Genomic DNA, 72,089 nt, shown 5'->3' on the forward strand with positions numbered 1-72,089 from the left:
TTGATTCAGAACGCCTTTATTAACCCGTGAAACCGTATGGATTACTTTTATGATGGATGGATGCACATTTTTGGATGCACTATTCACTCCCATTATAAAGTGTGGAAGAGCCAGGATATTTCTTAATATAACTCTGATCGTGTTTGGCTGAAAAAAAGAAAGTAATATACACCTAGGATGGCTTGAGGGTGAGTAAATTATGGGATAGTTTTCATTTTTGGGTGAACTAACCCCTTAAGTGTAGGTACTGTGTTTACAGTTCCTTTTTAGCAACAAAAATTTTGTTTGTGTAATTATTAAGTTTGGATTTAGTGTGGATGGCACTTATTTGTGTGCGCATAACAGATTTCTGCAGCAGTGCTTTTTATTTGTCACTCTTCTTCACAACAATGCAACACTGTGTCCTATTTTCATCTCATGATGAATGCACAGAAATCAATATTGCTGAATAAATTAATTACTGCTGTCTCCCCTAAGTCTCCCCTTATAAAAATGTAAATGTACGCTGTGAGTTGTGCTGCTTAATATTTTTGAATTTATAGTTTATACAATGTAAGACTTGTGTTCTCTGTAACTGTGTATATATATATATATATATATATATATATATATACTTATGCATAAATTATATACACTTATAGAGAACGCAAGTCTGACATTTTATAAACTGGCAAACAAGTAACAATTCTGAAATGCTAAGTGTTTGCTCTCTTTCTTTATCTCTGTCTGTCTCTCAGGCTCTAGGAGGCTGAAATGGCCACTCCTCAAGGGTGTTGGGGTCCCTCTCTTCAACTCCTCTTCTTCTTTCATCTGTTACTCAATGTAGTGCCTCCCTGCCGGGGACGTCCATTCTTTGGCCCTCCTTCGGTCAACGTGGCTGTGGTTTTCAGTGGCATGGCTCACCACAGTGAGATCAAGGGTCGTCTGAGTCCAGAAAACTTCCTAGACATGCCCCTGGAAGTGAACCCCATCACCGTGCTTGTGAATGACACTAACCCCAAGGCATTATTCACACGTCTCTGTCAGACTATGGCAGCAGAGAGCCTCCACGGAGTGGTGTTTGAAGATGACGTGGACTCAGAAGCTGTGGCACAAATCTTAGACTTTATCTCCTCTCAGACGTCCATCCCCATAGTAGGCATCAGTGGAGGTTCTGCAGTTGTCATCCCACATAAAGTAAGTGTTTGCAAAGGTGGCAGTGGTAGATCTTAGGGATCTGTCAGCTTAAAGGAAGCAGGTTTAATAAGAAATGGGAATTACTTGAGATCACAATCCATTCAACATTTAAGTTACTACGAAAGGATTGTCCTTGCAGCTAGATAAAGAACCTTTGGATAACCTAAAATTACATTTTAATTAATTTTTTTCTACAGAAAAGTGTATTCATTGGGTCATATATATGAAACACAAGCAGAACAAATATCTGTACAAATTATTCATAAAGCTTTTTATATACAAAACATTAAAAATGGTCACATTAAATTGAATGCGATGGAAAATTACTTCTCATAAAATCATTCATAAAACTTTTCGGCCTCAAGTAATGTCTATATAAATTGTTTGTAAAACTTTTTGTATATACATTTTCACATTGAAATGAATGCAACAACTTTCATCAGAAAAATTGTACAAATAATTGTCTTTGTGACAAACACAAATCATTTGTAAAACGGAATCATTTGTTGTTGCATTCTGACAGTGTATTAAAATTAATTACAATTTTTGCATTGAACTGAATTACACCAATTTACCCACACAAATGTAATGATTAACACTGAAATGTGTTTGTTACACAGAAAATCGTAATGAAAATGTAATTAAATGCATTAAGTGCAATTAATTATGCATACAAAACAACATTTTGATTATATTTCATGAATTAGGTTCAATGTGTGGCCAGCATACCACTTAAGTTTCAATAACATTAGCCTTCATTCATGAACATAAACAGGACATTTAGATTAGAATTATGACAATGTAACAGAGTCCCCTGTGCTTTACTCGGAGTACAGCTAAGACTCAGCATGAAAGAAAAACATAGAACATTTATTTCAAATATCAAACCAAGGTTTAATCAGGGGTATCTGTGAAGTAATTTCAGGGACGCTGTTCTCACAGCTCGTATTAGACACAGCGAGTATAAAATAACTGCTGTGAGGTCGACAAACGTTAGCACGTGCATGTGGTTTGTGTGTGTATTTTCTAGTGAGCCCCCTGCACTGATATGCTATTGAACAGATGCGTGGAAAAGGGATTTTGTGAGGTGTGAAAATCAATATGTGTTATAATGTATAACCATCACCCAACAGTTGTGTCTCATTTTCCACTGATTACTGAGGTGTGGAAACTTCTGAATAGCATCAAAAAATGATATAAAATTACAGCCGTTCAATACACATTTTTAAGGCAACTGCGTATAAGACTTCCATGACTGTAATTTTACATACCACGTGTGTAGTGAAGGCGTTTTGTGTCTCGTTGCAGCTACAATTTACTGTCTTATCTATTGGAAAAAACACAATGCAGTCTTAACGGTCACATCGATTTTTTGGGTTTAACTTTTGAAAAACCTTCACCACCACAACTCATACAAGTTTGAAACAACATGAGGGTAAATTATGACAAAATGTTCATTTCTGGCTTAACCAATCCTTTCAATTTGAACAAGCATTACTAAAAGCACGTGCAGTTGTGTCGCTTTTTCTCTATTTGTGCACGCTGTGCGGATTTTGCAGCATCTGATATCTGAAATCCACAAAAGAAAAAAGTCAACTTTTAAGACAGTAAAACAATCATTACGCGTTCAGACTGGCAAAAGATTTATATCTTTAAATGAGAAACACAATAGCCCTTGATTTAATGGGACAGATGAGTATCTTCAATACCAGCTATAGAGTGGATGACTCCTTCCTGCACAGCTGTCATTTTCAAATGCCTTTCAGACTTGCACGGATTGCAGAAACATAAGGTTTATAAGATGTATAAAGTGGAACAGAAAGCCAAAAATATGCGTTTGTCTTCAATGTCAGATCATTTTGTAAGAACTGGATTAAAATGAAGCGTCCTGGCAGGGAATAATTCTTCAGGAGTTTAACCATAAAGCATGAAATATGAAGAACCTGAATAATTTGCCAAATCTTTTGAACAACCCAATGACCATGTTCCTATTTTTATTAAAGAGCACTGAGGGAAAACCTGAAAAGAATCTCTTGCATCCTTCATATTTATAATTTCCAATTCTCATTTATGTAATAAAGTCATAATATTTCGGACAGCACACTGACTTCATAGTAAAGGTTAAACATATAAAATATCAATCAAATTAGAAAATTGCATAAAGCTATGAAACATATTTAATACCACATTTCCAGATTGTGGATTAGGCATTTAATCTCCTTTGAGAAATGCGTGCATATCATATCATAAATTTGATGTGATTATACAATTCCTGTTGTATAGGCTTGCGGTGAACGGAGGCAGAGATATGCGACATCCTGTTCTACTTTGTTCGAATCTGGTCATGCTACAGCAAGACAAACCAATGTATATTGCTCATGTAAATCTAATGCAATTGAATTAGCTGTGGCTGATTATTTTGCCAAGCTTTTGGGATTGGACTGTAGGTCACAAACATCTGCTATGGGATTTTTTCATGAAATCCCAGTAGCATCGGACACTGTCAATGGCCAAGTGCCTTCCAAATAAATAAAGTGAGCTTAAAATATCACTTTGGCACTTGATGTTACAATCTGGGTGGAGCTTCCCTTTTTGGCAAGTGGGTGCCAGTTCCAGACATTAGATTAAGCCTGTGTGAAAAAGAACATGGCCTGAAATGTAATGTATTAATTTAATCCAGGAAATATTAAATATCATTATATATTTTAAAGGGTTAGGTCAGCCAGAATTGATAATTTTGCCATCATTTACTTGTTCCAAACCTGTAGGACTTTCTTTCTTCTGCAGAACACTATAGAAGATTTTTGGAAGAATGTTGACTTTTTAAGAATTTATTTTCATTGTAAGGATAAAAAATACTGAGACATTCTTCAGAATCTTCACTCTTCTGTGTTTCACGGATGATAGTCAAACATGTTTGGAAAGAAAGAGGGTGAGAAAATGATTACTTCATTTTAATTATTGAGTGAACTATACAGTACCTTTGAAGACAGGGGCTATTAACTCTGGCCCTCGAGGTCCACTTATACCTGCAGAGTTTATCTCCAACCTTTATCAAACTAACGGGCCTAAAACTTTATAGCAGAGATGGTATTATTATTGGGAGACATTGGGATCCATGGCTCTACCATTGGAGAAAGCGTAACGGCTAATTTGGATCACGTGTGCCTTGAGACCCAATCACATTACAGCCTTGACGTAATTTAATTTTGTGCGACAGTCGATCACTGTTTGCGAATACATTAGAAATGAATGGGAAGTTACGTAAACTGAATTCTACCTGTCACAAAATTGTCTATGACTTCTCTTATAAAACAGCAAAAAAAAAAAAAATCGGTTAAATGAATGTTGAATGGAAAACATGTTGGAGATTAGCTGACAGGTTGTCGAATCATTAAATTCTAAGCTGTTTTCCTACAAAAGCAGTTTATTCAGTGTAAGCCTCTCCTCCATTAACATTCATTAAAAAAAAAAACAAGTAACATTTTTTTTCTAAACATGGAGGCTTGCCTTAAATCGGCTTTGCTTTCTAGAAATCCTTAAGACCTTGATTGGCATGTTCAGGTGTGTTTGATTAGGGTTGGAGCAAAACCCTGCAGGAAAGTGGACCTTGAGGGCCAGAGTTAAGAATGCCTGGTTTAACGTCATGTCTGAATAAGTGACTGAGGGTGCATGGCACCTATCGAAACACATGGGACTAAGTTCATGCCCAAAGTGCACATATAGGGAAAGTCCATGAGGGATAATCTCATTTTTCTGCGAATGCAGTTTTTTCAGACATAAGGCAAGTTTTGACTGCTATGGCATAACTTCCAATTGGTCTTGCTGAGGCTCTTGAGTGCTAATCGCAGGAGAGCTGAGTCTGGGTGATTGTATAGCTTTTTAAAGAAAGAAAACTGGTGGAGAAGGAGGACCGGTGAGTCCCAGGGCACCTGATCTCTCTCTCTCCAAGAGGTAGCCTACTTTAACCACAGAAGTTATTTGAAGGACACCGGATCAGTCTGTCAGGGAAGGGGAAAGCTCTTAGTCAGAGAGGAGACTTGGGAGAATGTCTCTCGGCTCCTGACACTCCCAGACCTCCACACCCATTTTTCTCACTTTGGAACTTAATTGGACACCACCTCCTCCGGTACCTTTGAGTCATCTCATGCTGTGCGGTGGAAGGAAATGCGGTTGGCAGTGTAGGGCATTAGGACGCTCGCTTGTTTGAAGTTAACTAAGTGCAAGTGAAATTAAAACAGCACTAATAGATCATTTGGGTTTTTTTACATGCACAACTGTGGCTTGATATTGACGCTAAGTGTTTTTTTACATGCCAATATAATATTGCAATTTTTTTTCAAACAGCACATCACACCGGCATGATATTGAACAGCTGCATGGATAAACGAGTATTAGGTGTCAAGTGTAAATCTATTCAATAGGATTACAGAAAGAGGAATAATGGTTGAAAGTCAGGCAATAAATCAAGTCCCTACGCGTGGCTGTGGTACAGATAGGATCAATAGTCTAGTGAATTGTCTTTGCGTTGTAAATCCAATTCTCGTATCTCATACTTTGGAACGTGTTGAAGGTTAATGTTGCTCAGGAATACGTTATTTCAATGGTATGAGAAAGTCCCATGTACCATGATTGAGTTACTATGGATCTCCTGTAAATGTGTGCAACCTGTAAAACTGAAATGCAGAACAATTATAGTGCCGCGTGAGTTATGGTTCCCATCAGAAGCTCATTCATTGGTCAATTTAAAACATACATATACAGTTTAAATGTTTAGAGTAGGTTGGAATTTTTTTTTAATCTTTTTGAAAAACGTCTCTTTTGCTTACCAATGTCCCATTTATCTGGAAAAAAAGCCAGTTATTTTCTGAAATATTTTTACAATTTAAAATAATGGGAGTAAGCCATTATTAAAATCTTCAGTGTCATATTTAGAATGCAGTGTTGGGGAGCTACTTTGAAAGTGTACAGTAGCTTGTGTTGCTACTTTTAAATCGCTCATAATTTAAAGTAGTTAAGCTAGCCTTTTGAAATAGTAATTAGTTACTCTACAAGTAACTAACAAAAAGTTGCTAACTACATTGAGGTTTTAAAAATGCCTTATAAAATATATAACCTTATAATTATACTGTATATAATATTACATTTATAAATCAATCACAACCATGTTTGTCTTGCTCAACAGCTCTTGCAGAGACTTGAAATGGTGAATCATTTCTTTTTGAACTGACTGAATTAGTTGAAAAATTGACTTTAAAACATCCTCTCTATTTTGGAAAGTCTGATTCCTTATAAAATCAGTTTGTTCAAAATGAATCACAGTAATGAATCAAATTTTCCAACGATATATATATGAGAGAGGATGTATTAAAAGCTTAAAGCAGTATAATGTGAATAGAAAAACAACCCTACTGTTAGAAAAAGTAGCTTGTTTCACTTTGGAAACAGCTGAGCTAAAGACAAGTTGCTACTTTTAATTCTTCCACAACACTGCCAAAATGCTTAAATTACTTGGCATTGGGGTAGAAACTATTCCTGAATCTTGTAGTGCATGTTCGAATAGTCCTGAGCCGTTTGCCAGATGGCAGAAAAGAGAAAAGTGCCTGTGGCGGGTGACTAGTGTTCATGATGCGCTTTGTCTTCTTGAGGCAGCGTGTAATGTAGATGTCCTCAACTGCTGGTAGTTGTGTGACAATTATTTTCTGAGCCTTTTTAGCATCCCTTTGTAGGGCTTTCCTTTCCTGTGTGGAGCGGCTGTCATACCTGGATGCAATACACCCTGTAAGGACAGAAAAGTGAAAAAAGCTTTCTTCAGACGCCTAAGGAAATAAAGGCATTGATGAGCCTTTTTAATGATGGATGCTGTGTACTCAGTCCATGTGAGTTTAGAAGTGAGGGTGACCCCTAAGAATCTAATGCTGTTGACTCTCTCTACTTTGTCCCCTCTGAAATAAATGGGTGTGTGTACCTTATTATGCTTCCTAAAGTAGATCACCAGCATCTTAGTTTTACTGACATTGAGAAACAGGTTGTTGTTCTGGCACCATTGTCCCAAAAGCCTCACCTCTTCTCTGTAAGCTGCCTCGTCATCGTTGGGGATCAGACCCACAATGGTGGTATCGTCAGCAATACCTAATAATGGTTTTGGAGCTGTGAACGGCCACACAATCATGTGTAAACAAGGAATACAGCACAGGCCTCAGTGCGCTTCCCTGTGGTGTGCCAGGGTCAATTCATGTATAGTTTTACAATTTTACCTCAGTTATTAGCATGTTAATTGTAACATGTCTTCAGGTTTGGTAGGTCCATTCCTTGGAATGATTGCATATATCTCATAAAACGTCTTAAGGTGATGATACACAGGGCAACTTTTTGAGCAATGTTGCTGGGCAATCTTGCCGATCGATTGTTGCTTGGGCATTTTCCCATTGAAAATTGGCAGTAAATTTCTGTCTGGATAATTTAGATCAGTCATGGACCCTGTGTCTCATCTGGTTGTCCGTTGACGGCAACATTGCCCAGCAAGATTGCTCAAAAAGTTGCCCTGTGTATGTATCATCACCTTAGTGTCCTTAAGTAATAATTTTATGGTACCCACACAAATGATTGTAGTTCCTTTATCTTCTGTCTTGATTATGCAGGCTGAAGGCTCTACCTTTCTCCAGATGGGATCTTCTATAGAGCAGCAAATAAATGCAATGTTCAAAGTGATGGAGGAGTACAACTGGGGTAACTTTGTGGTGATCACCAGTTTGTATCCCGGCTACGAGACCTTCGTGGACTACATTCGATCCTTCACGGACACCAGCTACTTCCTGTGGGAGCTGAAGGATGTGCTGAGCTTCGAGATGTCCGTGGGGGCCAATGACATCCGCACACGTAGACTACTACAGCAGGTGGACTCGCAGGTATATCTAGTGTACTGTTCCCACGAGGAGGCGCAGTACTTGTTCAGGATGGCCTCTGATGTGGGGCTTCTGGGGCCTGGATACATCTGGGTCATCCCCAGTCTGGCTGTAGGGAACCCTGAAGTGTCCCCTCCTGACAGTTTCCCAGTGGGCGTCATCAGTATTATCACAGACCGCTGGAGGAAAACACTGCGCCAGAGGGTTCGGGAAGGAGTGGCAGTCATTGTAAAAGGGGTGTACAGTTTCCACAAGCACAGAGGATTCATTCCTGAGGGTCACAGTGACTGCAATAGTCCTGCCAAATTGAATGCCAACAATTCTCTATTCAGGTAAGACTTTTTCAGACTGCCAAGTTTAGTAAAGGTATTTTTGAAAAGCACTTTTAGATTATTTGTTTTTAAAAAAAGGATTTAAAACCCATGTCTTCTCTTGTGAAAAATAAGTACACTTTAGCATACTTTTAATTAAAAAGAGAACATAGTACAGAATTAGTATACTTTAAAGGGGTCATCGGATGCTAAATTCACTTTTATATGGTGTTTGCATACAAATGTGTCTTTGCAGTGTTTGTACACAACCACCATACAATGAAAAAAATCACTCCTTTTTTTTTTATTCTCAAAAAGTTTAAACACTCTCAATAATCAGGCCGTTTGGATTTTATGCTCCGCCCACGACCACTGACGGACTGTCCCGTATTAGCATATCTCAGCCATTCGACACCCCCCATGGAAGAGAGGGGTGGGGTGAGCAGTTGCTCATTATCATTTAAAGAGACATGCACCGAAACAGGTCAGTGAACAAAGCTGTTTTTGTGGAGATAAAAAGGGTGTTGTTTTACACAACCATTGAGGAATTTTAACCAAAGTATATTACAAACTTTACATGAACACCCTAAACAATCATACCAACTTGTGGAAAATGGGCATCCGATGACCCCTTTAAAAGAATGTTGAGTGTTTTTTATTTGCAATTAAATGAAAATGCATTGTTGTGTAAATTTATATTAAATGCAGTTAGCTGAACTTTAGAGTGTTTTTTGACCCACTTAGGTAGGACTTAAGTACATCTTTATATGTCATTTCATAATTACTTCTTTTGAAATATGGTTAAACTGTTCTGCCGAGCAGTAAATGTACTGACAAGCATTTATGATAAACTAAAATATCTGTTAATGTCATTTAAAGTTTAAATATATTTAAATATATACATGTATTTAAATATACTTTTAATTACACATTTCTAATAATGAAGTTTAATTTGACATTTAAAATGTACAGTATTAACTTTAAATGTAATATCGAATAACAAACTACTGTTCAAATTATTATCAAGTACCTTACATGTGTTTTAGTATACGTGCACTTCTTTAAAGCATGAGAAAAGATCATTTAAACATAATGATTTAAAATGTACTTTAAAGTAAAACTTTTAATTTGACATTATTACAAAGGGCACTTTGTACTTAATTGTGTTAAGAAACAGTCATGATGAAAATGTATTCTTTTTTGGACCTTTATATTAATATTATATTATCTCTCATTATTGTGGTTTATCGATCTTTATCAATAGCATGTCTTAGGGTGTACTCACACTAGCCAGTTTGAACCGTGCCCGAGTGCGTTTGACCACCAAAGCGCGGTTCGTTTGACTAGTGTGAGTGCTCCGAACCGTGCCCGGGCGCGGCTCGATTAGCCGGCCCTGGCCCGGTTGGAAGAGGTGGGCCAGAGCACGGTTCAGTTGGACTCGGGCGCGGTTCGCATGCAGTGTGAGCGCTAACCGTGCTGGAGCACGGAACAGGACGCGTGACGCAAACCTCCTCATACGAGCAGCACGATTACGTGAAAATTTTCGTGCCACAAAGGCGATAGATCTGTTTAACGACTGTTCAAGGACCAAACGACTCAAAATTATCCACAAAGTAAACAGAGCGATGGACTCAGAGCGATGCGCCGCTCTTCCTGTTTATCCCGAAACCGTCACACCATAATGACGTAAGCGTGCTCCAGCACGAATGCTGAAACCCTATGTGAGTGCAGGCCAGTGGGGGAGTGGGGAGGGGGGACAATCGTACTCGGGCCCGGTTCATGGCAACCGTACCTAGTGTGAGTACACCCTTAAAAGAAAGAGAAAAACTATATCATAGACATCCCTTTGGAATATCTGGAGTACTCTGACTGCCAGTAATGTTTTATGAAGCTGTCATATATTTAGTCCTCCCTTGGCCAGCATTGCCCTATTTTTTGTCAAAAATGTTGATCACATCAAATTCAACAGGAAAGTGTGGGTGGCAAATTTACAAATACTCAAAGTCCTGACAATTTTAATTCTCATAGCTTAGTTGGCCGCTGGAGATTTCATCATAAACAGCTTTCCAGACAAAACATTGGATTTTTTGCACTTTTTCTTGTGGTCTTTCTCCCTTGTAATGAGACTGGGAGATTCTCCAGATTTCCTTGTTAAATCTGCCATTCACCTGGGAGTCACCGTCCTCATTAAATAGTGTTCCAATTGCCTCTCCGAGCTTTCTGTGATCAAGCGTATCAGAGACACATGAGTGACTGGGTTCTCCATCCGGAATGTTCCCAGGCTTCGGTGCTGTTCAGGTGTCTGCCCGTTTCTCTGGCATAAAAAGAAACGTCTGTCGGAAGACAGTTTATAAATCTTAAAAGAACTGGCTTTTCAGACGTCAATGCTAGTTGGGCATTATCAAAGGATTCATCAGGCGGCAAAAAGGAATGCATTCTCTTGGGGGGGGGGGGGGGACGTTACTGTATATTAGTAGGATGGTCTGAGTTGACATGGTAAGATGGGTAGAGGAAGGAATGAAAATTACATATTTGCTCACCCTCATTCTTCACATGGTTCTTTTTAATACACGACAAAAACCGACAACGAAAAAATGGCAATAAAAGTAAGTTAACTCAAGACCCACTGTTGCATGTTGTGGACAGTGAGTTGAACTTGAGAACTGGATCATTGAATGAATTGTTCTTTTCAATGAATTGTTCACAAAACTGACTGATTCGTTCACAAGTCAGAGTTCAACTCAGTGACTCAATGATCAAATCTGAGCAGTTGTCAAATTAATAGATCACAGGAAAGGAAGATTATTGGTGAATAATCTTACATTTCCATCTGTTTGTCATGTATTGTTGTGTAGGCTACTTTTGTTTTTGTTTTTTTGTCATTTTTCATATTTCCAGACAGGTAAAATTTGTACTGCCATTTTATATTTATTTATACAGAGTAATTTGAAATGACATGAGGGTATATAAATGGTAACAGGATTTACATTTTTGCATATTTGTCCAATATAATGCATTCTCATGCATAACTGAGATTGAATAGTTCTTTATAAGCTTTGTTGTTTGCAAAGGAGCTATAAATCTTAGAGAAGGTGGATAAGTTGGATATAGAGTGGTGTATTTGAGTTCCTCTGAAGATTTTGTTGTTGATAGTTGTATAGTCAAGTCATGGTTTTAGCCATTATTAAAATGATGTCTGAATAATGATAACTGCTACTGCACTTTTTATCATTAAAATTGAATGACATTGTTAAATCCTGCCTCATGTTCTGCTCCACCAGTAGCTGGTTCTATAAGTGAGCAATTCGTTTAGTAAAAATGTTCAGGTCTATGAGACAAGGAGGATTAAAAGAGAGAGAATGAATACTGTAAATGTATTAGTGTCTGTACGCTCTGATTTATATTCATTTGACTCGGTGGGGAGAAAATATTATAGGCTTGTATTTGAAATGTCCTCCTTTCTGCCTAATAGTCTTCTGTCTCATTTCAGAGATTGATCAAATCCAAGCAATTGTACAATCACTTAAAATTCAAATCGACTTTTTTTTTTGGTTTACTAATTTAAAGCTACTAATTTGTTCTACAGGCATATGCTAAATGTGTCATGGGAGCATAAGGACCTCTCCTTCAACGCTGATGGCTATCTCACTAATCCTTCCATGGTGATCATTGCTTTGGATCGAGAGAGACACTGGGACAAGGTTAGTCTTATGATTAGATGGAACAATAACAATAATGATGTTCACCACACAAAGCTGGAATATGGAACATACACAGATCTGGAGATACAGTTTCCTTAAGTGTTTTATTTATTCCTTATAGAAGTAAGTGTTTGGAAGTCATGTCTATATATTTCTGGAACACCCTTTAGCAGTGGTCTCCAACATGGTGCCTGTGAGTCGCTCGCCAAGCACGTTCTATAAATAGCCAGAAATGTAATCTTTCATTTTCTTTCTTTTCTTCATTTCATTTTTTTTCATGATAATAACATAAAATGAGAAAAATAACTAATGGTAACATTTCATATAACATTAAAACATAATCAAATCATTCAATAATTTTAACTATTTAGAATCTGAGCGTATCGACGTACGTTACGTTTGTGCTAAACAAAACCTGTTACTTTTATTAACGGTATTATTCTGTGAGTTGTGGCGGTCACGGGCAGACGGCATAAATAGGATAAATTGAACTATAAAAAAGAAAAAAGATTAAAGGTGCTGTAAGTGATGCGACACGTTTTTTAGGCCAAAACATTTTTTGTCACATGCAGCAAACATCTCCTCACTATCCGCTAGCTGCCTGTCCCCTGAACACACTGTAAAAAAACGCGGTCTCTCTAGACACCACAGGCTCCACAAACGGCAACAAAAACAAACTGGGCTCACCCGCACCACGAAACATAATAAACAGAGTTCCAGCCAATAACCGACAAGAAGTATTGGAGGGTGGGGTTTGGGGGGTTAGTGCGCGTGCACGTGAAGGGGGTGTGGAGCAGAGAGAACAGAGAAGCATGAAGAGGGAAGTTTGAATTATGGCCGACACACAACCAAAGAGACGACGTTCTGATGAACAAATTGCAAAGAAGAGGGACAAGGATAAGGAACGCACGAAGTCCCGAATTTACATCGGAAAAACCTTTAAAAGGTGGCGAGAACTCCGCCGGCAGAAGGGCTTCCAATCCGACATAGTTGCTCTGTTTTTGCAGAACAGGTAAATCCATTTTTCTTTCTAAACTTACGCTCATGTTCGCTAAACCAACACAAGGATGTAATTAGCTAGATCTATGCAGTCAGCGTTAACTTTGGTGAATACAACATGTTTCTAGCAGCGATCAATCTCTATTGTAAATGATCAAGCAAATTCACATAGGGCGACAATTTGTGTGAATGATTGTTTTCATCCACTGTTTGTTATGAATTTGAATGTTCATTTATAGGCTGTTGACAACGTTGACTAAATTTGTTTACGCCGCCGCCGTTGTTTATGCTCACTGGGAAACGCGAACGTTATCGTGCTATTATTGCGTCCTTGTATGGGAGCTATAGTTATAACCTCAGGTGGCGAGACAATTTTAAGATAATGTTTCTCTTTTTCTGCATTCTGTTCTGCAATATATAAAAGCATTTATCTAACTTGGCGACATTACTCATTGAATGAAGTATCAGTAAAACTTAACTTTGTTTGTAGTGACTATTTGGACTTTCCTTTATGTCGGAAGGGAGGGGAGGAGGGAGGAGACGGGATGAGGAGGAGGGAGGGTCTAGCTAGCCTCCATTTTGTTTGACAACAATTCGAATGTCAACAAGAAGTAACGTCTCCCGGGATCGCTTACAGCACCTTTAATTATGGATGATGATGCAGGTCATGCAAAAAAGAAAAATACTTATTTTAACGAGGAGTGGGAGACAGAATTCCTCTTCACTAATGTTAAAGATAAAGCTGTATGCATCATCTGTGGAGCTAGCAATGCGATTGCCAAGAGACACAAAGCGGCGAGACATTTCACCACAATCCACAAGACCTTCAATCAAGGCCGTAACCAGGGTTTGAAAATTAGTGAGGTCCGAGGTGAGGTGCAGGGCCGGATTAAGAATTCAGAGGCCCCTGGGCACAATCAATGTCTTGTAGGCCCCCCCTTAGGCAGGCCTAATGTATAGTTTGTCCAAGGACATTTTAATTTTGCATTAAGAGTTTTAGTTTACTGACTTAAAAGGAACTTTGTTGTACTATGCTGGAGTAAAGTTCATAAATGATAGATCTTTCCCATATAGGATTTTGTAAAACTATGTTGGGTAAACCTCTGTCCCTCTAGGGGGGTTCGGGGGCATGCTCCCCCGCAAGAAAATTTTGTACATTTTAAGGTTAAATGCATCAATCTGGTGCTCTTTGAGAGCTCAAAATTAAGAGCTTCAACGGGCTTCAACCCATGAACTGTGCACAAATAAAAAACATTGACTTGTACCTGGACATTAAAGGGGGCTCAAACATATTTTTTAGTTATGATATGGAGTTTCAGTCTACATTACATTATAACTGGTGTTTTAGTATGCCAAACAATTAGTATAATAATATAATAATGATTTCTATAATTATTCCTATGACATAAAATCCATATAGCCTAATAAATGAAAATGAATATTTCAAAAGTATATTTTACATTACACTATAGGAAAATTACAATACTTTTGTCCTAATGTCTTCACTTGCAAGAAATAAACCCTTTGATCGCGTGAGCAAAGTGCGCACTTTTCTTTAAATCACGCAGCACAAACATAATGCCTATATAGGATACTTAAAGTCTTGTGCTGTTTTATAAAGCACAAAACCATATCACGGTTTCGATATTAGTTCGTTGGCAAAATATAACGCTAGAGACCTTTATGTTAGGCTATACATTTTACATCTCATGTGTATTGGGAAAAGGGAGAAGAGGGAGAAGAGCGAGTTCGGCAAAAGGCGGATTCGAACTCGAGTCGAACGCGTCAAAAGCTACTTAGTTTCAAGCACCTCACGCACGCCCAACGACCCGTGCAACTGTAGCTATTTAGTTGTGGGTGCCTTTTTTGCTAAAAAGACAGGCACTTAGTGCAAATTATACGCGCCATTATCGGAAATGTAAAAGAAAAAAAAGTTTATTGGCACTTTTTGGTCATTTCATGACTTTCAAATTGACATCAACTACGATGCTGTTGCATCATGCTTGTAGTTTCTTTTGCGCTTTATTTATAAATTATAATAAAGTGACATAAAGCGCTCTGCCGCATTTTTTACAGTCTATGCTCACAACACGCTCTCAAGCCCCGTTCACTGATCTACCTTCTCGCAGCGACATAAATTGCAAACACACATATGACGCGGTTTAAACGGCTAATTAATCATTCAGAGAGCTTGAAATTTTATTTTTGAATATAAAAAAATGACCGAGGTCCGGACCTCGGTGACCTCATAGCTGGCTACGGCCATGCCTTCAATGTCTGTTATCCACCAGTTACATCACTTAGAAAAGAAAAAGTTAGTGAGATGAAAGCAACATTAAGCAGGCAGCAATCATTTTTTATAAGACCCGCTAAAAAGTCACAGGCTGCAACCGAAGCTTCATTTAGAGTCGCTAATTTTTTGACGAAACACAAAAAAACTTTCTCGGATGGTGAAATTGTCAATGGAGCACATGTGTGTTCTGGAGTTGCAAGTACATTAAGACATGAGCAACAAAAACTCATTTGTGGTTGGGAGGAGAGAATCGGTGTATTTATTTTAGTTTATTTGGTTGAAACATTCAATAGCATGTGTGAGTGAGTATATATATATATATATATACAGTGCTATGCATAAGTTTAGACACCCATACTAAAGTTGACTAAAAAGAGGAATAAAAAATCATCGTTTGGAAACTGAACTTAATGCCTTAATTTAAAAAATTAGGAAAAATCCAACCTTTAAGGACACCAATTTTCTTTGTGAATGAATAATGTATCGTAAATAAATAAATGTTCTTCCTTAAAATACAAGGTGCATAAGTTTGGACACCCCTATGTTAAATTCCTATAGAGGCAGGCAGATTTTTATTTTTAAAGGCCAGTTACTTCATATATCCAGGATACTATGCATCCTGATAAAGTTTCCTTGGCCTTTGGAATTAAAATAGCCCCACATCATCACATAGCCTTCACCATACCTAGAGATTGGCATGGTTTTATTTCAGTTAGCCTAATAGCTGGTTTGATTTGCATTGAGAGATGATCTTATGGAAAGTACTCCATGCCAATCTCTAGGTATGGTGAAGGCTATGTGATGATGTGGGGCTATTTTAATTCCAAAGGCCAAGGGAACTTTATCAGGATGCATAGTATCCTAAAAAATAAATAAAAAAAAAATACTTAAAAATAAAAATCTGCCTGCCTCTATGGGAATTTAACATAGGGAAATCCAACCTTTAAGGACACCAATTTTCTTTGTGAATGAATAATGTATCGTAAATAAATAAATGTTCTTCCTTAAAATACAAGGTGCATAAGTTTGGACACCCCTATGTTAAATTCCTATAGAGGCAGGCAGATTTTTATTTTTAAAGGCCAGTTACTTCATATATCCAGGATACTATGCATCCTGATAAAGTTTCCTTGGCCTTTGGAATTAAAATAGCCCCACATCATCACATAGCCTTCACCATACAGTACCTAGAGATTGGCATGGTTTTATTTCAGTTAGCCTAATAGCTGGTTTGATTTGCATTGAGAGATGATCTTATGGAAAGTACTCCATGCCAATCTCTAGGTATGGTGAAGGCTATGTGATGATGTGGGGCTATTTTAATTCCAAAGGCCAAGGGAACTTTATCAGGATGCATAGTATCCTAAAAAATAAATAAAAAAAAAATACTTAAAAATAAAAATCTGCCTGCCTCTATGGGAATTTAACATAGGGGTGTCCAAACTTATGCACCTTGTATTTTAAGGAAGAACATTTATTTATTTACGATACATTATTCATTCACAAAGAAAATGGGTGTCCTTAAAGGTTGGATTTTTCCTAATTTTTTAAATTAAGGCATTAAGTTCAATTTCCAAAAGATGATTTTTTATTCCTCTTTTTAGTCAACTTTAGCATGGGTGTCTAAACTTATGCATAGCACTGTATATATATATATATATATATATATATATATATATATATATATATATATATATATATATATATATATATATATATGAAGAGTTCAGATGCAAAAGCATTTCTATCAAGCTTGTATATTTAAATTCAATAATTTCACTTAAATGGCAATGAAGATGACCTATTTATTGACATTTAAGTGAAATTACTGAACTTAAATATACAAGCTTGATAAAAATGATCATTCTATAAGAAAATTTCAGATGGCATTTAGAGGCTTTTGCATCTGAACTCTTCATATATATATATATATATATATATATATATATATATTAGGGCTGTCAATCGATTAAAAATTTTAATCGATTAATCGCATGATTGTCATGAGTTAACTCGTGATTAATCGCACATTTTTTTATTTGTTCTAAATGTACCTTAAATTAATACTTTTCAAGTTTGTAATACTCTAATCAACGTGGGCATGGATAAATATGGATGCTTTATGCAAATGTATGTTTATTATTGAAACCATAGTCAACATAGAGCATGAAGACAGACATGTTTCAAAGGTCATAGATGTTTTTCAAAGAACTTGTTCATGTCTATTAGACACATGTAGAAAGAACAAAGAAATACCAGGTTCCCATTACTTCTCTTTCTTTGCACTGAGCAATTAACACAAACATGTTTAGATTTTTGCATGACAGGGCAGCTCTTCTGAAAATGCTAAATGTACATTTATTATTTATTATTAGGCTACATTATAGTTTGTCTCTCTCTGTGCCCATTTTGATGAAGCTAAATTCTCAATAAAACTGTTTTCATTGGTATATTTTACTGTTTCTGTTGTCAAACAACGGAATGAATATGAAATGGTGACTGAAACGCGACCCATTAAGACATAACCAGCTCTCCCTTCAAAGATGTTAATCTGCACAAAAATCCTGATAATCGAGCCGTCGTCTGATGAAATCAAATACACATAAGATAAACACAATATCTGTTTTGCGATTTCGGCTATACTTGCATGTAAAATTAGAGAAGCAACATCATATCTGTGTTTAACTGAATTAAAGCGCTGCTCCTCTCTCCAGCGCGAGACGCAGAGAGAGAGCGAGAGAGAGGCGCGCGCGTGCTGGGAGAGCAGTACCGGGGGTACCGGTAGATTCTCAGAAACTAAATAAGGTTTGGGCGCTGTGTTGAAGGGGGAAAAAAAATCGCTAAATGGGTCTGCAATGTCGCTAAGTTGGCAACACTGTGTATCTCCATTTCTCCAACTAGGTTTTGGGCCACGGGTCAAACAGAAAATACGCGCTGCGTTAATCGAGCATTAAAAAAAATAGTGCCGTTAATATGATTTTGCGTTAATGCGTTATTAACGCGCTAACTTTGACAGCCCTAATATATATATATATACTGTATATTCCAGAAATTCCTACCTCATAGACTCCTCCAACGCTGGACATTTATTACCGTCCACACCAGGAGGTCATGATGCAATTACACTTGGCTTTCTGAAACAGCCCTTTCTTCCTCACATGGCCAGCCCTCCAGCACTTTGGCCTCTGTGATAGGGACATGTGTAGGCCGCCTGGCAATGTGTGAACACCACCTGACTACAAAAAGAGATTAGAGGAATAAACAGAGATCAAAATGACATCCAAATTTACATCCGGTCATCACGCCCTCCTCTCAGTGGATTAAAGGATACGGATATTAGAGGATGTATGTTGTCATCTAAATCTGCATATAGAAAAAAAAAACGTGCTCAGATTCTCCGTCCTGTTGATGGCTAGTAGATGACAACTAAACTGAAAGAGCTTTTGTAATCTTGTTTCGAAAGTAGGGTGTACAACATTTTTTTGCCACTTGTTTGTGTTTTCAACAATCCAGATGCTAAATGTGCTGCAATTAAAAAAAAATATTTAAATTAGTTAACTCGCTCTTTTTAGCTCAAACAAGCCTCCTTTCTATGTAAATAAGGCTCATACATTGTGCCTTATTCACAAAAATCATTGCTTTTTGCCAGGCAGAACTAGCATTGTGCTGTTAACACTCATGTGTGGGAATTTAATTTAAAAGAGATGTTTGAGTACATTTTTAATTGATCATGACAGCAGTAATTCATCAAATGATAATCAAATGACGGAGAAAACCATTATAATTGGGCCTTTATCCAGCCACACTGTCAGCTTGCACTTGTGTTGCACGAATCAAGTGTCTGAACCTGTGCAGTTCCAGCATTGTATGCTAGCTTTTGCAAGTGTGCTCTATTTAGCTTGACATGCAAATGTTTTTGCAGGTGCGTTTGCTGATTTGCATAATTCCTTTAGTAAATTAAGCACTAACACAATGCAGACAGTGTGTGCAAATAAACTGCACAATTAGTGGGAGTAATTCGTACAAGTACATGACAAGTAGATTTACGTGTAAAGGAGCCGCAAAGAGCTTGTGTTATTTTTGAAAAGTTTTGATCGATTTTTCTTTTAAAGAAAAAGTCTTTAGTTTAAACTCTCGCCTCTGGCCTTCATGGCTAACCTGACCCCCCTCTGTGTGACATAACAGTTTATCTATATCTGGCCACCTTGCTCTGTAGCCCCTCTCACGCTCCCATTGACACTCTCTGCACCACCTCACTTTCCCATGCTGTGCACACCCTGCTCATGTTGTGTGCTGAAGTCATTAGCAAGATGAATCATTGCTTCGCTTTTTTAAAGTACAGGCGTACTGACAGCACAGAGACTGTTTTTCTCTGCTGGTACCATGATAGTATCTCCAAGACAGACAAAACCCAAATGACACAGATCCTTCTGGGAAAAACACTGCTTTCGAAAGCATCTGTGCTATTGTGAGATTTGGAAGGAAATGCTTCAGGATCCAGATATTTTGCACTTGAGTGATCAAGTGGCGACCTGAAACTGTATGAAACGTAAAACACAAAAGTAGAAAGCAAACAAAAACAATGGCATCCTCTGAGAAATCTGTCTAATTTGTTTAGCTTCTGTCAAATATAGAGTTTGATAGAACACTCTGCCTACAAATACAAAGTTCTGTCCTTAACTCAATCTGCTTGCAATCACATCATCTCTACAGGTCACAGCTGATTGGTTCCTGCTGTATCAGTAGCCAATGAGCTCGCTGCTCAAACTTCAAATACTGGTCAGCATTTTGTCTAGCAGTTGCAGCGCGCTTTCAGAAGCCCTCCACCTTCCCCAGCTCCACCTGTATAGATCTGCTACGCTATATTGTACAGCAGCAGCATGTCTTACATGCTCACAGCAGCGTGTCGTGTATGTATTGGCACGGCAGTAGCAAATCCTGTACAATAACCAACAGCAGCATCAGTGTAGCAGATTTATTTCGCCAAAACCAAACATATCAACATTCTCATATCCATTACCAAACACTCAGAGAGTTGTCTCAACAGAACTAAGTATTTAATGGTGTTTTCTTCTCATTTAAAGGTAATAAGGTAATTTCACTGTCTTAACTATCCACAATTATATGGTTAGTTGCATTTTATATATGCATTTAATGCTTTTTTTTTTTCAGCTGTCCACAACCCTTTCAGAACAGACCTGCAACCCATTTTCGGTTGTGAACTGCAATAGGCAAAATGCTGTTGTAGTTTAAGTACATGATGACTTGGTTAAGCTTTAGACCACAGATCTGTATGATCAGTGGTTTGGACAGACATTGGCTTTTGAACATCTCAGCTAAAGAATTCCAGATATGCTAGGCGGCTGTAAAACGAAATAGGCTATTCCAAATAGCAGATATCTACTCCGACCGAAATTTGGTTTGCGCCTCAGAACGAGAATAGAATAGCCTGTTATTACAGCCATTATAGTCTGCTGAATTACTATACCTCTCACTTTCACTACACAGCCTATTTCAGTTGCTAATCTGAAAGTGCTCACTAAAACAGGTATAGACAGAAATAACTGCTGGGCTTTGTCTGGATTCATTCTTTACACATAAAGAACAGTTTCCACGACGCAGCCCTCATTTAATGTGCAAATAAAATGTTCTTTAGTGCTCTTGTCGTCATTGCTAATGATCAGATGTGATGTGCCACCAGGCTGTCATGTTATCCACACCTGGAGTCTAGAGATTGAATCTATTTGTTCTGCAGAAGTTTATGAATGATTCTTCTATAAATCCCTGTTGCCGAGGCTTATCACGCTCACTTCCCCTCACAGCTAATACCATAACCAAACATGGATTACAATTCCCAAGCTGAAAAGCCTCGGCTGCATTTGGGAAAGGCTGTCAAACAGCTGCTGCACAATTAGTGGCAACACTTTCTTGAGCTTTCCTGTCTTTTGCCTTAAAAGGATATGCTACAGTGCATCCTTCTTTAGCTCTTTTACATTTTTCTTTAAAAAATATGCTGCAAAAAATGCCTGTTTGCTCAAAATCTGTAGCAGAGGTCACACATTCAAGAAGCAGTCAGGTAATATTAACCCCAGCTAATGGACTGCAGCTTTTAGATGGAGGAGTGTATGTTCTTCTCTCATGTAACTTCAAAACAGGGTCACAGAGACGGACAGCAGGTTCGTACTTCTCCCCCCTTGGTATTTGGGTGTGACGCATTGATTCTTGGGAAATTTCAGTAGAGGCGGCCCTGAGTCAGACTCTCCATAGTCTCTTTTAAGCTGAGCTGGGCCAGTGGGTTGAGCTCTCTCTGGATAATAGGGCTTTTCCACAGTCTACAAACAGCTCTGTAAAGATTCCCCATGAGCCTCTGAGCCCTGGGAGATTTACGGCTTTGTGCAACACCTTCATTACTGGAGTAGTATAAATTCTAACCATTATTACAAATTCATTTTAAGTTCAGAGGAAAAACCCCAAAAAATATGAGCAATAAAAGAGAATAACATAAGAAAGCTGTGGGATATTTATATGATTATACATCACGCTGATGATGTGACAAACGAATAATGCATTGTATTGTACAGTGAATTATAAATACAACATACCCGTGAGGGACACACCATGAATTGCACTTTGGAACATTTTCCTTTATCACCTCTGTCGAATGTTTGCTTGTGTGTTTTTGCCTTTCCAAAGACAAGGATACAAGGTGATGGAATCCCCTACATGGATAAAATTAAACCGGAAATTACAAACATTGTCTTATACCATGCATGCACACAATCTACTACATGCCTATCGTCTGATGTATTCTTTTTCTTTTGTTTGTTTTTAGCAAGTAAAAGGCCTCTTAATATCATTCTAAAAGCGTCCACCTTCAGGTTGTGGTACATGTGTCTTTTCGCTGTGAAATCTTTACTGTTTTGTTTTTTTAACTAAACGTAAGAATATCTTTTATATTGTTAGTAATATTTGACGATTAACACTTTTTCTTACGTTTTGGCCATGAATATCAACAACTGCAATAGTTTTGCTCAGTTTGGGCCTCTGAATAAAATTTTGGTGTTTTTCTCCTCGAGTATGAGCTGTTTATTATCCTATTTCATACCAAATGCATCAAATATGACGCTCAACTAAAAAAAAAAATCTTCTTTTTTTTTTAACCTTTTCTGACAGTTATTTAAAATGTCAGGTTTTATGGTTAATGAAAATCTAAAAATGCAAAAGGATTTATGTGAGGGATAGCTTCAGGATTAAGGCATAGAAAATATAATTAGTATTAAAACAGTAGAAGTCAATAAAGAAATGTCTATCTGTGTATGGTTTAACCTTTGGTTTGTTTGCAATTTGTACGGTTTAATTCACTTCTGAAACCCTCCACAGGTAGGAAACTATGAGGGAGGGATTCTGCAGATGCGTTACCCTGTATGGCCCCGTTATGGCAGCTTCCTGGAGCCCGTATCTGACAACCGCCACCTGACTGTGGCCACGCTGGAGGAGAGGCCTTTCGTCGTCGTGGAGAGTGTTGATCCTGCCACGGGCACTTGTGTGCGCAATACCGTGCCGTGCCGTCGGCAGTCCAACCGGACTGAAAGGTACACCTGTGAATGTGACTTCAAAAGGTCAACATCTGTGGCTGTTGTTTATGAAGATATTCATCAAATGGGGTTGTTTATGAAACCAATATCTAGAAAATTTCATAAAGAGCACAGTCTCCACATTTCATCATCCTCTCTCTGCTACACATTGCAAATGTACTATTTGATTACATTGATCTTTAAAATGAATTGTCTCTTATTAAGGGGAGGAATAAAGAGTGTCCACTGGATGGATTGTACCTAGTACAGGGATAATAGGTACCCATTAATAATTATAAAATAAGCAGCAGCAACCTTTTCACTTTCTAGAATGAGTCATTATACAAACACAAACAAGAACATTTGAAACCGAGAAAGAGTTTTAGGTGGAAACGTCTAACATTTAATATTAAGTCAATATTCACCGCATTCTGCCTACAGTATGTACCACTGTTTTCTATAATATTTGCTATTTTTTTCTGATATTAGAAAAAATAAAACCCAGACTGCTAATTAAAAAGAAAAGTCTAATAACGCCTACACAAAACTGGCAAACATCCCCGTTTAGCAATATGCCATGAGAGTCACTTAGCATATGCAACTTGTTACAGTCCAGCAAACCTATTACACACTTTATTGGGATGTTGCATCTGCAAGCTTGTAGAGAGTTTAAGATGCAGCTAATTACTGAACCTTAGTTCACCCACAAAATGAAAAAAACAAAACAAAAAAAAAAACATTATTTGTATGACTTACTTTCTTCTGTGCAAGAATCTTCAGAATCTTAGGCTTGTTTAGTTGCTATGTACTCTAACTCTTTTATGAGAACATCACCTTATAGCAAAAGACTTACTTACTAGTATTTTTTTAGTCTTTCTAAAAATGGAAATGAGACACAACTTAAGCACCTTGGAGGCTCCCAAACTCGGCTACTAAATTTTAGTGTTCTCATTGAATGCCAACAATTCTTATCTTGATTAACCAGAGGGCTTAATGATTTAAACAGAAGCTCATTGGACTGAAGACCCGAGACCTATTATTAGGAATTGTTTTGCTCATTCCACCAATTAATCCCTCAACCCTCCTTGCCCTAGGCATAAACTTGCTATTTAAAACATGTGACTCCTTGATCACTGTAATTTGCTTTCCACTGTCGAAGGAATTCCTAGACATGAACAATAAAATAGTTTAATTTCAAAAGTTGGTTCCTCCTGGTAAATGAAAGCAGATTCAGTGAATTGTGTAGCTCTGGAGGTAACACATACTGAGTGAGGAGTGTGTCATGCCCAGAGAGAGAGAGAGAGAGAGAGAGAGAGAGAGAGAGAGAGAGATGACAGGCTCATTATGGCTCCATGCTGAGGGGAGAGAGTGTAAATAAATCATAAAGCAGAGTAATCACCCCTTGGGGAGCGTGTGATGGCTGAAGGGGAAACAATGATCAATAACTGTAATGGTGACGTTCTGCTCTGGGCCCATCACACACCTTCATGCTAATTGGCACCCATGTTCAGAAAGTTCTGAAAAGTATGACAACTGCTTTTAATTGGACCTGAGGTAACAATGGGCATTTTTGATGTTTGAGTGAATTTATGGATTTATTACACAATGATTCCCAATTCTTGTCTACCAATGTGTTTTACACATGTCAATTAGTCATTTATACAAATGGGAAAAGTATTATTCAGGATTTAAAGTAAGTGTATACCAAAATATGGTTGAGGAGAATGGGGTTTGTTGTCACAAACACAAAGGTTTTGAGTCAAAAGTTAAATTACGCAAACACACGTTTTCTCTAGCACTGGCTTTGTATATTGGTTTCAAACAGTTAAATAATTTGATAATTCTTTCCTTAATAGTGGGATAGTTCACGCAAAATTAAAAATGTTTGTCATCATTTACTCACCCTCGAGTTGTCCCAAACCCTGAAGCTAATATTTCTTCTGTTGAACACAAATGAAGATATTTTGAAGAATGTTGGTAACCAGACAGTTGACAGTAGCCATTGACTTCCATAGTAGGAAAAAATAGTATGGAAGTAAATGGCTACTGTCAACTGTCTGGTTACCAACATTCTTCAAAATATCTTTGTTTGTGTTCAACAGAAGAAACTCAAACAGGTTTGGAACAACCTGAGGTTGAGTAAATGATGACAGAATGTTCATTTTTTTATACACATACTGTATATACAGTACACTACCATTAAAGAGTTTGTGGTCAGTAAGATTTTTGTAAATGAATGAATTATTTTATTTAGCAAGGACACATTAAATTGATCAAAATAAAGACTTTTACATTGTGACAAAAATAAATGTTGTTCTTTTGAACTTGATATTCATTAAAGAATTCTGAAAAAGTTATAACATTTCCACAAAAATATTAAACAGCACGGGATTTTTTCTTGAAGGCCAAATCTGTATATTGAATGATGACCATGTGACACTGAAGACTGTAGTAATGGCTGCTGAAAATTCCATCAAAGGAATAAATTGCATTAAAAAAATATATTAAAATAGAAATAAAAAATCCTGTATTTTTTAAGAAGAAAAAAGCAGCCTTGGTGCTTGAGCACAGGAGACTTCTTTCAAAAACATAAAAAAATCTTACAGAACCCAAACTTAGTAGTGTAGTGTGATCTAGTTCTCCTCTATATATGGTATACTCTTTCTAAAGTTCAGCAGCACCAGCGGTCACTGGCATATTTATGAAGCCATGTATATCAAGGTCAGCAGATTGTGGCACTAATGTGGCTCTGTGTTTGGATATGAAATGCATTACTCTACCACAACCAAATCGATGAGCCATACCCATTTCTGCAGTACATAGGTCAAGCCACTGCACATCTCTCATACAGCTGTTTCACAATAACTGACTGTATGCAATGATAACAAAGATCCATATGACTCAATGTACTGTAATTAACTTTGTTTAAAGGAGAAATAATTGATTGACACTCCCTAGGATGCAAGTGTGTCTGTGTCCATTATACCAGTAAACTGATGCACTTTGTCCCTCTGTCCCTTGTGCTTTGTGCCCGTACGTGTGTGTGTGTGTGTGTGTGTGTGTGTGTGTGTGTGTGTGTGTGTGTGTGTGTGTGTTTGACTGATTAAACATCTCATCCTTAATTCACAGCCCCCTTAACCCAAACCGCCAGCGCCGTTTGCAGGTGGTGAGACAGGCTAGAAAAGAGACAGGCTTGTTTATGTTATGTCCAGATCGCTTGGCAGAGGGAGACTCTCATCTTTCCAAACACTTCATTTGTCTTTCTTTGTTATGGTTGCTGCCAGTGCCGCACACCCTGCATTGCCGGCCCTCCGCCCCAAGTCCACTCCCCGTACAGCTCATTACGCAGGAGGTCTGGGGGAGGTTAGAGGTGATGTATCATTATTGCTCTCAGAGTTTCTCTGCTCGGTGCCTCCAGCATCTAACGGTTAATGGAGGCCATCGCTTTTTTCCAAACATTTTATTGTGAATGCTCACAACCAAGCATTCCGTTTCTATAGATTCTGGGCTATGGGTTTTTAAATCGCAGCAGTTTGCTGAAGAGAGCCGTGTTCATTTGCTTTTTGAGCCTGTATTCATCTACTTATATTATTGATATGAGTAAACTTTATTATGTAGGCTATTTATTGTTCTTTTCAGGTCAAATAAGAAAGAAAAGCCCTCAGACGTACTATACATTAGTGGCAAAAAGTGATGTCTGGCCTAGGAAAAATTATAATAAAAAAAAAAAAAAAAAAAAAAATATATATATATATATATATATATATATATATATATATATATATATATATATATATAAAAATAATATAAAAAATTTGTTCAAGATTTTGTAAGCATATTGCATAGTTGTGCTTGGAGTCTTTTTTTTTTTTTTTTTTATGCATACCAAATTGTGCAAAATTTTGTCAGATGAATACCATAACCATGTTCAATGTTTTGTTCTTCCCTCATATTTATAATATATAAAATATTTTCCTCTTATTTTGATTGTTTAATCAAACTTGTAATTGTTTAAAAACACGGACATTACCGTAAGGATTTACACCATAGGCGAGTTGTTGAAGTGACCCCAAGTGCAGCTTTATTTACAAAACTTGATACAAAACTATTACAAATACAAATAAACAAAACATGCACGACATGACTTGAAAATATTGTTTCAACTTAAAAAAGTAAGTGTTCGTGCTGCCTTAAAAATTTTACGTTTAGGCAACTTGAAATGTGAAGTTGTACTAAGTTACAACTTGGATATTTGAGTTGACTAAACTTAAAATTTAAGGTGGCACTTACTTTTTTAGATTGAAACAAACCCAGAACTAAATGTGACAATCAGTTTTGGCCACTACTGTTGATGACATTTTTCTGTATATAAAGTCTTCTTCATAATCTTTTATGGCAACATGTATCATTTCCTCTCTCCATATTCATGTCTGTATTATTCCAGTTATGATTAATTAGTCTTTCTGTCAGTAATCTTTCTTTCAGATGTGTGTCACACCATATGTTTTGCCCTAGAACCATGCGCTTTGATCCTCTTCACCAAATGTTCAATGGGAGCATGTGAATCATAACCTTTTTATATGGTTTCACCCTAATAATAACATAAAAGTGGTCCATATGACCACAATTTTCGACACAAATTCTCGCATTAAGCTATCATTTGGCTTCTGAATGCTTGAAATGTGGCATACAAGTTGCTTGGAACAATGTTTCTTTTTGGGGTGAACTGTTACTTGTTTTTAAAGAAAGATGAAAAATTGTACTAAATGTTTAATTTTTTTTTTGTAATTTTTTTTTTTTTTTGTGCAGTATAACCGGTCACACTGAGCCTTACACCAAACTCTGCTGCAAAGGCTTCTGCATAGACATCCTAAAGAAGCTCTCACGCACAATCAAGTTTTCATATGACCTTTATCTGGTCACCAATGGGAAACATGGCAAGATGGTCCGTGGCGTCTGGAATGGGATGATTGGAGAGGTATGAAATGGCACATTTTCTCTCTCTCTCTCTCTCTCTCTCTCTCTCTCTCTCTTTCTCACATAAACGCACTCACACTTCAAACATGTCAACAGTTCAGTGCTCGTGGGAAATGAGCTAAATTAACATCTGAGAATATAAAAATAAAACAGCTTACAGCGTGATACAAGAAATAAATCAGCTTCCTATGACAGTGTCAACACGTTTTTCCTTACATTACTCACACCCTGTTTTCTTTCTGTATTTAACAGATCTCCTTAAACCAACAAATATTGCAGCTAAAGTTGTTAAGAGCATTCATGGAGCATAACTGGCTTTAAAAGCGATCCCGACATATTCAGTCCTGTGACCTCCTGCTGCGTGTAGTGTCACTTAATCCGGTGGTTTAGTGTCTTCCACAGCTGCTGATCACTTCATCGGTTTTCATCACCTGCATCTGCTAAAACGTTGATGAGTTTATAGATAGCAAACCCACGCTCCACATACAAGGCTTAAATGCTTTTCGCACTGCGAGGGAAATAGATCATTATATGAGATAAATAATTATTATATAATAGCAAGACAGAAATTACGGGCTGACATGAGTGTGATATAAGGAATTTTATTCATGAGCCTGATTGCGGGTGACGGAAAAACAAATCTGTCAACAATGATTTGCAATGTTAGCGATTTGTGAAGTTGTGTAATGAGGCCTAGTGGTTCATGTCCATTTCCATTCCTTGAAGAAACTGGAATCTGGAAACCAGAGGCTAATAATAACAACAGTCTTAATTGTGATATCCATAAAAAAAACTTTCAAACTATGACAGGTTTATAGTGGGTATTAACCAACTGGTAACACTTTAGTTTAGGGTCCAATTCTCACTATTAACTAGTTGCTTATAGCATGCATATAACTAGGATATTGACGGTTTATTAGTACTTATAAAGCACAGATTGAAGCCTTATTCTGCATGACCATTTTCTACATCCCTTAGTCCTACCCAATACCTAAACTTAACAACTACTAATAAGCAGTAGGAGTTTGAGGCAAAAGTCATAGTTAATAGAGAATTGGACCCTAATCTAATGTGTGACCAACCTTTGTATTATATTATATTATATTATATTATATTATATTATATTATATTATATTATATTATATTATATTATATTATGTTATATTATTATTGCGTTTACTTGACTTATATGTTGTACAGAGACATTCTCCACGTCCAAATATGTGTACTTCTCAAGGAAATAGCATAAAAGGATATAAGCAGTATGCAAAAAATACCCATATGACCTACTCTTTACGCTGAAATTCTGAAGTGCACATCCAATGGACACTTTGCTAGCCCACAAGGCCATGGTAGAGTGGTTATAATTGTAAATGGCAAAGGTGTAGGTCACAAGACAATGCAACATAGCATATAGTATGTCAGGATTGTATTTATGCTACACACGTTCATATTATACAGAAATTACTTTCTTAATGGCATAGAAGTTCTTCATTGAGTGTAGAACATAAGTTGGAAATTTCCACCCTGAAATTGCACGGGCCTCCATTATTTTGCGATGTTTCTGATGACTGCTCTAAAGTTTTCACTCACTTTCCCCTTGTTCAAGGTCTTCTACAAGCGTGCAGATATGGCAATTGGCTCTCTTACCATCAATGAGGAGCGGTCAGAGATTGTTGACTTTTCAGTGCCATTTGTGGAGACTGGGATTAGTGTTATGGTGGCCAGAAGCAATGGAACAGTCTCACCTTCTGCCTTCCTGGGTGAGGAGTCATCATTATCCATCCATTTTCAAGGACACACTCACACAGTTTACGAGAGATGCTTGCAGGCGGTGTTAAATATTTCCTACCAGTGACATTTTGATTAGAATGTGATTAGATTCAAATTTTATGCCTTTGTTGGATTAAATCTAGAATAAATCCTAGATAGGACAAACATTTTCTACTGAATCACCAGCTCTGCACACAAACAAAGACAATTTGACTTTGCTAAACATTAATTTGTTCGTTATTTTTGCTAATTGCACAGCATTTACATCACAAACAAAAGCACCATTATGTGCAAGATCTTAATCTGATAATCAGCAGATTTTTGGTCTCTCTCTCTGTCTTGCAGAGCCTTACAGTCCAGCCGTGTGGGTTATGATGTTCGTAATGTGCCTGACTGTTGTGGCAGTCACCGTGTTCGTCTTTGAGTACTTCAGCCCTGTTGGGTACAACCGGAGCCTTGTCAGTGCCAAAGGTCAGCCTTGGTTTTTCAAACAGTCTTTTCTCTATCAGGCACAAAGCTAGGAGAGGAAGAATAGTTGTGGAAGCAGCCTAATCAATCCACATAAACCGAGCTGACAGGTTGTGTACTTGTCTCCTAGTGTAAAAGGTCATTTTTCTGAGGTTTAATTAACGTTTGTCGCTTTGCTAATTTGACTTTGATTGATTGCTTGGCTTTTCTGTGGCTGTGTGTGAGATACAAGAACCACATTAGGAACTGATGCCAAGGTGGGAAAAGAATTTCTTTGCCCATGTAGACTGATCTATGACTAATTCAGTCAAAATGGCCAAGAGAACATATGTTATATAGGATATGCATATGTGTATTATAGAAATAATTAACTAATTAAAATAAATATACACATTAACGTTCAAAAGTTTTTGAGTGAAGTCTCTAATGCCACCTAGGCTGCATTTATTTGATAAAAAAATCAGTAAAAACACTAATATTGTATAAAAATTATATTTTATTTCTATTTTATTATTTTAAAATGTACTTTATTCTTGTGATGGCAAAGCGAATTTTCAGCATCATTACTCCAGTCTTCAGTGTCACATGATCCTTCAGAAATCATTCTAATAGGCTGATTTGGTGCCCAAGAAACATTTGTTTTTTTAAATGGTGATTTTTTTTTAAATGTAAAATTAGCATTTATTAGAAATATGTTTTTTTCTAACATTGCATATGTTTTTACTATCAGCTTTGATCAATTTAATCCATGCTTGCATTAAAGTAGTAATTTCTTTAAAAAAAATTACTGTTCCCAAACACTACGATATATATATATATATATATATACAATCACTATTATATAAATAATTAAAATTAAATGATTATTTATTTAATACATACTACAAATGTATCTCTTTTATAGCCCCTGGGGGTCCAACCTTCACCATTGGAAAGTCCGTCTGGCTCCTGTGGGGAATCGTCTTCAACAACTCTGTTCCTATTGAAAACCCCAAAGGCACAACCAGCAAAATTATGGTCCTAGTTTGGGCTTTCTTTGCTGTGATCTTCCTCGCCAGCTACACAGCCAATTTAGCTGCCTTCATGATCCAAGAGCAGTACATTGACACCGTGTCCGGTCTTAGTGACAAAAAGGTGAGTTGTATGTAATTGTAAATGAGCTGCATGACAGTGGTGCTGTATTTGGATACATTTTGATGTGTTTTTCTTTGTGTAAGAGCATATATGGCAGACAAAAAATGAGTTATGAAAGGCCTTGTCACACCCAATATGTATATTTGGAATATTAAATATTCAAGAAGATTTTAAAATAAAGTAAATTGGCACTTTTCTAAGTTCACTGACTCTCACTTCTCAAACACCTCTCATGATTACACACATCTCATGATTACTGATATTTTTGTTCATTTATTTTTATAGTAAAACACTATAAGCGACAGAAAGCCATAGAATTATGCAAATGAGAAATTAATTGGACCTTAGGAAGGAACAACAACAGATGAATCGTTCATAGATAAAAAAAAAAAAACAAGTGCGTAATATATGCTAGCAACAACATAATATAGTAGTGTTATAGAATACGCACTTCTGTGTTCTTGAACATACTGACTTTAAAACTGACTCCTAAACCTAAGGATTTGAGAGGCTTTGGAGGAAAATTAGCAGTACTGTATATAATACAGGGGTCTTCAATGTTTTTAGGGCAAGAACTCCTTAGGTGACAGAGACATGGAGCAGAGACGCCCGATACAAATGTGTCAAACAAAGATACATATTAAGCATGAAGCCTTCGATATTAATAGAAACCAACCATATTATGATAGTTATATGTTAAGACAGTAGATTAGAACTATAAATGGTATTGTTGTTGTACATGCATCATTGTCTGTATATTACTTTTCACTGTTAAAATTTAATTTTAAAAAGTATTGTATGCAACATAAACACACAGTACATGTTGCAGTAAAAATCACAATTCATTAGTTGTTCAGTTATTTTAATCACAATTATTTGAATTATTGGTTTGCATAGTCATATATTTTAATTTTACTGTCAGAACTTTAGCTAGACCTATAATTGTTCTAAAACTTCACATTTTTTAATTTTACTGTGAGATGGACAATTAAGAATCAAACAAATTAATGTGGGGGCTCTAGTAAAGTGCAGATGTAATGTGTAAGCAACGGCTCAACCATAACAAGAATAGCAATGTACAATGAGACATTTAAGATTATTTACAAGTCATTACTTTTACAAATAATTGGAATAGAATTTAAAAAATATTTTGATACAGATAATTTTTCAATGAATATATTAGTCTGCATTTAGATTGCTTAATGTGTATCTACAGAATTTTTTGACATGCCATATTTTTGTCCCATGCTATCATGTTATCACTATGTCAACCATTGCAATTTTGTGAGTGAATCCAGCATTTATATGTAGATGTCACTTCCGAAATTTTGCAGCGTGTAATTGGCCCTCGGTCCTCTTAGCCACATGAAAAACAAAGCTTTTATTCAATGGATGAAGCGCAAATAGCGCTTCTTTTATAATCACTAAAAAGGTATCACTTAGTTCATCGCAATCTCACAACGTTCTGTTATAATCAATAAAGCTGTCTACACTGCACGAGAAATCTCTTACATCGTGTTTACACTTTGGATTCGCAAGCGTGTAGAACTCAGCACTGAACAAAAACTCTGCCGTTTTAAGCGGCGAGTGGATTCTAAATGAAACCTCTTATTGGCCATTGTGTTCAAGAGATCAACAAACAAGTCAACAAACACAAATACGCTCGAGCGCTAGCCAAATCTGTTTAGCCAATATGTTATTATTATAGTATCAACTGAGGGTGCTCTCGCTTTCCTTTGAGGGTGCTTATCATTTGACTGTTTTAATTTTTTTAACAAAAAAATATTTATAATCAAACATGAATTGGACTAGGGGTTGCAGACCCCCAGTTGAAGACCCTTTGTCTAATATGGTCACTCAGAGCGAATTACTTTATCCCCTATGTGCATTGTGTAAAATAGGTCAACTGTTCAAATGCAAGAATCAGTAAGGAGAATAAAAAAAAAAAAAGCAGTACTTCGATTTACTTTTCCAAGGTCAGTACTACCCGGGCAGTAGGAGATTCTGTGTAAAGTCCATGTAATCTGTGTTGATCTACACTATTAAGGTTAAGACGCAACCTGCCTCAGCTAAACAATTGAAATGTCATTTAGTCCTTTTTTTGTTTCAGTTTCAAAAACCCCAGGAACATTATCCTCCTTTTCGCTTCGGGACAGTTCCAAACGGCAGCACCGAGAGGAACATTCGAAGCAATTACCCTGACATGCACACCCACATGATAAAATACAACCAGAAGGGTGTGGAAGAAGCTCTCAACAGCCTTAAGACAGGGTGGGTTTCAGCAATAACATTTTATGTGTGTGTGGTTATGTGGAAGAGCTCTGAACGCTAACAAAACGGTAATACATCATGGTACTACCAAAGTACATGTCCAAAAACATGCTACTTTTCTGTTAGTGAAATGTTTTGTTAATAATCTGTAATGAGATTTACTCCATTGGTCATTATATGCATCATTTAAAAGCAATTTTGTTAGATCTAAGGGTCAGTGAAACACAGGTGGGAAACATAAATAATGTATCATCCACCATTTGTCAAGGAAACGGGGAGTATAAATTAACAAGAGCTAATTATTTACTTGACATAATTACGTGTAATTACTAAGCCATTTGCCTTGGGCTCATTTCTGTCCTCTGTGTAGGAAGTTGGATGCCTTCATATATGATGCAGCAGTTCTTAATTATATGGCTGGCAAGGACGAGGGCTGCAAGCTGGTCACCATTGGTAGTGGGAAGGTGTTTGCTACCACAGGCTACGGCATTGCTCTGCAGAAGGACTCCCGCTGGAAGCGCCCCATAGACCTGGCTCTCCTCCAGTTCCTGGGAGATGGTAAATTGCAAATGGGGGGCCGAAACTGGTCAACACTTAATATCCTCTGCCCCAGCATGGAAGCTATAACATTTCCCTCTTACTGTAAAAAAAACTTGATGTGCTGTGAATTGAGAGGTTATGAAATGTCAGCGCAAACTACAGGCTTAAGAAAACCTCACTGAACAGTAGACACTGACTAGTGAGCTACCTGCCTACATTTTATTTATTGATTTTCTTTTATTTTTTCATTCTTGACACAATGTATGCTTAACCCTGAAGAATACATGCAATATTGCCCAAACTAAGTAGCTACTTTTCGGAAAAGCCTTCATGTCGGGAGCGCGCAAATTATGCCTTAAAATGTTGTCTAGGTAGGAAGCTTACTAGGTTTTGGAGCAGAGCACATTTGTGGTTCTTATAGTATCCGCTTGTTTCTGTCATAGTTGAGTAGACTTTGACTGCCGCTGTTTCTGGCATTGTTCCTGACCCTGTTTCCTTTCATGCAGGGGACACACAGAGACTGGAAACAGTATGGCTGTCTGGAATATGTCAGAATGAGAAAAACGAGGTCATGAGCTCTAAACTAGACATAGACAACATGGCAGGTGTTTTCTACATGTTGCTCGTGGCCATGGGCCTCAGCCTGTTGGTCTTTGCTTGGGAACATCTACTTTACTGGAAACTGAGGCACTCTGTCCACAAGTCTGATCACTTAGACTTTCTACTGGCCATCAGCAGGGTAAGGTTGCCTTGTAAATTTACATTTCAATATTAAGTCATGTTTAGACTTAGACTATCATACCATTGTACACTGGTCAAATATTTTTACCCAGCCCAAATCATAATGCATAGTCTGTTGTATTTAGGCTACTTGTTTACTAAAAGGGATATTTGGGTAAATTCAATCAATCAAATAATTCACCATAAGGAGGCACATTAAACTTTGACATGAAACAATGAACTGATCTTTGTCTCTTACAAAAACATAATCTGGTACATTAATCATTATAATGGAGAAAAATACTTCCATGACACAAATGAATCCAGTGAAACGCCCACAAAATAACATTTCTCTGTAGGAATACACAGTCACTATTCACTTTACATTTCAGGGCATATACAGCTGCTTTAATGGCGTTGAAGACTTTGGCAGATCTACCAGCATACAGAATCCAGATCTCACCGCCAGTTACGCCCAGGCCAACATGCTGAAAATGCTGCAGACAGCCAAGGACATCGTCTCTTCAGCCAAAGTGGAGAACTCATTGGATAACGCCACCAAGACCATTGAGAACTGGAGCAGACACGGTGGCAGCCTCCCAGCACGTATCCCACTGGTGACCACAACTGAAAAAGTCCCTGGTCACTTCTCATATATCACTAACGTCACGGAGAACCACGTACCTCACATGCAGCGTTCCATAACTCCACCTTTCATGCAACACACCAAAACCACTAGCCCACCACCGATGGTAAACCATAGAGTCCTAACACGGCCCACTCCTCTTCGCTACACACTTCCAGCCAGGACCAGGGGTCTCTACGACGGTATGCTTCCTGTATCCAGTCTAAGCACACCTCATCTAGCCATGCATGATCCTCCATCCGACCTGGCCCATCCTGGTTCTTCCTTTGTTCCATACAGAGACATGTACACCGAACACCACAAGTCTTGTCACAATGATTTATCAGATGCCGTCAGGAGGAAAAAGAGACCCCAAAATCTCATTGTGGAGGCCATGGATCTGAGGGGGCTTCACGATTATAAAGACCAATCAACGTGTCATACCGAAGCAAACAGTTTTGCTGAAAACCACCTGTCCTCGTCCTTCAGCGAAAATCCTTTTGTAGCAGCGGACACAGCTTGTAATTCCTGTGTCAAAACGTACTTTGACCCTGCGTTCGATGACATACCGTTGCTAGGGAAAAGGAAGCTTCATCGCAGACCGTCGTTCCTGAAAGCCACTTGGGGCCCCGACAGAGTCCGGTTCCCGAATGACAGATCCACTGCAGCAGCCTCCTCACGAGTAGCTATACCTGACCTGTTCCCTTGTGTGGACGTACACGGACGGGTGAGGAACACCATGTGTTACGCCCAACCGATGGATCACACCTACCTTCACGCCTTCCGGCGAAACACCAGGAAAAGTCAGAAGCTGAGACACAGCCAGTCCACCAGGCTTCCCACCTACAAGGAGGCGATTTTCCACAACGTGGCAGCTGTCAGGAGGGCGTCAAGTTTGGTGCATAGACCCTATTCCTACCCAGAGCTGCCAGTCTACCAGAGCCCCCTGTCATATGGACCAGCTGAATTATGCAACATCTTCCCCTGTATGGGACATCCTAGTGACAGTGTATATGGAGGTTATAGGGCACCCACACACCTACAGGATAACCATCTAATGCCTGTTCCAGGCAGCAGGGTGGTTCATAGCAGCCCTATTGTGCCCATGACATGGGGCAGAATTTCCAGTTTGGAATCAGAGGTGTGAACTTGTCCTTTCATGTGCCAATTATGAACTATTTGGCCCACAAGCTTCTACTGACCAATAAAATTACTTTGCCTTTAACACGAGCAGAAACACAAACCGGGTTTAATTTGTTTTCATTTTTTATTTATTTAATATTATTATTTTATTTTTATTTATTTTTTAAAGTGCAATAATGTAATAATTGTGGGAAGTATTTAGGGAAACCGTCAAATGCCATCCTAAATTTTGAATGAATGAATTTATGGACATGTAGAACTGTAAATGATTAGCCGTTCTTATCTCTTTAGTCCACAAAATGCAATATATTGCTATATGTATAGGACTGGACGAAAGATATTTTTCTTCAAAGATTGTAGTAGAGAAGAGTCAAACTGAGACACTAAACTATACGAAGTGTTCATTTTGAAGTACATTTGGTATTATACGCTATGTAATTCTCTATGATACTGAATTTTGTAAACACTTAAGACATATTGTCCGATATTTTTTATTTTAAACAGCAGGGCTATATAAGTGGATTTTCAGGCTCTTACATTCCCTTTCTGTCTCTCGTTCAATGTCCAATCTCCTCTCTCTCTCTTACTCTGCTGTGAGCGGGCTTTTGAAGAAGAGCAAATTGAATGGTACTCTAATATTAGCATCATCAAGGATCTTCACACTTTAATAAATTACAAAGGACCATCAGTTAGTCCTTTGTAACTGCTGTCTTCTTTAGATGGCTGACAGATAGAACTCTTTGAACACTGCCTTTTATATGCAGAGCCACAGCATATTTTAGACCGCTTTTAACAGGGGTTGGCTGTTTGCAGTTGTGACACGACGGAAAGAAGCATTACCTTAGTAATGTCCACACAAAAAAATATGCTGACACCCATAAGATCAGGTTTGGGGTAGAGTTTTGCTGTTGCCATTGGACGACTGCTATCAAGTCTGTTTGACCTGCATACTGAACCTCACATACCCACGAGGAAATCTGTCTGTGCCTCAAAATAAACTTGTGATGCTCCAGAGTGTGAAAGAGCGAGAGAAAGATGGTGCAACGGATGGAAAAGAAGAGAAACTAGGAAATGAGAAACCACACTTCCTTCAGTTGGGATTTAAGCTACAATATCTGAATGTTTATGAGCTGATAAAGCTCATTTGAGGTTGTCATAAGTTTCTCATTAAAGCAACTCTGTGGAGTGATTATACAGGAGGACGTGTTACCAAAAAGTGTCCTTTACTCTAGGATTTCATTATTTCGGCTGTCTCCAACGCACGTTGTTCTCGCGACGCCCAAGGTGACCTAGGCTGGGGTAATTATGCTGTAAGGCTTTTGTTATCTCCCGATAAGGAGCCCTCCTTTCAAGCAGTGAGTGAGGAGCATTTTTAGAATCTAAACATCGAGAAACTTTACATTTTTTCATCACAAACTTTTCTTTGTTATTGCCATATTACAGTTCATAGCACTGCAGCAGTGATTTAATCTTCAATACCGCCAGCGTGCACAGATAGATTTATGTACCACAGGATAATTGTACTTTTTTCATAATGTTTCACTCAGTTCACTGACTGACATCAAAAAAGAGGCCTGCTGCAGAACGACCCACATTTCGTTTTCATAAAAAACCAAGCACGAGGACTGAGGAGAGGCAGGCTAAAGCCATCATCATCATCATCATCATCATCCAAGCAAAGTCTTATTTCTCTGTGTTCCTGAAAAGCGTATTATTGAATGATCTCGCGAGTTGATAAATGATTCAATACGTGCATATAAAAACATCAAGAGAGGCTGGGGATCGTCCTCTGGAAGAAATAAGCAGCAATATATCAACGCCACAGGTAGCTGTGGTGAAAAATGAAATGCATTTAAAAGTCAAGGGGACCTAGTCTCATCCAGCTTTGAGAAAGATGCAATGGAATGACGAGGCAGACATGTGTTTTCGGAATATTAATAATTCAACATGTTCATTTGAATCGGTCTGATTTTGCGCTTTTATCATAGACTTTAACACTGGGGAAAAAATGAGTACAAACAACTTTTTCATTTTCAAGAAACATTGGATCAAACATGAAATTTCGAAGTAGAGAGAATGACAAACATACTTTGTCTTATTCACTGTAAATTCTTAATTGTCACAGTCCATTCCTTTTCTCTTTCTTTCCGAAGGAAAGGAAATACGCACATTTACAGACACGCTCACAATACAATTACTCACATCTCTGCTGTCACGCCTTCATATCATTGCATTTCTCTGAAGCATCATTTCAGGGCTGCAAATTGTCCCAGATGCTGCTGGTCACCTTGAGCCAAGGGCTTCACAGCCTGGCGGGAGAGGGGAAAGGCGATGGAGAAAGACACCACAGAGAGGCTGGCAGTCTGAAATTCCATCAATTAACAACCGAACAGGCTAATAAACGAGAATAACTCGCTGCCCGCAAACAACAATGAACAACTGGAAATATATACTTTTTATACTCTGTTCTGTTGGTTCTGTAGGTACGGTATTGAATGTGGTTACAACATGAATGATGTAAGTTAATGTAGGTTACCACACAATCACAAGTACATTGTCTGCACTGAGCTTATCCAAATCAAATGAGGTGATTTTTATCAAGTTGCTAGCACAATGTTAATTAACCTATATGAGTATTACGTGTACTATGCTGTTCTGTGTGTTTTATCTCATCGAAGAGTAGCAGTGATATCAGGAATCCAGGGTCTGTACTAATCTATCGAATCTATAATTAAAGAGTTGTAACTAAACGTTGCACATTAAAGAGAATCATTCCAAAAAAAAAAACATTGTTATTAATCTTAATCACTACTTGAAAATGGGTTCCAATGGTATAATCAATAGTTTTTTTTTTTTGTTTTTTTTTAACTGGTTGCTGGATATTTCGTTGTTTTGTAAAAGTTTACATCTGTCCATTGGGTTAAGCTCTACAATTGTTTTGTCTTCTGACTGTCATATCATACTCATGGAGAGACCTAGTGCTCACTGTTTTAATTAAAGGAAGTCTGTGCTGTGTGAATTGATAGTTCCCAACCTTTGTACTTATCATCTGTTCTAGCTCTCGTCTCTGCTCAAAGGGATGCCGTGATATGACAGCGGGTCGCAAACGTTCATTTGTAACTGACCTTATTCACTGCCTTTTCACCCCAATCCTGCCGAGCCTTCAGCCTGGGCTCGTGGGAGAGGTTGTGGGGTTTTAACTTTGGTTAACCATCCCATTTGAGACGGCTCCGTCGAATCAAAGGCACGTGCCACTGTCTAATTATTTAAAAGCGTTGTTTCAAATGACAGCTCTGTGATAATAAAGGGATGTTCTTGTCATTGGAGGCTGGTTATCTTTGTCTCTCCGTAATTAGACTGATCTTAAATGATAGAAACTTTGAGGTAATCTCACCTCGCAGAAAAATGGAAAAGTTTTAGTTGTAGATTGACCCATTTAACTAAAGTATGTTATGGCCTGAACAACACAAGGATTGTTTAAAATGAGAATGTTGATAGCGGTGAAAACTGTAAAATGATATTTCAGTTCTACTGTTTGCAACCATTCTGCAATTGCCAGAGGTTTTATCTTTAGATGGAGTTAAAAATGTGTTTGAGATGAACAATTTCACCTTGTGTCAGGAACGGCTTGACTAGGGCCATATATAAGCAATAGATCATCGGCTGTATGGGCAGCAGAGAATGAAGCAATATAGGATGTAAGAAATGGATATACTTGTGTGTTGGCCTCCAGACATGGAATTGAACATATGGATGAACAGCAAAGTCTGAAACTTTTTTTCATTTTCTCTCTAAACTTTATACATTTTACTGATGATAGCAGCATCATACACTCAAAAGTACTGTTTTTTGATGTTTGTTCAATTTGTTTTTTAAATGAGCTAATGCAACTATGCAAAACATTTATTTTTGTCACAATGTTTATTAAATTACATAATTACAAAAACTACATAATTATAGGCTACTATATATGTTTATGATTTAAATATGTAAATTATATGATACTTGTGTATTTGCCCCTGGACATGGAATTGAACCTATGGATGAAGCGGAAAATGGATGGATGAAGTTTTCCTCAAAACAAGTTTTTAAATCTTCCTTGTTTTTTTTCACGTACAAACAACAATGTTGTCAATACAATCCCTGTTCACACGGATTTGTGAAAACGACAAAAAAACGCATTGTGCATGCCAGGCCAGTAAAGAAACACTATGCGCCTATAGATAGACACTGCACGTAATACGTACGTGCATGACGTCACTGTTTACACAAATTAGCGTTTTTGTAGTTTACAACAATAAAGGTATCGTTTTCAGACACTTGCATTTTGAATCCCGTTTTCAAAAGTTTGTGTATTTCAGGCCCCCAAAACGCCGTTGGTGTTGTGTAAACGCCCCCTAAATAACACAAACTAATACATTTTTTACCATCTAAAAAGTAGAATATATGAAGTGTTAAAGGGTTAGTTCACCCAAAAATGAAAATTCTGTCAGTAATTACTCACCCTCATGTTGTTCCAACCGCGTAAGACCTTCGTTCATCTTCGGAACACAAATTAAGATATTTTTGATGAAATCTGAGCCATATCTGAATCCTCCATAGGCTGCTATTGTGTCCGAAACTTGCTGGCCCAGAAAAGTTATTAAAGAGATCGTTAATATAGTCCAAGTGACTCCAGTGGCTCAATCTTATGTATATCAAGCGACGAGAATACTTTTTGTGCGCAAAAACAAACAAAAATAACGACTTTATTCCACTATTCATTTCCTTCTCTCTGGACCTCTAGTTGGTTTGCGTAGTGTTTTTGCGCAGCGCGTCCGTATTTTTTTACAGTCTATGGTTACACGTCACCACGTACGCTCACTATTGGCCGACGCCAGTCATGTGTGTGATGCGTGATGACGTGCAACACAGACGCGCAGCGCAAAAACACTACGAGGCTATGCTACGAGGCTATGCTACGAGGCCCAGAGAGAAGGAAATGAAAAGTGGAATAAAGTCGTTATTTTTGTTTGTTTTTGCGCACAAAAAGTATTCTCGTCGCTTGATATACTTAAGATTGAGTCACTGTAGTCACTTGGACTATATTAACGATCTCTTTAATAACTTTTCTGGGCCAGCAAGTTTCGGACACAATAGCAGCCTATGGAGGATTCAGATATGGCTCAGATTTCATCAAAAATATCTTAATTTGTGTTCCGAAGATGAACGAAGGTCTTACGCGGTTGGAACAACATGAGGGTGAGTAATTACTGACAGAATTTTCATTTTTGGGTGAACTAACCCTTTAACTGTTTTTACTTATTACTCGGAACAAATTATGTCGACCCAATGCAAATCGCTTTATGAATTACAGATTTATAGTTAAATTATACACACCAATTAAATATTTAAATTATATTTTAACTTAAATGTAGATATAATTTAAATATGTAAAAAAGTAGTAGCTTACTCAAGCCATTTGTGTTTGTTCTAAGAAATTAAAAATATAGGCTATATTTTAGTATTCAGCAAAATAAAAAAAGAACAACAACAAAAATATTGTTTCAAATTCTGACAGACAAATGTCAGTGTGTATTCCTGTCAAAAGGTTAAAGTAAAACCGGTCTGAATAAATCCTGCATTGTTTATCATCGTTCATTTTGTCCTTCCAAGGTGACAGCCCCAGCAGTTGGCCGTGGCTCATAACATGGCAGCAAATTAACATCCCCTAGGTTGCCATGCCATAGGCCGTGGTTTGAGTGAGACTACACTTTAGCAGCTTGCCAGTGAGCACTTGGATACATATTCATTTCTAATTAAGAAGGGCTTGAGTTTGAACCACCGACCGAGTTTACAATTAAAGACTTTATTTAAGCAGCGCATTTACTCACCCTCGTGCAGTTCCAAACCTCATGTGATTATCATTAGCCTACTCTGTAAAACAAATGATGAGAAATATTGGAAAATATCCTGGCACAACTCTTCTCCAGCAATGTTTTCACTGTTATATGTTAGGTGGCGCTATCACGCTACTTCTGAAATAGTTCAGAATCTCTATTCTCTATCCAAAAGCAAGCGAAGAAGAAGCAGAAACAAGCGTAAGAAGATTCTTTACGTACATGTAGCGAACGCGAATAAATCAATCATAAATCGGTAGGCTATCTAAGATTCCCGAATGAAATCCGGACTCGTCTTTGGCGGGAAAACACAAAAGCTTTCTGTTTAAAATGTTGCTTTTTATTGAAACTTAGCTACAAACATTCAATTGTTAATACAAAAATAAAATGCATGAAGCTAGAATGAAATGTTTAAAAGCTGAGGCTGTATTTTTTCTTTTGATACAGTGTGTTTTCAGATATTCAACAAAATAATCTGGGGGCCATTTTTGTTAAAATGACCAAAAAATGCTGCTGCTGGCTGGCAACTAAAAAAAAAAAAAAAAAAAAAAAAACGCTGGCGGGGAAAGAGATAATAGGCTACATTGAATACCAAGACTTCTGAAGACATAAAATAATTTTGTATCATGAACAGACCTAAATTTAAATCATTATTCACTTATAATCTTCCCCCTCCATTCATTTACAATACAAAGGGTGTCACTTTGACATTAATATCCCTTTTAAAAAAAGAAACTGTAGACAACCCTGTCTAATGTGAGGATACATTTCTTTCAGACTTAATTTAAACCTTGTGTCTGGAAGAAAGAATGAGCGACTGAAATACTAAATAATAATACGTGAGACACAAGTGGAAACAAGAAACCCACAGTACATCTATTGAGAGGGTCTTAATTTCTAGAGTCACAGAGACGACTCGGCTGTCCTAAAGGAAATCAGTTTTGGGGGCTGGATCCATTATAGTGTCCAGCACCGCCTATTGTAGAAATTATCTATGAAATCAAGGCAGGTCATCCATGTCCTTGACAGAACAAAGGCAGTATAACCCTTTGTCCATACAAATCCATCTCTCTGATAAGAGAAGGCTATAATGGATTTTGCTATGCTTTTTTAAATTAGGATCATATAATGTCCTGTTGTATGTGGCCTGAATGAGTCATATTAATATATAGGGTAATTTCCTCACCATAGCACATGCATTACATCTTGACACTTATATGTATTACACTCAGAACAAAAAATATAGCACTATTACAAAGTCCAAGCAATAAATCGTAGATTTTTTTAACTACCATATACAGTAGCCTGACTGTTTCTGGCTATAGATTTAGAGCTATTAAAGTCAAGTTTTCTCACTGAAATGTGTTGCTGAATGCGAGATATTACAAAGCATTTGTTTATGTTTGTTTACATGTGCCTGCATCAAGCTCTACACCATTCTAATGCTATAATTATCAAGAATTATCGTCTTATAGTCTGATTAAAGAGTTAGTCTACCACTAAGAAACATGCAGTTCCTGTAAAATAAATTCAATTTATTATTCAAAGCATGGAAATGGGTTGCCGCTGTCCCATCTTATCAGCTGGTCAGGATGATGTTTCTAATGAACTAGGTCTTGAATGAGCACTTAATTGAATATATGGTGCATAAAATCGCCCAAAGATGTCCCGCTACAGTGATAGGCTATTTCATTCATCTTAATAAATTAGTAGACCATGGGGAATGGATCCATATGACACATGTTGGCCCCAGTATCTTATAATTCATAAGCTGTTCTGTTGGATTTATGTTTGACATTGTGTGTAATCTGATCTTGCTAATAGAAGGAAGCATGCTGGGTAAATAGAGTGGTGCAGGGATGACGTCAGAATCTGGAAGTCTAATTCGCCGCTGGTTCCTTCGAGATTTTCCCATGGGGTTTTATCATTTATGAGTAAAATAAAGCCTATGGCAAACATGACCATACTTTGACGTTTTGTTCTACAACACTGCACACATTCACACCCCAACTGTCGTATCTACTTACTTAATTAGAAACATATGTTTTCAAAAATAAACATTTATGCTTCATAATTTGCATTTTTGGTACAGGTGTGTGTAATTTACTAGGAAAATGCTTCTGTTGCATTTTTTTTTTATACAAATGTTTTTCATTACAAATTATTAGCATAAAAACTGAGTGAACAATTAAATAAAAAATAACTGAAATTGCATAAACGGTATCGTTTTGAAAAGTTTGCTTTTTTAGGCCCCCAAAATGTTGTTGTAGTGTAGATGATTGGCCAAAATGCATAAAAAGTTTTCCATTTTTAGTTGAAAACGGAGTCGCGTTAACGGCCCCTCAGGTACTGAGAAACCCAATATCAACTCTTAAGTCCACTTATTTTGGATGGTGCAAATCGTGTTTCATCTTCACGCTGTACATGAGGGTTAATGTATTTCTGTAAGGTTAATGAAAAGATTTGTCCTGTAGCACCATCCCATGTGTCTCAAGTTGTCTCGATCTGTTTCTGTTTTAATTATTACCCATTCACTTGCTCTTTGTGTTGACGTGGACTACAGAGGCTTCCATTCATCTTGGCCGGCTATTGATAGACTTCCTTTGATTAGCGTTCAGCTGAGATATGGAACGGGGAGGTGGAGGCGAACAGAAAATACACACAGAGCAGCCGTTTTTCAGTCCATAACTCTCTTTCTCACTCACCCAATTTCATTCACTATTTCACTCTGTTTCTTTTTCATATCTGCTCAATTAATCATTCTCTCTCTCTCTATCTCTCTTTTAATGTCCCATTTCTCTCCTTCAGTTTTGTAAAATCAGTCAGACAATTGAACTCTATTAATGTAGTTTAAGAACTGTTCCATTACTCTCGCTATTGTGCCATTGTTTGTGTTTCTGTATGAGTCAGTGTACTGCAGTCTAAGACTTTTTTGTTTTTACAATAGTTACATTAATTATGATGTTATCAATGACTTTGATTTATTTTGTGATTCCACAACTGCTCCTCTTCTCATTAAATTTTTAAAAAGAGCAATTATAGAGATGAAATGAATGCTGTGTAATTCTCTCTAATTAAATCACTTTTTCCACTGCAACAGTGGAATTCTGTCTGAAATGAAAAAGGGGATTTCAGCATGATATTTTCTTTGCCAATAAAACATCCAGGTGGACTAGCAAATGCACAGAAGTCTGTCCCTCTCAGTGCCTTAATAACACATATGTACACTGTTTTCCTGAATGGACTGAACAATTACGTATATGGCCCCAGCGGATTCAGAGACAGCCCAACCGGCACTGTTTTCCTGCAACATATAGTCATAAATGATAATTTAGAGTCCAGAAACAATTTTGATCCAGTCATGCTCCACAAATCTGACCCATTTTCCGGCGCTGTGAAACCCCGTGGAACTAAATGTAGATGAACAATCCCAGGTCGTGAGAGAAAAAAAAATCCATCTGATCACTGACAGAAATGCATGTAGGGATAGTGGATTAAAGTAGGCTAATACAATACAAATATATGTCAGTGATAGTTTGGAGTTCGTAAAGCAAATTTGGGAACAGTTATTTAACAACTGCACACGGATTATGATGGTGTAGATTTAGCTGAAATTATCTAAATTGTAACCATCAAAAAGTTACATCCTAATGTCTATTTATGCATTTCATCTAAAGATAAAGAACTTTTATCAATGCATTTTATCAGTCCATGCATTCCCTGATAATCAAATCCATGACTGTGGCATTACTAGCATCATACTCTTGTTGAGCTATTCATGAGCACATAGTAGTATAAAGAGCATGCAATTGTAATATTCCCTTTCTCTGGAAATTTTAAAGAATAGTGTCCGTGTGGTATCATAACTTGTTTTATGTTTAATTCTCATTAGAGAGCACTGCTTCCTACTGTATCGTTAATGCAAGAACAGCTTGACTCTGAAGCCCTGTCCTGAATATAAGTTTGCACACTGGCAGCCTGAGGCAGGACCATTTAATAGTGTTTAAATTCATTTCAGTGCTCTTAAAAGGCACAACGGGCTATTAACACTTGTCTCCAAAGTTTTTAAAGATATGTGCATTAATGGAATTTGTATTCTCCTTAAAAGCAAATACTTGCAAGTATTTTGGAAGGAACATGAGCTGCAATATCTCAGCAAGCTCAACAAATCTTGGTTAATTGATGCAAATTGCAAAGAGAAATGGAGGCTTCAGTCAACAAATGCAGTCCCCCTAGTCAGTAATATCCCTTCAAACTCATCTCTGATCACCAAAATCATATATTTAAAGTTTTTTTCCTTGAAAAAAAAAACGGTTTTTGAGACCGTCTTTGGTTCACTCACTGCAGTTTTAAGGAAAAAATACTTAGCAATGGTGCTTGCATTAACAAACGTTACCTAATACGACCTTATTGTAAAGTGTTACCCTTATTATCATCATCATCATCATTATTGTTATTTATTTATTTATTTATTTATTTATTATTCATAATAATTATAAATCGATGTTGTAAAATTGAATTGATACTAAAACAAAATTGAATTGATACAAAATCATCTGAAATGTGATTTCCAGGACATGCCGAATCAAGTTCAATGTCTTATTCCTACATATTACTTTAAGATTGTTTTACTGCACACTCATGCACCTGGCTCTGCATCCTGGATGGACCATGTGCTATTCCATTCTGGGAAATTCAGGAGATGTGCAAAAAGCAAGAAGCGGTCCAAAGCCTCTCAGCAAATTTTTCATTATCGTGATAAAGTGCACAAGGCTCTGATGGTCTGAGCTCTTGCCAGGCCTAATACACTATGTAATAGACTGTGCAGCTTAAGATCCATTCACTTCTGCCATACGGATATATATCCCAGGGAAAATTGCAGCGCCCCCAACACAATATTAGATTGCATTTTGTGGCAAGGAGGCATTCCCAAAGACGACCTGGGTAATGTATATCTGGGGGTCCAATCAGCAATACTGTCCCCCAATAGAGCAAGGTGGTCAGGTGAGACTGGACGAGATATACAAACATACAAGGCAAAGGAATATAGTGTGTATGGTATAGTGAGAATGGTGAGGGAAATCATGCCCACTGCTGCTGTTGTTTATTTGCACACGCTGTCTAAAGGAATTACACCCAATTCACTAAATGAATTATGCAAACAGTGCAGCCACGCCCACTTAGTGAAAATGTTTATGTTGTAACACAATTTGCACTGCATATACTGTGTATATCTAGGCCCTGTTTGTGTGCGAGCATAGGACCCTTTCCATTGTGCTGTGGCTTATTTCTGTTGTGTTGTTTAAATTTTGTGTTGTGCACTACTGGGCCACCTTACTTTAACACTGTTACACCAGGGTTGTGTCCGAAATTTCCCCCATACCCTTAAATAGGGCACTATTTGAGGGGACAGCCATTTGTAGTGGTGTCTGAAACCATGGTGGAGGTTAATCGAGTGCACTCATTCAGACGCTCAACAGCTAGAGAATACCCATAATGCACTGTGAGAGTCATGTATCGAATGAATTTCCACATGTGACCAGAAGAAGGGCGACCACAGCTGAATCATCCATCTATCCATTTTCCAAACCGCTGGTCCAATTTGGATACAGCGTAATATCATACAGGTATACATTTCCTTTTAATTGGTTATTAAATTGTTTAATTAAAGTTTATATGTATAGTGTCCATGACAGAGTTCAAGATAAATATTTTCATCTTACTGCAAGTTGCCAGTTTGCTAAGTTTCAAATGATTGTTAAACAGAAAGCACAAACTATGCAAAAGCGGCAACTCTTCCAGCACACTCAGTGTCCGAATTCACTCCCTCAAGTGGACCATTAGTGGACTAATGTAGAGAATAGTGGATGAGGGTATAGGGGGCGATTTCGAACAAAGTACAGCTCTTAAATTACAAGTACATTTTTCTACCCGGGGTTAAAAGCAGTGTTTAGAACAACGATAACCCTTCTGTGTCTTAATTGTCTAATTGGGAAAGATAACTTTAAATTGATGACAAACGCATGTAATCAGTTACAGAGGTGGACAAAGTACACAACTTCTTTACTTGAGTAAAAGTACAGATACTACTGGTGAAATATTACTCCGTTACAAGTAAAAGTTGTAAAGACCTATTTTTAAGTAAAAGTAAAGAAGTACTTGTTATGAAAAGTACTTAAGTATCAAAGGTAAAAAGTAAATGTCAAGGCATTGTTTTATTATTGTTGCATTGTTGTATGCAATACTTATAAAGTACCTTACACCTCTGAATCTATGCCTGCATACCTACCCTCATATCAATATCAAATTTATTTCTAGAATACAGTTCCAGTAGTGGGAGTGAATGTGAGATTGAATAAGTGCACTCAATAACGTCCACAATGGTTTGGACACCCAAATGGCTGTTCTCTCAAATATTGCCTTATTTAAAGGGATAGTTCACTTTGAAATTAAATTTTGGTATGTTTTAGCTTACCTCAAGGGCAACCAAGATGTAGGTGTCTTTTTTTTCCGCAGTAGTTTCAATTTTGATATTTTTAGGTCAAACCGATCTTGTCTGACAGTCATATCATGCAGGTCTGTGGTCACTGTCTCAAAGAGCATGCACAGAGTCCAAATTAAAACAATTCCCCATCGTCCAAATTAAACAATTCCCCATCGTAAGTACACATTGATGGCCTAAGACACGAAATGAGCGGTTTGTGTGAGAAAACGAACAGTATTTATATCGTTTATACCTCTTGTAACACAGCCACGTCCAAGTGATCTGAGGGCGTGCGCGCATCCTGGTGTGTGACGTGTGCGCAGACTGGTGCATAGATATATACACTAGATGTCGCCTTGTCTACGGCAGTTCATTGGAACGAATGTCTTTAAGGCGGCATCTAGTGTATATATCTATGCACCAGTCTGCGCACACGTCACACACCAGGATGCGCAAAATTTCAAAAAAATATCAAAATTTAAACTACTGCGGAAAAAAAGACACCTACATCTTGGATGCCCTTGAGGTAAGCTAAAACATACCAAAATTGAATTTCAAAGTGAACTATCCCTTTAAAGTGTTTTGGCTTTTAGTATGAATATGTTAGCCTTACTGTTATTTATAAGCTAGTGTGCTCCAAAACAATGACAAAATTCACATTTAGAAGACCAAACCCAACGCTGAAAATGAAAATCAGGTTGATGTCAGAATCCAATGCCAGATTGACATTAATGTTTGACGTCAAACCAACATCAGGTTCTTTATTTTACAACCAAAACGCAACCAAAATCATCCCCTGACTGACGTTACTACTTTCTACTCAAGGACCTTAACAGAATTGTAGTGGAGTAAAAAGTACGATATTTGTCTTTCAAATGTATGAAGTTAAAGTAAAATGTTTCCTGAAAAAATAATACTCAAGTAAAGTAGATACTCAAAAAATGTACTTAAAGTACTCAAGTAAATGTACTTTGTTACTGTCCACCTCTGATCAGTTATTTCTGACAGCTTTATGCACTTTGTAGTCTGAAATAGTGAAGCATGACTGATATAAGCAGTTTAGTAAATAGCCACTAGAATTAACTAAGGAGAAGTCAATCGTCCTCTTATAAATGGATAGGGTATTATTTCTAATTGTGCTGAAGGACCAAGAGCGTCTTGCTTGATATTCATTTATTCAGTTACTTGCAAAAATAATGAGCCATTACATTATGAACAGAATAGATTTATTACTTGTAACTGAGACCGGAGGATTAGTGTGGGCTTTCAATTAATGCAATGTAATGCAAAGTACCAGTTTTTGTTGATGTGAAAATATTGAATGCTCTTAGCCTGACAGACAAGACAAGATTAATAAATTAGTGTTTTACCCAAGCTATGGTGGGTGAAACGACATGTTCTAAGCCTTCGGCAAATAAAATAGGATTTATTTTTTTATTTTTTTTTTGAGCTTGGAAGGCTGGATTCTGACTGAGCTCATTTAGCATTTTTGGCTTTGCCCTCTGCCATCTCTCTTTTCAGAAGGAGCTTGCTTTACTCAGAGTCTTTGAACATCAAGACAAATCATGCTGAGACTTTTCTCAGCCACCAAGGGAGATAGCCACATAGTGGGTGCTAATGAGGTAACAATAAATGTATTAGATCTGTACTGTCAAAAGGGCAGAAATGCTGAGATTGAAACCGTGACCATTAAGAACAATAGCTGGGTGTTTCTTCAAGCATGGGCACTTTTGATCTTGTGGACTCACTTAAACTCACTTAAAGGGATAGTTCACCAAAAAATGAAAATTATGTCATCATTTACTCACCCTCAAGTTCTTCAAAACCTTTATGAATTTCTTTCTTCTGCTGAACACAAAAGAAGACATTTTGAAGAATGTCGGTAACTAAACAGTTCGTGGGCCCCATTGACTTCCATTATATGAACGATGAAAGTCAATGTTTAGTTCAACCGACATTCTTCAAAATATCTTATTTTGTTCAAATGAATGCACTGTGAACTAACATGAACATGAATATTTTTATAACATTAACAAAGATTAACAAAGGCTGTGCTCACTGTTCATGTTTGTTAATGCATGTACTGATGTTAACAAATGAGACCCTATTTTAAAGTGTTACCAAAATATTGTTAAAAAGTGATAGTTACTTTGATTTTTCTTTCTCCATATTATTCATTGTTCACTTGTGTTTCATCTCAAGCTCTTTGCTGACACTGTTGTCTTCTTAGTAACCATGCACACAAACATTAAAAAACTTTATTATTACCAATTTTGTGGGAAAAAAATGATGGTCATAATTTCTGAAAATATAAATCAATTTCACTCTTGGCTTACATTTATTTCACTATTTGCTTAAATGAACAATTTTAAAAATACATAAATTGTGGAATATATTTACAATAGTCAACAATATTTTAAGATTAAAAGTCAATAAAACAATAAAATAAGTATAAAAGACATTTGAAAAGTAAAGTAACGTATGTTATTTTAATGAATCCAGCTCCACAGAGCCAAAATGAACTACAAAAACAAAAAAAAATTGGGATGGTGAGTTACACCACAAACATTGGCCGTTTCAGGATGAAAGACAACATTTGTTTTAGCAGCTTAACACTCCTCTAACCCAGTTACTCAGAAGGTGGAAATGAACTGTGTTGTTTGTACTGGACCTCTGAACTGTGATGCCAGTCACACACACACACACACTGACACACACAGACTGTCTAAATAGGCTGAAATGACTGTGTCACCTGACAGACAGACAGCAGACTGTAGATGTAGGGGGCTATTATAATATTTATGAAGAATTTGAGGTGCCCTTCCTGCGGCAGCTTTGTGTCTCCTCTTTGCCATCGTTGCACGGAGGGTAATGCGTGCTGGACATGGCTGTGTCACACAGGAACTAATTAAATGTGAAAACATCAGTTGGCAATCAATTTTCGAATTTGACACGAGAGGACAGAGAACAAGACGGTGGAAGCACTGTGAATGACAGAGACGGACAAGAACTAAAAGTCCACTAGACTGCAACCTCTAACCTAACCTGAAGGAGACTGCAGTGGAAGAGCATAAAGTAAATGATGCCACATCAGTGTAGATGTAACTCTGTGAATGAATGCCCCTCTGAGGCGAACTGATCTTAAAGGAATGGTTCACTAACAAATGATTCACTCACTAGTGTCCTTCAAATCCCATATGACTTTTCCGTCCTCCGTGGAACACAAAAGGAGTTATTTATATTTATTGTCAAAGCTTCTCTTTTCCAAATGAAAGTTTCCTCACACAAAACTTTCATATCACTTCAAAGCGTGTGCAGTGTACAAGTCATGCACTGAAAAATATTTGGTGTAGGATTTACTTTGTAATTATTTGTGAAATTTACTAGCAAATTCTGAGTGAAAATTGCTTGCATGTTTAACAAAAAAAAAAACGGCATTGTGTTATTGAATTGTGTTATATGAATTGTATATGTTTTTTAAACTATAATTTGAACAAAGAGTAAAATAAATATAATCCATTTAAATATTCATTGAGTGAAGAAGATTTTGACCCTCATTTTTTCCATCATTTGCACAACAAACTACTTTTATTAAGCTTTTAATGTGCTTTTAGAAGCTTGATAGCACTTTCATTGCATAGCTCAGACTAAACTTGAAAGACATTTAGAATGATATAAGGGTGAGTAAATGATGCAAGAAATTTCTTTTCTTTCTTTTTTTTTTTTGGTGAGCTATCGATATAAAAGAGTCTATTGTAAGGGCAGATGCACAAGACTGCCCACTCAGAAGGTTTTGTCCACTGAGCTGAGATCATCCAGGCGGTTTTGACATATGAAGTGCCAGCGTATGCAGACAGTATGAGTCCCTAAAGCACAGGCAAAAAATAGACCTGCTGTCTCTGTCAGTGCTGTGATTGAGACTGCACAGATCAATGAGTGTGACATCAGCCAAGTGCCCGGTGCACCAATGAGAGAAAAGAAGGCTTGTCATATATGGGACATGAGAAATCAATGAATCTCTGAACAGCCTTGTCGTACGGTGACAAGTTCAACTGCATCACGTGTCACGGTGGTTGATGTTCTGAGCAGTATATGCAACTGGAACATGATTTTTTGTGAAGCATACAAGAACATGGACATTAGAACAAGTAAATACACGTTAAAAAAAAAAAATACAGTACCATAGGCTAAAAGTTTGGGGTCGGTACAATTTTTAAAAAGAATTGAAAGAAGTCTCTTATGCTCACCTAGAGTGAATTTATTTGATCAAAATAAAATATTATTATAATTTAAAATAACTATTTTCATTGAATATAAATTGTAATGTTATTTATTCCTGTGATGGCAAAGCTGAATTTTCAGCATCATTACTCCAGTCGTCAGTGTCACATGATCCTTCAGAAATCATTCGAATATGCTGATCTGCAGCTCAAGACACATTTCTTATTATCATCAATGCTGAAAATAGTTTTGCTCATTAATATTTTTGTGGAAACCAGGATACTTTTTTCAGGAATCCTTAATGTTTTTTTAAGTTCCTATTTCACTCTCATTGTATTTAACAACAGGGAGAGTAAATAATGTTCACATTTTCATTTTTGAATGAACTATCCCATTACGTATTTGTCAACATAATGTGAAGCATATGAGCAGCACATATTATTTAAATGAGGAATTCAAATTCATCAACAACCCATAAAGCTTAATATTCCCCAAGAAACCCATTCATACCCACTCATTGTATCTGTCTCCATCACTCATATGCCATCCCTGTCATTTAATGTCATCAAGTCAAGTGGCGCTCTGTATTCAGAACACGAGTGGCAAAAGCTCCACAGTGCCGTGAGCTGTCCGACCCCCCATGATTCCCCCGATCCATCTAAAGACTCTCAGTTAATTCTGCTCTACCACATCGAACAACTCACTCCGGAGCTTCGCCAGATGGGAGCCCAAGGGGGAGACACATCCCCTAATTCGCCCAACTTTGTTTCTTGGACATTTTATGATGTGTCATTAAAACAGATGAGGAGTCCACAGGGAACCTGCTAGCAAACTGAATTAAAGAGCTTATGAAGAAGTGCGCTGGTAAGTAGATTACAGCATAACCCAAACTACATATCCTGTTTTTCATGTCCGATAGGGCCACTTACAGAACGGCCGCAGGTGCAAAACCAGCCATGTTTACAGATATGACATAGCTCTTTTTATCCATTGCATAAATGCAGAATATACAAAAAACAACGAATGCAACACAGCTTCCAAGGTCATATGCAATGAAGCTCACGTCTGTGATATCAGGGACATTACTATCAATTTGGACTGGTGAGAGGGGATGTTATACTGACTAAAATCGTATATGTCTAATGTCTCTTTCATTTATTAGACAGGTTGATGTCTTGATTTAGTGGTCTTCACATGGTACCAGACATCCATATTTTATGAGTAGCTCCGGATTGTTGTGCCTATAGAGTCCCTTCGCATCAGACCAGTGAACAGAGAACAGACTGTAATGGATGGGCAGGTGCAAATCTTCACCATGGAGGAAGGTTATTATTGTACAGTGTCTCTTATAGTGCCTCAGGATGCATTTTCTTTGTTAAATATTATTGCACAAGAAAATGACAGAGTTAGGATTGTATTTGAAGGATGGATGGACAGATGGATAGTCTCTCAAATACACTGAATATTACCATATAGCTATCTGCTTTATTTGTGAGAACTAAGAAGCCTGGAGGATTATGTATTACTGTGAAAGTGGTTCAGTGTACATCCAGAAAGGAAAGCCAGGCATTGGTCTGTTGGACCTCTCATCTGCCCTGATTGAGATTTTCAGGTTCTCTCTGTAAAGGGGCGTAGAAAAAAAAGAGGGATAGAGAAAGTATTTGATTATAAAAAGGAAGAAAAGGCCAAAAAGAATGGCCTATTTTAAGAAAATGGAAATGAAGGAGGAGATGGGAAGAGCAGAGTGACTCTGAGGAGAGAGAGAGAGAGAGAGAGAGTGAAAGCCCTGGAGAGTGTAAAGGAAGATGTTAGGTAAAACTGCATTAAACAGAAGAGCTGCATGACTGGAAAAAACTGTTTAAAACTGGTAATGTTTACAATTAAATAAGAAAATCAATTTCAGGGAGTTATTGTTATCTGCTCGAGCAGGAGGTCAGAAGCGGTACTGCAGGAGGTCCGCAAATTATTGTTACACATAGAAGTAATTCCTGAGGGGAAAAAATTCAATTATAAAAATGTAAAATTCATTGAAAAATTAAATAGGCATTTTTAAATATAAAATTTAAATAAATTATAGAATAGGCGTAAACCTATTCTAGGTTCAGCACTGCAAAACTTCATTTGATACAACATGCTTCTTCTCTCTATCTAAGGGTCCTTGGCCTGAAGGCCACCTGTTTTAAAAACCAAGTAAGGCCTATAGTATGAATGTGCACTTTTTTCTTGTTCTTTCCACTTTTAAAAAAAATATAAAGTGTTTAACTTCCACAAGCGGTACATAGGAACTGCTGACATTAATAATGTAATTCACCATTTAAAGATGCAGCCATGTAGGAATGAGTTTGACAAACGTTGCGTCATGTGTGAATATGTGTCACCACATATACCTAAAAACGCAAGCTACCCATAGAAAAATGCCCGTCTGCCTAATCACATCACAAATGAGGTTGTTCAAAGGAAAGATGTGAAATGCAACCTGAGGTGCAGACAGTTGAAAATAATCCTGCTCCAGGCAGAAAGGCCCACTGACTGCGGGTGAGTCAGGAAAGCTGTGGTTGGTAGGCAGGCCTCTCGCACCTCTAATAAGGACAGGTGACAACCTGATAATCACCCTCCAATTAGGACGTTTCCATCCACTAGCCTGTGGGGGCCCAGGTATGGCTGTGTTTAGCGTTGTGACAGGCGAAAATGATAACTAATTGAGTCCCCTTCAGCCCTCCTTGTTAGATTAAACCTTGAAGTTTATTTTACAGAAGTCCTCTTGTCGCTTCAGGGTAATTTTGTGTTTGCTCTTTTCTTTTCTTCCCCAAATGAAAAGATAAATCTGAATCAATGAACTATGCCATTTAACACCACTCACACTGTTTAAAAAGAAAGAAGTGTCCTTCTCTGGAAAGAAAAGCAAACCCTGGGAGTTCAGCGGAGCTGAAAATAGATAAAACCCAGAGGTTCATTCAGCCATGCAACAAGCACACGACCTCATCTCTCTAAAGTCTCCCAAAAAAAGGAAAATATAATCATTCCTCAAAGGGGAAAGAAAGAGAGATGGGAAGTGTGTGTGTGTGTGTGGGGTGGGGGTGGGGTGGGGGGGGGTGGGGGGGTTGGGAACTGCGTCTCAGACAGGACTCTGCCAAATGCTGGTCCCGGCCTGGACGCCTGTCTAGCAGATGGGACACACTGTTTGGGTGTCATGTGAAAGATGGCTTGCCAAATGCCGCTCCTCTCTTTTGCGCTCTGCCCTGCTGCTGACAGATTGAAAGCAAATAGGTGGGCGCAATAAACACTGCCACCTGAGAAACTGTGAGAGGGCCGCACTGCCCCAAGCTAGCCATGTCTGCTGGCTATGCCTCAGAACCAAATTAAAGACCAATTAAAGTAACATTACAGCGTAATGAGGCAACTTCCACAGGTTGGGGATGCACACTAAAATTATGGAGAAATGAGACAGCATAGTAAAATTTGGTTATAGAGCTTTTTTCAGTGATGCACCTTATACATTATTCTCATAATATTTGATCAGTAGCCTATTGATAATTATTTTTAATATCTTAGAAGTATTGAAGTCATTTTTCCATCCTGACAGTACTCATGTGGTAGAGCGCTATTAAAGGGAAAGTCCATCCAAAAATTACATTTCTGTCATAATTCGCAGGGAGCTTGATTGACAGGTGATCTGACCAATCATACTTCGCCATCCGCCATTTTGTCCGACAAAGCAGTCAGGATAGTTAGTAGATTAACATGGGAGGATTTGAACTTGAAAAACGGAGTGTACTGATGTCTTTCCGTGGTTAAAACAACATTCCTTCTTGTTTGTTAATGTTTATTTGAGGCTATAAATTAACTAGAAGGAAGAGATGATTGGTTCACGAGCAGCTTTAACTGATGCTCTACAGCGATCTGTCACGACACATTAAAGAGCCACAAAACGTCATTTATTGTTTAAATTTCTTTTAAAAAATGACCAAATTTGAAAGTTGAGACTTTGTTTAATATGTTTAATATCAAACGTAACCGAAAAGTAACCTGGTATGTCCTGTCTGTCAGCGTGTTGTCAGTCTCCTCTCTGCTCCACAATGTATTTTTCACGGCGTGAGAACATGGGGTGTTTCTCAATATGCGTTCTTCAGCGATCTTGCGTCCTTGTGTTCTCGTTTTACATCATCATAACCGTCGAAGTTCAGACCCAATTCTCAAGAACGCAAGTACAGAGGACGCATGAAAGAACCCGGATGTGTTCTTGATTCCGAGGATGCATCGAATGCAGACTTGAGCTAGTACTCGCCTGGTGTCCCAGAAGTCATTGCGGCCGGTTCCGAGTTCGTTCTTCCAAGGAAGCTTGGCAAGACCGGTCTCCACGAGAACACAAGTCCGTTCTCTGCGTTCTTGGAATTGAGAAACAGCCGGTGTGGCGTGAGAACGGCGTAGCTTGTCGGACATAGAGCTGGTAAGTCCCGCCTCTTCCGCTAACCCCACTGGACCTCTAAGTTGAAAAATCGTCAATGCAAGTGAATGGGAGAAAATAATTATTTTCTGGTCCCGTTTGAATTGTGCCATGAATGTGAACATATGTTGTCTGTGAATTTTTTATATAACTTTTCGTGTAAAGAATGCTACAATTTAGCGGGTAGAAGTTTGATTCGGTTTGATTCGCCACTTTGTGGACTAAAACTCTTCGCTGCTTTCGACGCATTTGAAACGTCACCACCACTCGCACACGGACACTAGCTCACGGATCCCGCTAAACATGGCTGTCTTTGGTGCACTTCACCGCCTTCTTTCAGGGAGAGGACAAAATCGTTGAGGTTGGCGAAAACCACGGGTAAGTCAACTTTATGGGGTGACGTCACATCGGCGACATGTAGTCTTTCTCGTTATGTCTTTTCCACAACTGCTAGCCGAAGAATCATACCATATACTGTCAAACTCGTAACATGAAAAATTATATAAAAAATTCACAGACAACATATGTTCACATTCATGGCACAATTCAAACGGGACCAGAAAATAATTATTTTCTCCCATTCATTTGCATTGACGATTTTTCAACCTAGAGGTCCACTTGGGGTTTTACGGATGGGCGGGACTTACCAGCTCTTTAGCGACAGTAACTAAGGGGGGCGGGTCTTTGCGAACGGTCAAATTACTCATATTGCCCAACAGTTTCGGTTCCCATTGACATCCATTGTAATTTGTCCATACAATAAAGAGGAAAGGGAACCAAAATCTTTTGGCTTCCAACATTCTTCAAAATATCTTCTTTTGTGTTCCACGGGAGAAAGAAAGACATTCAGGTTTAGAGCACTATATAAATTTCATTTAAAAGTTTCCTGGCCATAAATTATTTGCAATAAATTATTAAGATCAGGCTGTATAACTACATTAAATAGGTTTTCATAAACTGTAAACATAAACTTTTTTTTTTTATTAAAATATAAATTTACTTTTGTATGACATACAAATTTGGTGCAGCATTGGGTTGCAAATTCACGTCCAATATAAAATCTGTGTCTTAAAGCAAAACAAGTTGAGAATCATTAGACCAGAGTACAATTGAACTTAGTGTATCAGACATTGTGTCGATTTTGTCAGTTGGAGGACAGTAAAACAATCATTAACTGGCCGGATTTGCCCCGTGGGCCACTAGATGACATGTCCTGCTAATACTGTATGTATATTCACAGACAGGGTCACTTTCGGGGCAGAGGGTTATTCTGGGACCCATGAATTTTTGGCAGGCCTCATTTTTTTTGGACACCAAATGTCCAGGCCATTGCTCCTTTTCACCACAATGTTAAAAATGAAAAAGTTAGCTACAGAAAACTGATTGGGCAGAGGTCCAGACAGCCAAAACTTATTGTATGTCTGGCATAAGAAACAGCCAGCCAGACAGAGTGTGCATGTCTAGAATGAGTTAGACCAAAAAGCCAGTTCTAACACCACAAAAGTGAAGTACTGCACTGAAGAACAGATACTCACTGATGAGAGAGGGATAAAGAGCAGACTACTCCTTTCTCTGTGTCTCATCCTCTACTCTCACTCATAGGTGAGATTGAGCCTTTAGCTCATCCAAAAAAAGCAGAGGAGATAAAAGTTTAAGCATTACACCAAAGTCACACTGTGCCGGTCGATATCACGCCTGCAGTCCTAAGCCACTGGCTGACAATGGAGTGCATTTTATGCTGATAAACATAAGACCCTAGGATTTGAAATAAGCAGTCTGTCTTATTGCTCAAATTCTCTCTGTGGTCCAACACAAAGTTTCTAAGGTACATGGCATTGCTATACTGTCCTGGCAAGAGAAAATATAGCAGCCACACTGTCAGAGAAGGACACATCTTTGACCCCATATCCAGCCTCATTTTAGAATAAACTTTTATAGTATATTATTATTTTTAATTAGCTTGTATTTTTAAATGTTCATATTTAGCTTATTTTTAGCCATTTTAGTTCAGCTACCTTATTTCAGTTAGTTGCCAGAGCATTTTCATTTAAGTTTTTCATGTAATACTTATTTATTGCACATCTGGCTGTCTTTATGTTGTTTTAATGACGCATTGTAGAAGTGCGGGTAGCGACGGACTTCTTCACACAGCCTCTCTTCAAATTCGACGTCCATGTTGTTTAGCCAGCGTATGCGCAGTTGGTGCTTTTGTAGCCTATAGTGCCCATATTTCTGGAAATCCGTTTCAGTCTGACCGCTCTAACTGGATTTTGCGTGGTTTATGTCACTTTCTCACACCATGTAAAACGTAAACATGTCAGACCTTGTGATAGGAAATATTCTGAACGTCGCTGCAGAAACAAGGTTGTTGATGAGTCGGTTGAGCAGAAAATTACACTACATGTTTTGAGGCCTGCGGAGACGACAGCACGGAATAAAGCTGTGCAAACCAGCCTCCTGCGTTTCTGCTGCTGCTTCAGAAGATGCTTCAGTAGTCCAGCGCAGCGGCTACACTGTCATGTTGTAAATAAGACAACATCTGTATTGCAAACCCCTCCATGTTGCTGTTGTTGTTTTTTGGCGTATGCCTTCCAACGCAACGTCATTGACATATAAACCAATGAAGATTTTGAGTAAAGCAAAAGAGCGCCACAGGACACACAAATTTGATCTGGACAATTGCGATACACAGTGCGGGCAGTCAATAATTTAGATCAGGTTCCAATCGGATACACAAATAATCGGATTTGGACTGACGAGGTGAATGTAGCCAGAGTTGCACTGATGACAAGTATGACTGAGCCGTTCAAATTTCAAAACCACTGATTCATTCAGGAAGGAAACAAGTGACTCACTTATGAGTGAGTCATTGAATCATTTACTCAACCAATTAAAGGAGAACTCCGGTCAATTTTAACATTGAGCTCATTTTTTTGTAAATTTGAAGTGGTGTCAATACAGAGAACAACGACAAAAATCGGTGTTGCCTACACCGTGTTATCCTCTTTTTAAAATTTTCACCCTGTTGACTTCAATTGGGCAAGTTTTAAACCTGCTTTTAGCCTCTTAACATCCTTGATGTGTCAATACAAGTGCCCAGCCATGTTAGATGATTCCTTCAGAGTGATCACGGGTGAATCTGACTGCAGTAGATGTGAAAGATATTAATAAAAATGATGTTATCTCAGCCAGCGCACATTCCTGTATTTTCTTCCTGTTTTTTCGGTTGAAGTCCATAGTAATCGATTGTCGAGTTCACGCGCGTGATCATAGGTAACTAAACCTATGCGTGTGAACTCGACAATCAGATTACTATGGACTTCAACCGAAAACAGGAAGAAAATACAGGAATGTGCGCTGGCTGAAATAACATCATTTTTATTAATATCTTTTACATCTACTGCAGTCAGATTCACCCGTGATCACTCCGAAGGAATCACTCACATTAGCTGTGCACTTTTAATGACACATCAAGGATGTTAAGAGGCTAAAAGCAGGTTTAAAACTTGCCCCATTGAAGTCAACAGGGTGCAAATTTTAAAAAGAGGATAACACGGTGTAGGCAACACCGATTTTTATCGTTGTTCTCTGTATTGACAGCACTCCAAATTTACAAAAAAATGAGCTCAATGTTAAAATTGACCGGAGTTCTCCTTTAATTAAAAGATGCTGATTCATTTAGGAACATCACTACTATGTGTTGTTTGGAGACGCAACAGTTGATTCTGCTTTGAATTAGTTTGGAACCAGATTTGTTGGCAGACCAAAGATAACTCGCAATGTTATATCTAATATGTAAGTTATTCAATAGTAGCATCGTTTATTAAACTCTTGTATCAAGAGTTAAAAAATAAGAGGGCTTGGTGACATCAGCCAAAATAAAAGTCATTTCAAAGGCGGTAATAAAGGATTACAAATCATTTTTTTCTTTGGAATAATGCTAATTGTTCGTAATAAGACCATGAACGTGAAAAATAAATGGCTATTTTTTTATTTTATGCTGTTTCTAATGTGGCGGCATTGATGTATGGTAATATGTTACAGTATGCTGCAGATGCATTTAGCTGCAAAAAAGACAACAGCATTGTTTTGAAGTTATAAATCTTTAAAGTTTGCCACCAGACAAAAAAAAGTATGTCGCTAGGTTTAGACAAGCTTAACCTTAAATCCAGGGAGAAAGTGAAGCATCCTCAGACATCAAGCTATTTGCTACAAAAAAGAGAACAACAACAAAATGACACTTAACCGTTATCTTCCCATTTCAGAAAGAGAAGGAAAGACAAAACATTTCAGAATTCTGACCAAGTATCACTATATTACTGAAGGACCCTTCTGTGCTTATAACCCCTATGTGGGCTGATTGTCAAAACATAATTATCTATGCAGCTGTTTTGTCATTCCTCGGTTATTTTTTAAAGGATTCTGATGAGAATATCTGCTCCTCTGGTCTTGGTCATTGAGTTAATTAAAGAGAGACCTCACTGGATGTTCCTTCATAAGCCAGAGGCTGCTCATCAACCATGACGGACACACCAAGGACTTTAATCGCAGAGCTGTTGGATCAACTCATCGTTGGAAGAAAAGACTTTAAAAAAGCAGACTGGAACTTCTCTGTGGACATTCACTATTGCCCACCAAAGCAAGATTAAGGAACTTAAGGCTATAAAAAACGAAACTTCTCCAGTTAATTTGCCTAAGTGATTTTGAGGTCATAGCAGCTCCACAACGGGCCTGTTTATTCCTTATTTCGATCTTCAAAAATATCCTCAGAGTCACAGACTTTTGAAAACTAAGGCAAATTCCTTTAGAAAAGAAATCTGGCAGATATGTGCTTGCTATGGTCTCATTTGGTCAGCCCCTGACATGGATGAAGACAAATATGACTGAAGCAAAACATACCTCAGGAAACATGACTTTGGCTTTCCAGCTAAGAATCAATATGCCAAAAGATAAGTGTAATACATTGTCTCTCAAATATTGGACACCTTTACTTTGATCCCAAAGGCCGACATGAAATGATTGATATTGTATCAGAGTGCTACATTTCACTCACACTCCCCAGTGTTTTAATGTGATTCTCACACACAAAGAAAACACACAGGTTATGTTCTGACAGACTGTTGTGAGTAAAAGAAATGGCTGCTTATTTCTTTACACTAAAGCATATACATGAGTTTATTATCGGAAAGCTGAAAGTCTGTTTATCATATCACAATGTAACTGCATATCTTAGAACTGCCACTTTTTTCTCATAATTGTGATTTTGCATCAAACAATTTGACTTTATTTTTTTTTGCAATTGCAAAGTTATGCTAATTTCTATAAACCTTTAAAAAGATTGGGGTCAGTAATATTATTTGAAAATGAAATTAGTACTTTTATTCAGAAAGGATGCATTAAATTGTAAAATACTTTTACATGGTTTCAAAAGAAAAACTTTACTTTTTTTTCAACTTTACTTTACTGTTTATTTCATAACATTACTGTTTTTGCTGTATTTTTTTTATCAAATAAATTAAGCATTGCTGAATCTTACTGAATCTTAAAGAACCTTACTGAGTCCGACCCCAACACAGTTAGTGATTATAGTTATTTTTATTTTATATTTTATATGATATGATTATAAAAGTCAGGCATATAAGTCAGTATTATTTTTTATCCGCAAGCAAAAATATCTAATAACAGGGCCCTACCAAGACAAAATGAGAAATATTTAGCAGGTTCTGTGATCTCATGTGAGTGTACATGGTTCTCATCCTTTTCAAAAATACAATTTTAAAATGTTTTAAGGAGGGAAAAAAATACTGCACCTTTAAAGTAATGTAAGTTTAACTTGTCACAACATGTTACCCATGTTGTTAATGCAAAAACATATCTATCAATAACTTAAAAATAAGTCAAAATATTAACTCCTGAATTAATATTGAATTTGCCTGTTACAGAAATCAAAAACAGAAATAATATATTCCTTTCTACCCTCAGTAAAACTCCAGTGTGCCTTAGTTTACCTTTGTTTAAATAGTCATGCCATTTGTGATGTAAAACAGCATTTATAAGGCCTGTCACTAGTCATTCCACATGGTGACTGGAGCTGCTCTGTCATGTAGCAGACATTTATATCACGATGTTGTGACAAGAGAAAGTTGACATCCTTGGCATGTCTCATGACTACAGGGTTCAAGTAAAGCATTAACTTCATTTTCCAGCTCTGCCACAGGATCTAATTATCATCAGCATTGCTTTAGGCCATCACTGCAGTTTCTGGGGCCTTTCATAAAACTCCATCTCATTTCAGTCGACCCTCAATAAGCCGGCACGGTGGGTAGATTGCTCCGAAGTAAGAGCTGTTGTCAATGAGTCTATAATTAACGTGGGCTGAGGCAATGCAGCTGAATTAGCAGGGCTTATGATAGCCCAGAGTGTGAAAGGAGCACAGCAGAGCACAAAAATCCATTTCACACATCGCTCATCCGCTCCTATAAGCAAAGGCAACACTTCTCCCCACCGCGGCCTCATGATTGCTCGTATGATGCTTTAGACCTCATGATATGAAGACAAATGGCGCTGAATGTTCATGGATTCTTACACACATTAGTATTACAGGTTCATATGGAGGTTTCAATTGTTCAAAGATGATCTTGTTGAAAGTGCGTTTGGTTAACAAAGGTCATTACGACTGGCGCATGTGACACCCCCGCAGGGGCCTCCTTACAGCATTATGAGCCATGCTATATTATATTACGATTAAATTTGCATGTGCGATTTTATTCTGCACAAAAAGCAACATTCTGGAAGAGGCCAAGTATTATTTTTCTGTATTGTTTTATCGCGATTTCAACAAAGTAAAAGTGTGTTTTCTCATCATCTTGACTTTTCACACAAATGGGTAGTTTGGACATTTGGAGTTGGAAGTGGTCTGTCACTGACAGACATGGAGTCATTTCAGCTTGAGCGAGTCCCTGATCAAAATAAAAACGAATTCGCTCATCCATGATGCAGCAGTACATGCGTTGCTTTTAGAAATGCCTTTTGTTACCTCCAGACAAAGATGACAGTCATGATCACTACAAAAAAAGGCAAAATACAACAAAAAAAGGGCCCCTGTACCAATTTTTTAAGAAATTTATATTTTTATTCAGCAAGGATGCATTAAATTAATCAAATGTGACAGTAAAGGCTTTAGCTGTAACCAAAACAATGCTGTTCATTCTTTTCATCAAAAAGTGTGTGTGCATGTGTGAGACATTGGCAAGATTTGACTCTCTAATGTTCTTCCATTGAAGCAAAAATATGCTCTTTGGATCATTCTCAAATATAAAGTTAAAAGTATTCAAAAGAGGGCTAAATTACAATTGCTCATATATGAAGTCATCATTTGTGTGCAGAGCCCCACCTCATGGGAGTCCTGAAGATTTGCCGTATGCCACTTGTCATTTTTTCTCAACTTGTCATTGCAACCTCCCAGGCATTTTATTTCACTGAAATCTTCCTACAGGCTTCCTTTTGGCAGCTGTGAATTCACAGATTTCTAAATGAACCTTATTAGCATTTTAAATGAATTCACAGATTCATTTTTAAATCAGTTCATGGACATAAATCAGAAAATAGCCCTAAAGCATTGTAAGTGAGGTACCTTGCAAGCATCACAAATATGCTTTTATCCAGAGGGCACTCTGCAGTTTTACCAGCATCTACGTCAGACTCTTGAATGGAAGCTGTACTTCTGTTAGGGGAAAAGATGTGACAGGGCATATTTGTCAAAAGGAGTTTCCTCTTGTCTCTGATGATTAAGAGACACTAAGGATATACTTTTGTTTGAATCACACGCAGCTGAGGATGACAGGCCGGCACTCAGGTACCCATCACCTCCAATCACAGCAACACTCACTGTGTCACAAATGGACAAAGCGAACTCACAAGTAGAGCTACATAATGTAAATTCTGTGCTTTGACAAAACTGGCACATTATTTATTTCAGTTGAAAAAGAGTTATGCATGTATATGAATATGTTGAAGGTTCAGAATGTACTGCTATATACACAGGGTTGGTAAACCCTACATTATGGGGACAATGTTTGGTCCCCATGAGGAAAACAGCTTATAAAACTGAATAAAGTGATGTTTTTTTTTTTTTTAATGTAAAAATGCAGAAAGTTTTCTGTGATGGGTAGGTTTAGGTTTAGGTTTAGTGTAAGGGGATAGAACATAAAGTTTGTATAGTATACAAATCATTATGTTTATGGAAAGTCCCCATAAAACATTTGGACAAACCAAATACTAAGACGTTCTAAAATGCATTTTCATTTTTTCAATTCAACTTTTCATCCAAACTGTAAAGCTGATCATTTAATTTGTAATGAAATATGCTGTATTAAATTAGAAAAATACCAAATAGACATATGTGACCCTGGATCACAAAACCAGTCTTATGTTGCACGGGTATATTTGTGGCAATAGCCAACAATACATTGTATGGGTCAAAATTATAGATTTTTCTTTTATGCCAGAAATCATTAGGATATTAAGTAAAGATCATGTTCCATGAAGATATTTTGTAAATTTCCCACCTTAAAGGGATAGTTCACTTTGAAATTAAATTTTGGTATGTTTTAGCTTACCTCAAGGGCATCCAAGATGTAGGTGTCTTTTTTTCCGCAGTAGTTTCAATTTTTATATTTTTAGGTCAAACCGTTCTTGTCTGTCAGTCATATCATGCAGGTCTGTGGTCACCACCTCAAAGAGCATGCACAGAGTCCAAATTAAAACAATTCCCCATCGTAAGTACACATTGATGGCCTAAGACACGAAACGAGCGGTTTGTGTGAGAAAACGAACAGTATTTATATCGTTTATAGCTCTTATACACAGCCACGTCCAAGTGATCTGAGGGCGCGCGCGCATCCTGGTGTGTGACGTGTACGCTGACTGGTGCATAGATATATACACTAGATATCGCCTTGTCTACGGCAGTTCATTGGAACGAATGTCTTTAAGGCGACATCTAGTGTATATATCGATAGGGAATTGTTTAATTTGGACGATGGGGAATTGTTTAATTTAGACTCTGTGCATGCTCTTTGAGACAGTGACCATAGACCTGCATTATACGACTGACAGACAAGAACGGTTTGACCTAAAAATATCAAAATTTTAACTACTGCGGAAAAAAAGACACCTAGGCTACATCTTGGATGCCCTTGAGGTAAGCTAAAACATACCAAAATTTAATTTCAAAGTGAACTATCCCTTTAAATATATAAAACATTTATTTTTGTGAATGGATGCAGCACAATCGCCAGTAGAAATGGACAACTTTAAAGGCAATTTTCTCAATGTTTCGATTTTTCTGTACCCTCAGATTCCAGATTTTCAAATAGTTGTATCTCGGCCAAATATTGTCCTATCCTAACAAACCATACATCAATGGAAAGATTATGTATTCAGCTTTCAGATTATGTATAAATCTTAATTTTAAAAACTCCACTGTGTATAGCTATAGCTGCAGCTATAATTGTAAGTAATGTCCTCAAAAATCTGTTCTGGAGGGTGCTGAAAGCAGCAGTGAAGGCTTCTGGCAGACTTGCTTTGGAGAAATATCATCCCAGCCCATCCTAGAAATCCACTGACCTGGCAAGCGACGACAGGTATCAGCTGGACCTGATGATTTAATCAGGGATTAATCCAGAGATAATCTGTCTTCACATTTGTACCTTGGTCTGTGATCCTCACACATCTGAGATTAAAGGTCACATCCTGCTTGTAAACTGATTTCTCAGGAGACCCAAACCTTTATGGACAACATATGCATAGGCAATCAGTCATACATTGAGGTTTTCTTACAGGGACGATGTCATCTTCTATATAACTGATGCACAAGGTCATGAATGAACTACTACACCAAAACATAGTTCACACTGAGCTTGTCATTAGTTCTACTGATTTTCCGTCACTGTGCCACAGGTAACCCGTCGAGGTCCTTTAATCTCCCTAGTTGCTGTGTTTAATTAGACTTTCTCTCATCATCTATCTAGGGACACAGTAAATCTCTACACTTTTTATAGTCAACAGCAAAGCTCACAGTGGGATCATAATTACGGCTGTTGACTCACTACTGGGCTCCAGAAGATGTGCATCATTAACAATCTGTGTTATGACACTACTCTGGCCCGTTTCGGAAGCTGATTTGATAATTGATTTGCCATTTCTTCTTGCTATCAATTTCATATCACTGGCTAAAATGGTCTGTTGAACATTAACATCATAAGAACAACAAATGATTACAAGCAAATGCAATTTAATTCCAATTTAAAATGGCACAGATGCATAGCAGATGCTAAAGTTTGAGAGACCGAAGTGATAGCAGCATATTCCAGTTCAAAGGTCTCTTTGTAACAATACAGATCATTTAACCTTCATCTGGTTTTTTTTTTACCTTCCAATTAAAGCAGCCAAAATCATTGTCACGCCATCAAACAAATACACAGAAAGAGTTTACTTTTCGTTGCGCTACTCTCCAGCTAACAGCAGAGGCAGCAAGGTGACATCTGGTATCTTTGCACACAGCCATGTTGACCGTGCTGGACGCCGACCAGTTCGGGGGGCTTTTGGCCCCAACACTGAACAATTTTCTATTTTCAGCCCAGAATCACATTCATCAAAATCCCAAAAGCAGAACATCTTAGAGTTTAAACACTTTTGATATCCAGGATAGAAGGGTCTGCTTTCCAGATCGAGAATTATTATATATATATATATTTTTCTGATTTTGTGGTGTTTATCATAATATTTGACATAAATTAGAATTTAAAATGTATTAATAAATGTATATATAAATTTCATTATTTTATTTTATATTGTAGCCTATTACTGAAAATCTTCCATTTTAAAAAGTTTCAGAGCCTCTGTGAGATAAATATGTTTCTTCTTACATAACTATTATAAAGAAGAGGATTGTTCTTGTGAACATCCTGAATAAATCACCGCACATTTGAAGGTTTAAGTGCACATAGTCTTCACCGGGACGGACGGGGGAAGCAGTTGTGCAAGACTTTAAATCTTTCGTTTGATGTTGCTTTGACTTTTTGTTGCGGATATGTGTCTCTCTGTCTGTCCAGCAGGTTTTGAAGGTGGAATGGGTGTCTTGATTTACAGATAGAGTGTCTCAGCCCTAGAGAGGGTGATGGTCTCCATTTGTCTGTTTCCTTTTGAGTGTCAGCCCAATCAAGAATGGGATTGGCTGTCATGGCTGTCAGGCTGAAGGATGAGGGGAGATTGGGATGGGAGATCAAGTCAGACATGTGACTGATGTGACTGACTGATTAAATGAGTGAAAGCCAGGTTAGATATATGAAACACAAGCGTCTGTGTCTTCAGAGGTGCCTAACAACCTCCAATCTGCAAAAACGCTCCTCTCTGAAGCCTTTGATACAGGAGACGTCTATCGAAACACCCACGGCGACAAGATCTGTTTGTTTTATAGTGGAATTAAACCAGGTTCATTGTGCTTTCCAGAGGCATCTCATACATTCGGGTTTGAGCTTGACCTGAAGCAAATCCTCAGAAGAGAGCAGATGGCTCCTTTTCTGATGTGTATGAGACTGCCCAGGGACCGCAGTCTGAGGTATCAACAACACACACACACACACACACACACAGTACTCATCTCATCCATACCCACGCTCACAACACTCTGCTCGAGTGGCTGACTGATGGATGCGAGATTCAGAACGACAGAGAGTCTCTGTGGGTTTTTTTTTTTTTAAAGCAAACCACAAGGACAAGGAAAAAGGAAAATACATTGGAAAGAGAGAGATAGAGACTGCCCTACCAGTGTAAGAAAAATTAGGTTTGATCTCAATAGTTGACAGATCCTGGGAGAGAAGCTAATCTAAGAAAACTGAGATGGTGTGGAAGCCCTGGAGATAACATGTCAGATTTACGGAGAAAAACTCCTGCTACACCTCACCTAAGGGTCACCTTCAACAGTCTGTGGCCCAGTCAGTCTAAGGTAAACAGTGCTTCAGAGCACTATGGAGATTGTTTGAATCACTAAAAGTAATCAAACACCCCTGTTTCCAGCACAAAGTCAACATTAAATGTATTTTATGCTGTTAAATTTGAGACTGTGCTATGGATCACACAGCTACACATAGGCTGTTTTTAAACAACTTTCAAATGCAATGTAGAACCTTTAGCACACATCTGAAAGGAATAATTCATCCAAAAGAATTATATTACTTACTCACCCGATCATGTCACAAGCTTGTTTCCGCCACAGAATAAATTTTTTTTAAAGATAATTGCGACTTTTTATCTCACAATTGCGAGTTTACATCTCGCAATTCTGACTTTATTTCTCAGAATTGCGCGTTATAAAGTCAGAATTGCGAGATATAAAGTCAGAATTGCGTGAAATAAAGTCGCAATTGCGTCTTATAAAGTCAGAATTCTGACTTTTTTTCTCGCAATTGCGACTTTATATCACGCAATTCTGACTTTATAACACATAATTGCGAGTTTATATCTCGCAATTCTGACATCTTTTCTCAGAATTGTGAAATATAAACTCACAATTGTGAGATATAAAGTCCAATTCTAAGAAAATATATTTTTTTTTTACCTCAGAATAGTTTATATCTCACAATTCTGACATAATAACACGCAATTGCGACTTTATTTCTCAGAATTGCGACTTTATATCATGCAATTCTGACTTTATATCTCCCAATTGCAACTTTATTTCTCAGAATTGCGACTTTATATCTCGCAATTGCGACTTTATTTCTCAGAATTGTGACTTTATTTCTCAGAATTGCGACTTTATATCTTGCAATTGCGACTTTATTTCTCACAATTCTGACTTCATATCTCGCAATTCTGAGAAAAAGTCACAATTATGACTTGATATATCGCAATTGCGAGAAAAAAAGTCAGAATTGTGAGATAAAAAGTCGCAATTATTATTATTTATTTATTATTCAGTGGCGGAAACAAGCTTCAATACACTCCAAACCCAAATGCTGTTATATTTTCTGTGGTTGAAGAATTTTTATGCAGTTCATTTGCATGTAATGACAGTTCATGGTGATATGTCAAGCTCCTAAAAGGACAAAATCACCATAAAAGTGGACCCTTGAGCTATATTTCAAGTCTTCTTTAACCATATGATATCTTTGTGTAAGGAACGGCATGAAATGCAAGTTGTTATTTACTGAAAAACACAACATTGGCTTATTGGAAAAATCTACAAAAATTCTGCATACATTTTTTGCAAAAGCATCCCAATCAACACTAGTAGCAGTAAAACACTAACAATGTGTATTCCTTTTGACACAAATTATGATTACGGGGTAGATTAATGATTAATAAAGATTTATATTTGTATATTTCCTTGCACAACATGATTTTACCATATGGTGCACGATTAGTTAACTAACACCTTTTGTTGTTTGCATTCCATAAAGTATGGCTTTTCTGATGTAGTAAGCTTGCTCATAGCTCACCTGCTACAGTATTGCACTTGCATATAAACAGCTCAAAGACTTGCTAAACTGGCATGGTTGCTGCTATTGGTTAGGGCGGCCCTGGCTTTAGTGAAGGGGGTATGTCATTAAGAAATAGACCACACAAATGAAATAGACCATTAACCATTTAGTGCCACTCACCAAATTTCCAAACTGCCATGATAATTACTTCTTGCCTCTTTGTACCCTTTTGCCAATCAATTTAAATTTGGTTACTGACTGTTTAAATATTGACCTTTACTATTTTGGATTTTGAGCTACACCTTTGCAAATTTTGAATAAACTTCTGAAAATGTATTCTTTGCCCCCAAGTCCAGCCTCCACCTTGCAAAAGTGCAAATACAAACTTTAGTTAGCATGAATAAATGAAGCTCCAAGTATCCAAATCATATCCAACACTCTGACGTTTGAGAATAATGGCCACCTCTCGTCCTTTCGGCCCATTTTCATAAATGCACACAGCTCCAAGCCTCCTTTCCCCCAACGGCATGGCCATCAATCTTCACTGACATCCTATTAACTCACAACAGACACCAATACCCACAGATAGGTTTCGTTGGCTATGTCTATCCCATTTATTTATATATTTTCACATCGATCTGTCACAATGTGTAGGATGAAACGTTTAAATGTGGCTCAAAAATAGCCACAGCTGTGGAGGAATTAATACATCTGCTAACATGTTATTTCTTTTTTTCTCCCTCCTTCTGAGTCCATATTTTCACTTACGAATAGCATCTCTACATGCGTCTGACATTTGCTCGTGTCACTTACAATTTGCAAACTATCCAAATCTATGGAGTTGATGTAAAAATATGGATTGAACAGTTACTATTGATCTCGGATACCCTGATCGGACTTCGCAGTTTCCTCCGAGGGAGTATTTACCCTGAGGAAATCTGCCAACATGTGTGAGAGGAACATAGTA

General features: G+C 37.6%; 1 protein-coding gene across 1 annotated transcript; it reads left to right on the forward strand.

Moving 5' to 3' along the window:
• Positions 1–753: 753 nt before the first annotated feature.
• grin2cb (glutamate receptor, ionotropic, N-methyl D-aspartate 2Cb) lies at positions 754–36,614 on the forward strand (the record flags this gene model as incomplete). Its single annotated transcript, XM_081392586.1, has 12 exons — positions 754–1,176; positions 7,818–8,413; positions 11,979–12,093; positions 22,766–22,977; positions 27,769–27,937; positions 29,546–29,699; positions 30,055–30,180; positions 31,082–31,311; positions 33,422–33,582; positions 33,953–34,140; positions 34,629–34,861; positions 35,235–36,614. The coding sequence occupies 12 exons, from the start codon at positions 754–756 to the stop codon at positions 36,612–36,614; spliced, it is 3,987 nt and encodes a 1,328-aa protein (XP_081248712.1).
• Between the last annotated feature and the right edge of the window lie 35,475 nt (positions 36,615–72,089).

The sequence above is a fragment of the Scardinius erythrophthalmus genome, assembly GCF_964197995.2.
Source record: "Scardinius erythrophthalmus genome assembly, chromosome: 18".
Lineage (NCBI taxonomy): Eukaryota > Metazoa > Chordata > Actinopteri > Cypriniformes > Leuciscidae > Scardinius > Scardinius erythrophthalmus.